Source organism: Schistocerca nitens, chromosome 6 (genome assembly GCF_023898315.1).
Source record: "Schistocerca nitens isolate TAMUIC-IGC-003100 chromosome 6, iqSchNite1.1, whole genome shotgun sequence".
In the NCBI taxonomy this organism is placed as follows: Eukaryota; Metazoa; Arthropoda; class Insecta; order Orthoptera; family Acrididae; genus Schistocerca; species Schistocerca nitens.
Genome location: NC_064619.1, coordinates 26,590,579 through 26,662,667, shown reverse-complemented (window position 1 = coordinate 26,662,667; position 72,089 = coordinate 26,590,579).

Genomic DNA, 72,089 nt, shown 5'->3' with positions numbered 1-72,089 from the left:
GGTAGGGCAGAGGGTGTGTTACTGTGAACAGTTGAGTGACCGGGTTGTTCTAATCAGAATCGACAGCAGACCAACACCGACAACGATAGTTCAGGTATACATGCCGACGTCGCAAGCTGAAGATGAACAGATAGAGAAAGTGTATGAGGATATTGAAAGGGTAATGCAGTATGTAAAGGGGGACGAAACTCTAATAGTCATGGGCGACTGGAATGCAGTTGTAGGGGAAGGAGTAGTAGAAAAGGTTACAGGAGAATATGGGCTTGGGACAAGGAATGAAAGAGTAGAATAATTGAGTTCTGTAACAAGTTTCAGCTAGTAATAGCGAATACCCTGTTCAAGAATCACAAGAGGAGGAGGTATACTTGGAAAATGCCCGGAGATACGGGAAGATTTCAATTAGATTACATAATGGTCAGGCAGAGATTCCGAAATCAGATACTGGGTTGTAAGGCGTACCCAGGAGCAGATATAGACTCGGATCACATTATAGTAGTGATGAACAGTAGGCTGAAGTTCAAGACATTAGTCAGGAAGAATCAATACGCAGAGAAGTGGGGTACGGAAGTACTAAGGAATTACGAGATTCGTTTGAAGTTCTGTAACGCTATAGATACAGCAATAAGGAATAGCGCAGCAGGCAGTACAGTTGAAGAGGAATGGACATCTCTAAAAAGGGGCCATCACACAAGTTGGGAGGGAAAACATAGGTACAAAGAAGGTAGCTGCGAAGAAACCATGGGTAACAGAAGAAATACTTCAGTTGATTGATGAAAGGAGGAAGTACAAACATGTTCCGGGAAAATCAGGAATACAGAAATACAAGTCCCTCAGGAGTGAAATAAATAGGAAGTGCAGGGAAGCTAAGACCAAATGGCTGCAGGAAAAATGTGAAGACTTCGAAAAAGATATGATTGTCGGAAGGACAGTCTCAGCATACAGGAAAGTCAAAATAACTTTTGGTGACATTAAAAGCAACGGTGGTAACATTAAGAGTGCAACGGGAATTCCACTGTTAAATGCAGAGCAGAGAGCAGATAGGTGGAAAGAATACATTGAAAGCCTGTAGGGTGAAGATTTGTCTGATGTGATAGAAGAAGAAACAGGAGTCGATTTAGAAGAGATAGGGGATCCAGTATTAGAATCAGAATTTAAAAGAGCTTTGGAGGACTTACGGTCAAATAAGGCAGAAGGGATAGATAACATTCCACCAGAATTTCTAAAATCATTGGGGGAAGTGGCCACAAAACGACTATTCACGTTGGTGTGTAGAATATATGAGTCTGGCGACATACCATCTGACTTTCGGAAAAGCATCATCCACACAATTCCGAAGACGGCAAGAGCTGACAAGTGCGAGAATTATCGCACAATCAGCTTAACAGCTGATGCATCGAAGCTGCTTACAAGAATGATATACAGAAGAATGGAAAAGAAAATTGATAATGCGCTAGGTGAAGATCAGTTAGGCTTTAGGAAAAGTAAAGGGACGAGAGAGGCAATTCTGACGTTACGGCTAATAATGGAAGCAAGGCTAAAGAAAAATCAAGACACTTTCATAGGATTTGTCGACCTGGAAAAAGCGTTCGACAATATAAAATGGTGCAAGCTGTTCGAGATTCTGAAAAAAGTAGGGGTAAGCTATAGGGAGAGACGGTTCATATACAATATGCACAACAACCAAGAGGGAATAATAAGAGTGGACGATAAAGAACGAAGTGCTCGTATTAAGAAGGGTATAAGACAAGGCTGTAGCCTTTCGCCCCTACTCTTCAATCTGTACATCGAGGAAGCAATGATGGAAATAAAATAAAGGTTCAGAAGTGGAATTAAAATACAAGGTGAAAGGATATCAATGATACGATTCGCTGATGACATTGCTATCCTGAGTGAAAGTGAAGAAGAATTAAATGATCTGCTGAACGGAATGAACAGTGTAATGAGTACACAGTATGGTTTGAGAGTAAATCGGAGCAAGACGAAGGTAATGAGAAGTAGTAGAAATGAGAACAGCGAGAAACTTAACATCAGGATTGATGGTCACGAAGTCAATAAAGTTAAGGAATTCTGCTACCTAGGCAGTAAAATAACCAATGACGGACGGAGCAAGGAGGACATCAAACGCAGACTCGCTGTGGCAAAGAAGGCATTTCTGGCCAAGAGAAGTCTACTAATATTAAATACCGGCCTTAATTTGAGGAAGAAATTTCTGAGGATGTACGTCTGGAGTACAGCATTGTATGGTAGTGAAACAAGGACTGTGGGAAAACTGGAACAGAAGAGAATCGAAGCATTTGAAATGTGGTGCTATAGACGAATGTTGAAAATTAGGTGGACTGATAAGGTAAGGAATGAGGAGGTTCTATGCAGAATCGGAGAGGAAAGGAATATGTGGAGAACACTGATAAGGAGAAGGGACAGGATGATAGGGCATCTGCTAAGACATGAGGGAATGACTTCCATGGTACTAGAGGGAGCTGTAGAGGGCAAAAACTGTAGAGGAAGACAGAGATTGGAATACGTCAAGCAAATAATTGAGGACGTAGGTTGCAAGTGCTACTCTGAGATGAAGAGGTTAGCACAGGAAAGGAATTCGTGGCGGGCCGCATGAAACCAGTCAGCAGACTGATGACCAAAAAAAAAAAAAAAAAAAAAGCGCCACGTAGCGCTCTCTATGAAAATCACTGGCTGTGCTGTGTGCAGTCTGTGGCTGGTTTGCATTGTTGTTTGCTATTGCAGTGTCGGGCAGCTGGATGTTAACAGCGCGTAGCGTCGACCAGTTGTAGGTGAGCCGCAAGCAGTGGTGGATGTGGGGAGAGAGATGGCGGAGTTTTTAGAGCGGAGGATCTGGACGTGTGTCTGTCAGAGACGGTAAATTTTTAAGACTGGATGTCATGAACTGATATATATATTATGACTTTTGAACACTGTTAAGGTAAATACATTGATTGTCTCTATCAAAATCTTTCATTTGCTAACTATGCCTATCAGTGGTTAGTGCCTTGAGTAGTTTGAATCTTTTATTTAGCTGGCAGTATTGGCGCTCGCTGTATTGCAGTAGTTTGAGTAACGAAAATTTTTGTGAGGTAAGTGATTCATGAAAGATATAGGTTATTGTTAGTCTGGGCCATTCTTTCGTAGGGATTAATAAAAGCCAGGTTGCGCTGTGCTAAAAATATTGTGTGTCAGTTTAGTGTTGATCAGAATAGGTAAAGAGCGAAATGTCTGAGTACGTCCAGTTCTGCTCGTGCTGCACTCACGTAGTGAGTGCGCCACGGTCGCGCCACGTGAAGCAATGGCCAATACCGTTTTTCTACATCTGTATCTACATATAACTCCGCTAGCCACCACGCCGTGTGTGGCGGAGGCCACAATTGGCACCAAAGTCATATTAACCGCCCCCCCCCCCCCCCGCCCACCACTCTGTTCCACTCGTAGATCGCGTGAGGGAAAAACGACTGTCTAAACCCCTCAGTGCGAGCTCTAATTTCCCTTCTCTTTGACTGGTGATTATTGAGCGATTTGAAAGTTGGTGGTAATAATATATGCTCTACATCCTCGGCGAAGATCGGGTTTCGGAATCTAGTGAGCAGCCCCTTCCGTTTAGCGCGTCGTCTATCGGCTAGTGTGTCCGATTTCAGACTTCCTATGACATCCGTAACGCTCTCGCGATGGCTAAATGTACCAGTCACGAATCTTACCGCTCTTCTTTTGACCTTCTCAATTTCTTTAATCAGAGGCAACTGGTAAGGGTTCCATACAGACGAACAATACTCTAGGACTGGACGTAATGTAAGCAATTTCTTTGTTGAAGGACTGAATCGCTTCAGGTTTCTAGCAATAAACCGCAATCTAGAGTTCGCCTTGCCCCTTGCTGTTGTAATCTGATCATTTCATTTTAGATCATTCTGAATAATCACACCAAGATACTTGACAGGTGTTACCGCTTCCAAAGTCTACGCATTTATTTTGTACTCTTACATTAATAGGGATTTTCACCTTGTTGTACGCAGTCGGTTACAGTTACTAATATTGAGAGGTAATTGACAGTCATTACACCACACATTTATTTTCTACAAATCCTCATTGATTTGTTCACAACTTTCGTGTGATGCTACTTTCCTGTACTTCGCAGCTGTTATAAACATCGCTGATCCCGACCGCTCAGTTAGTCGTGTACTTTGTCAGAGAATTCGTTACTATCTCCACCGCAATACCGACAATTCGTAAACGACTTCGTTTTGGTTTTGGTTTTCCTGTTTTGGTCTCGATTTAAATTGTGGTTCGTCCTTGACCTGTTGACAGCGTTCTGTCGAAAGGTCATTGCACTTCGTTGTTGCATACGTTGTTACTGACTTGCTCTTTTTGTGTAGGGTGCGCCGTTACCTCTTTTGCTCGACTTTGGCGTAGGTTTGAGTCCCGTCCGCAGGCGGTCTTCATGCCTTGTGTCGTCATCGTTTGTCTCCTGTTTTTCTAACTTGTTCACTTTTACCCGGCTACTCGCAGGTATAGCATTGTTCATCTTTATTCATCCCTGGGATTGTATATGGAAATGACTAGTAGTTGGTAATCCTGGATAAGGATGTAGTAGGAAATAAGAACCTAACACAACTAATGTGGAAACTGAACTCATCTCTGCAATGAACTTTGCAAGTGATTTCCTGAAACATGAACTCACTCTGTGGAAAATCTGCCACAGTAACTCTGCATTCAGTAATCAACGGTACAATTTAGCTTCACAACAACAGTTTGTGGTCAGAGCACGATTCTTCTCTCACTATTTACCGAAACTAGTAGTTTCATGGTCATATGAGGTGGACTAAATAAACATATAATAATGTGTCTCTCCAATGTTAAACGTATATTTCACTCACCTTATAAGATCTCGGCACTACCAGGCTCAGTAAAAGACGAACAGGCACTTCTCATATGGGTTTCTACCAAACTCCAGCCCAGTGCAATAAGGCATACATTGCGGAAACTGTATGCACGGTATGCAACGGCGTGGTTATTTGTGTTTCGTACTACAGAAAAACAATTCCATTCAACTTTCGGTCATTTCTTCTTTTGCAGTCGTGTCCACATGCCTTTGCTGTTAGAACAATGAGAAATATCCGTCGGACAGAAAAAGCTGTAGCGGAAGCTAGTCACACTACACATCCCTATGCATCACATAAAAATGTTTTTCAGTATCAGGTTATGTGAACGATTAATTGGAAGGTAGTTAAAAAATAAAAACTTCAGTATATTGTGATTTGTTTGGTGCAAAATACCGCAACATCTGTGCTAATCGTAAGTTACAGTTTCGTCATTCACATGAGATCACACTCACATGTAGTAACCTCTTTATGGTAACCAACCAAACCAGTTACCAAAAGGATTAACAAACCGATTGCCTGTGACAGAGTGCTCAGCTCAAATATTACCCAGTCTTACCACTACGGATGTAGAGTTTATGGTCACGCCTTGTATAACATGCCACGCTGATTTTGGTTATTGAACAGTCAGACTTCATAAAGTAAAATCAGAGTTTCAAGTGCTCGTCTTTTTCACACGTTCGCGTCCACTTTGTACGGTCACGTTTTGATCATTAGTCCGTATAATTAAACAAATAAGCAATATTTAACGAAAGTCGCATTAATCTGAAAAAGTACTATTGTTTTTAGTTCAGATATTTGAGAAGCACGCATTGGGAAAGAAATTCAAATCTCTGTCCTATAATATGTGAAGGAGAGCTTTTCAGGATGACAAAAATGTGAAAGAAATCAACGCTAACCTCAGAAGATGGGCTCAGGCTCGAAACTAGTAATGGTATCACAAAAGCATTTCAAGAAAACTTATGCCACGATGTAGTATTTCCTACGGTGTAATTTATTGGAACTGAAGTTAGCAAGATAGGTCAAAAGAACCATAGTTCAACATCTGGGCAGTTTCGCCAATATGCACACGGTGTACTGATCTAGGTGAGAGGACTATTAATGGAGGTCGTATCTCTAAACCCTAATTTAGAGGAATTAAGCCTTTGTATTAACAAATTTCTGACCCAATAAACAATTTATTGTCGGAATCTGTCTTTGAGAAGTGGTAAGGAGTTAACTCAGTGGTTCACACTTACAAAATACTGCACAACTATTAAAAGACACTCGTAGGTTTGTATAAAAATAACAACCTGTAACAGAACACTTTGCAGTTTGGCTTTTTGAGACAGTTTGTAAGCACTGGACTTAGATATGGAAGTGGCAAACGCCTGGTATTACTTCTGGAAATTATTTGAGTGATCAAATGGATCGATGGAACTATTCCTACAGGATCTATTGCAGAATACTGAACTCGTCAATCCAAACCCGTGAGCTACTTATTTCGTGGAACATGAACACATACCGCTAAAAATGTGCCACAAGAAATCTGCATTCAGCAACCTACTACATAACTTACTTTCATACCAGAAAATCTGCGTTCGGAATAGGAGGTATTTATGATTATTAATGTGGTGAAATTAGGTGACATCAAAATTAATTCATCAGCTACATTATTTACAGCCATTGCTAGACGAAAGTGGGTGCCTTACTACATGTGTGCAGAAGGTGTCGCCAAGTGAAAGCTGCACAGGAAATATGCATGAAAAGGTAATACACAGAATTGTAGTTTGGGGTGTGTTGGTGCACAGTACCCATTTGAACTAGGAACATTGGATCAAAAGCATCTGGTTTACTGCGGTACAGTGACCTTTTGCGCAATCATTTCAACAGCTGTGTTACTGTATCAATGTTACAGTATATTAATCAAGGTTTGAAACGAACCGGAGCTGGCGCCCAGGGAAATTGTCCGAATCGATTAGATCCTTTTACAAAAGATTTTAATGGGGCTGAAATTTACGCGCAGCTAACAGCCCATTTCATATGCGCACCGTTACAATTTTACGTGCAAAAGCAGTCACTCTCATTCGGATTTTACGTGGAAAAACAGTCAGCCTTAAATAACACTGGATTGGAGCGCGACTAATGTTTCAAATTTGATTCTCCAGTATGTTGAACCTTAGACTGAGAGGAGTATTAAATCCAGCTTGTTTGAATTTTACGAGCGGAAAACAACTTATATGTGGGAGGTTTCTGAAATGTACCACTTCTGTACTTTAAAATTGTACGAATTGGTTCATATTTTTCACGAACGTAGGTAAATAGGTAAAGTCAAAACTGATTTTTATAGTAATCGTTACAACATGCCGCTGTCAAGATACAATGGTTTAAAGTATAGCTCATTGTAGCACATAATACTCGTCCTTATGTGAAATTAATGCACGGAAACGGTTTAAAGTGAATCATATAACTAATAAATGCATTTTACGATAATTTTGAAAACACGCTTCCAAAAGTCTAGCTTCATTAGGATTTTACGTCAAAAAACACGTTTATGAATATCTTATGTGTCGCAGTTCTATGTCTCATATTTGTGAGAATAGGTTCTAATTTTGTGAGAAGGTAGACAGGTACATGTAATTAACGGTCTTCCCGTTGTTTTAGGGAACCTTTATCCGTTGCCACGATATAGCAGTCTAAAGTTGCACATAAAGTTCACTTAAAAACCGGTTTTAGGCGAACTGTACTTGCTGAGACGATTGAAAGTGATATAGATTATATTAAAAAAGATATTCTCGCGGTAGTTATAAGAAGTTTTAGCAAAATTCTGTCGTTGTTCCGAGTTTTACGAGTCAAAAATATCGTGTTGGCACATGTCAGGGTGTTTCGCAGAAGTGCGTTGCGTTTTGAGCGCTGCGTTTGAATATAATTAAGTAACTGGTTGTTTCAGTTGGCTATCATTTTTTGTTTATACATTAAAGAATTCATTCACAAGTTTATACATTTATCTGAGTCCAAAGAACATTACAATACAATACGAGAAAAAAATAGGATGGAATATTAATTACAAAGGACTCCAAACTTGAGTTCAATGTTCGGGAACCGGAATGGCACGGTTATTCGTTGCAAACAGGTCTTCCATTTCACAGATTTCCCTCGGTTTACTGCAGACCACCAACTGTTGAGATTCCTGCCTTGCCCCAAATTCACAACATTCATCATCACTGATATTCTACTCCTTCAAATACGTCTGGCAACATGTTCTCATTCTGATGAGGGTTTTCCAGGTCACTATTGTAGACTGCAGCCTAATGATAGCTTCCCTTGTGCCGTCTATAACGTTCCACAGCTTATTTATGCAGGCTTATGTCGAAGTAGAAATCGTTTCACCTCTTTTCCTGAATTTCGGTCGTGATGCGTAGAAGCTAGTTCCAAACAATGTCTAGCTTGGATCTATTTCTTGCTTCTTCTTTTCATTCCCTGCTGCTACCTGTTTTCTCACATCTAGAGGTGATACTGCTATAAGTGGAAATATTTTGTGACTGTGGCTTGTCTTAGGCAGCCTGTGACTATGCAGCCCGTCTCATTAAGAGCCCCATCAACTTGGTTAGCTGGTGTGGCACACTCCGCAGCAGAGAAACACACAGTAAGTGTGGATGTGTGGAGGATGCTGCACTGCACTGCCAATGTTGTGTTTGTCAGCTTGCGTATAAAGTGGATGGCTGAAAATCATCAAAAAAGTCTTTAGGTCTGCAAAATAATGAATATACTGAACCAGAACTACACCCAGCCCTGTGAAAAATTATATACAGTTGGATTGAGCACTTAGAGCTTCATTGATGACCATGAAAAAAATTGAACTAACCCGAAATTTGCTACAAAAATAACTGGCAGATGATAGACCACGGTATTTCTACCGAACTGAAAATATTTAGTGGGTTTTCTACGAAAAATACTATACTGTCTTGTCGAAAATTTATTTTTGAACAAAACAAATTTAAATTAGTTAATTTTCGTATAGGATTTCAAATTGGTAGTATTTTGTGTTGAAAGGAGGATATAAGATGAACATCAACAAAAGCAAAACGAGGATAATGGAATGTAGTCAAATTAAATCGGGTGATGCTGAGGGAAGTAGATTAGGAAATGAGACACTTAAAGTAGTAAAGAAGTTTTGCTATTTAGGGAGTAAAATAACTGATGATGGTCGAAGTAGAGAGGATATAAAATGTAGACTGGCAATGGCAAGGAAATCGTTTCTGAAGAAGAGAAATTTGTTAACGTCGAGTATAGATTTAAGTGTCAGGAAGTCGTTTCTGAAAGTATTTGTATGGAGTGTAGCCATGTATGGAAGTGAAACATGGACGATAACTAGTTTGGACAAGAAGAGAATAGAAGCTTTCGAAATGTGGTGCTACAGAAGAATGCTGAAGATAAGGTGGGTAGATCACGTAACTAATGAGGAGGTATTGATTAGGATTGGGGAGAAGAGAAGTTTGTGGCACAAATTGACTAGAAGAAGGGATCGGTTGGTAGGACATGTTTTGAGGCATCAAGGGATCACATATTTAGCATTGGAGGGCAGCGTGGAGGGTAAAAATCGTAGAGGGAGACCAAGAGATGAATACACTAAGCAGATTCAGAAGGATGTAGGTTGCAGTAGGTACTGGGAGATGAAGAAGCTTGCATAGGATAGAGTAGCATGGAGAGCTGCATCAAACCAGTCTCAGGACTGAAGACCACAACAACAAACATCAACAGTATTTTGTCATGCATACACTGTTTCGTATTTCTTAGGAATATTTAAGCCTTTCATATCCACATTTGATTCGGACTGTTTGTTTCATTTCTCGTCAAAGTTACTCACCTGTGCCATCTTAGCGGCGGTTTCTTAATTTTCAATTTTCTTACTGCGTACTTTGAATAAACAATGACAAATACGATGGTATTTCGGAAAGTAAAGATACATCGTACGCCAGAGGAACAGAAGAGTTTTGGAGAGCATGTTGGCAACACTGGTGTTAACCTTGAACTGTTAGCTTTCTCCTGGCGGTCGTTCGGCAGTTGAACGTTGCTTCTAGTTGGTGTAGGTCGTGTTTAAAATGGCTGCGCCGATTCAGAATCGCGCCAAATGCGAAGTGCGCTCCGTCATACGTTTTCTTCATGAAAAAAGTCAGCGACCAGCGGATATTCACAAAGAAAATGTTTCTGTTTATGGGAGCATTATGAATGGACAAAATGTAACGAAATGTTGTCGTCATTTCTCTGAAGGTAGGACCGATGTTCATGACGAACAGAGAACAGGTCGGCGACCTGTGATATATGATGCCCTTCTTTGGAGAATGGAGGAAGTAATTCGTGCGAATAGACGTCTCACATTGAAAGAATTTCATCAGATCATACAGGACGTGTCAATGACAACTCTTTATGACGTTGTGACTGTCGAGTTAACGTACAGGACATTGTGTGCGCGATGGGTTCCAAAAATGTTAACGGAAGAACACAAAAAGAAAAGGATGGGCTTTGCACTCGACTTCCTCACATGCTATGCCGCAGCAGGTGATAAGTTACTTGATCACATTGTGACAGGTGACGAGACGTGGGTTTATCACCATACACCTGAATCCAAGCAAAAATCAATACAATGGCGCCATTCGAATTCACCAAAAGCCAAGAAATGCAAAACATCGATTTCAGCTAAGAAAATCATGGCTTTTGTTTTTTGAGACAGACAAGGGATTCTTCTGTTGGAATTTATGCCTCCTGGAACGACAATTAATGCTGCTGCGTATTGCCAGACTTTGAAACGTCTTCGAAGGACAATTCAAAACAAACGCAGGGGAATGCTGACAAGTGGAGTCCTCTTGCTTCATGACAACGCTTGGTCTCACACAGCGCTCGTAACCAAAGCACTATCCAAACAATACAAATGGGACAGATTGGAACATCTGCCATACAGCCCAGACCTTGCGCCCACCGACTTCATGTCTTCCATAACCTGAAGTCACATCTTGGGTGAAAATCATTCCGGGATGATGAAGAGATCAAAGATGAAGTTGATATGTGTTTGTGACAACAGGCAGCAACCTTCTATGACTGTGGGATACAAAAGCTTGTGCACTGACTTAACAAATGTTTCGATAACGGGGGTGATTATGTTGAAAAATAACAAATAATCCAGTTAATAAGATGTAACTGACGTTTTCTAAATAAATATTCTATTTAAGGGCTATGAGCCATTGTATCTTTACTTTTCGAAATTCCCTCGTACTTTAGGGTAAAAGACAATAATAAGATGCACGCTTACTGGACCTAGATTGACTGACTAAGCAGAAAGTAATGATCGATTGTGAACAGGCAATAATTACCTGTAAAGCAGCAGCGAAATCGTAGCGAATTCCTTTTGAAGCAGCAAGTACGTTAGAGGATTGCCAATTAACAAAATTGTTAATCAACCAAGGTGAAGAAAATGATGGATTGGGATCCTATCTGGAGGTTTACCATGTAAAGACCATGATTGAAGATACTACAAAAGAGCAATGTTTTAGGATAGTAGTAGAGATGACAGAAGGTGTAACACCAGATCAAAAGGAGGAGTTATTTGATTTGTTGGTGGGAAATGAGAAAGTTTTTTCCAATATACCAGGTAGACTGAAGGGTTATGAACACCATTTGAATGTAACTGAGCATGAACCTTTCTTCTAACCACCATATGTCATTCCAATATCAAAGAAAGCAGAATTTCAGAAAGAGATTGACAGAATGCTTCAATGTGGCGGGAGGGGGGGGGGGGGTAATAGAACGGAGCCACAGCCCCTACATTAACCCATTGGTTTTCGTAGGAGAGAAGGACAGTAGTATACGAGTAGTTATTGATGCTCGGACATTGAATAAGATTGTTAAAAGAGAGTTGTATTGTCCTGAAGATTTGGATGAACTTCTTTAGAAGTTTCACAATTTTCAATATATGACCATTTTGGATCTGACCACTGGTTACTGGCAGATCGCGTTGGATAAATAATCCAGAATGTACGCAACATTCCAATTCACAGGTAAATGCTACCAATAGAAAGTAGTCCCATTTGGGCTGAATACGTCAGTTTCTGTGTTCATCAGGGCCTTAGATGGCATACTGGGTAATGAACTGAATTCACAGATATCAGTATATGTTGATGACCTGATGATCGCCACTAAGACCTGGCAGAAGCATTTGACACTCTTGGATAAGGTTTTCAAAGCTCTGATATGGGGAGGAATGATGCTGAAACTGAAGAAGTGTGAGTTCATGAGAAAAGGAATAATGTTCTTAGGGCATATAATCACCACTCAAGGGATTGAGAAAGATCCAGAGAAAGTGAAAGCAATTAGGGGCTGTGCTACACAAAGGTCCAGGAAACAACTAAAATAATTTCTAGGACTATGTTCATTCTATCGAAAGTTTGTGGGTGACCAAGCTTTTAACGATCAGAACTTCAACAATTTACTGAAAAAGAACAGTGTATTCATTTAGACGAAAGAATGCGAAATAGCATTCAATATGCTGAAAGAAAGTTTAGAGAAGAACATACAACTGTGTCATCCACACCTAGGTGAACTATTTCTTTTGTCCATTGACAGTTCAGATTATGGCCTGGGAGTGTCAGTGTTTCAAGAACAAGAATTTAATAGCGAAATAGAGCATGCTCCAATTGCGTTTGCTAGCCGAAGTGTAACAAAGTTTGGACGCAATTATACAGTATCAGAGAAAGAGGCGTTAGCCATCATGTGGGAGTTTAGGAAATTTAGAAACTATTTTTGGGGCATAAAGTTATTATACACACAGACCATCAGGCATTAACATTTTTAAAAGAGTGCCGACTGTTGCATAACAAGTTGACAAGATAGGTTCTGTACCTCCAACAACATGATAAAGACATTAAGTGTGTAAAAAGTACTGAAAACTATGTGCCTGATGCACTGTCAAAATTGCCTGAAGGTGCAGAGGTTCCAACTAAGGAAACAGAAGAAGATGGTACATTTAAAATCGGTTTTCTTAAAGAGGTAGAAGGAAAAGATGTAATAAGAGATGTGTGTAAAGATATGAGGCGATACAGAAATTCTGATGAAGCGTTAAAGTCGGTGTAAGTCAGATCTGATTATGCCAATGCAGGGAACATTAGGGCCTTATAAGATACATAAAGGGGTTTTATATTTGCAAAAGGCAACTAACCTGGGAGTAAGGCGGGTAAGTTGGCCAGAACAATTCGTGCAAGAGTTTATAGATTATTTTCATTTGGCGTGTGGGCATTGTTGAGTCAAAGGAAATTGCTTGGGTTTATAACACCATCTTTAAATGTGGTCGCTTTGTTCAAAGAAGTAAACTACAGTCCACTGAATAACATTAATGTTGCTACAAATTTAAATTTGCTTTGCTTGCTAATTCATGATTTACGTAACAAGTTTTTTCAGAAGTAAATATGGCTGCCACTTGGCCTGTCCCAGTTTGCTTCCACGTTTCGAAGTAAATCCTCGAAATGATAAATATATGAAACTAAAATTTTAGGTGTGCTGTTGTGTGCTACGCCATTGTGGAAGGATCTGATAGCAGGTAGGTCAGACATTGTACAATCCTGTGTGCCCCACCTAAGCTGCTTACCGAGCCCCTTCATCCACATTGCGCTTTGGGTATAAGCCTACGTTAAATGATGGCCTTGCAGTGTAAAGTCCATTAGGTTACACCGGTCATAGGTTTTGTTGAACAAAGATAGTTTATTAACAATATGTGCAGTAAAATTTTGCATTGTAAAGTCTACGTTAGCGGGGGTGAACGAACGGCTGTATTGTGGCTTGAGCAGCGGTACGCGGCCGCGGAGGCCCCGTTAAGAGTTTTTGTGCCAGTGTCCGCTAGGCGTCAGAGGAGTGGCGGTCGCTACCCGCATCCAAGGGGCGTTCGCTTTCATCCGGAAGGATGGCGCGGGACTTTCACTCAGCACCAAACAACTAACGTTATTATGTGCACTGAAAATGTATTTATTTAAACAGAATTAGTACAAAGTAAGACGTAAGGAAAGACGTACGTGGTTAATAGTTCTTCTTTTCAAATACTTTTCGTAAAGACAGTACTATTCCGCGCGATTTCGTACGAGAATTATTTAATAGTACGAATCGGCTACACGTGGAATCGGCGGGTTCGGTCACACGCTTTTCAACAATTTATTTATTGGGAAAATAGTATAGCTTAGTTTTGAAGTAAGTTTAGCTATGGAATATAGTCTTATCGTAAGGTCCTCTATATAATATAAATTATTTACATACATTATTATCATGAATTTCGCACCCTATTCAATATTACATTTGACATCAAATCTACGTTATCCGAATTGTTGTGCGATGTATTAAGTATTTGTGGATATTTTCAATGTTTGAATATACATTCTCACGATATGTGTGAATAAAATGTGTGTAGCTATAAAACAAAAAATATAAAATTACGAAATTATAAAAAAAAATTGTGTAAATAATATAAAATAAAAATATTAAGAATTATAGAAAATGAAACAAGGATAATGGAATGTAGACGAATTAAGTCGGGTGATGCTGAGGGAATTAGATTAGGAAATGAGGCACTTAAAATAGTAAAGGAGTTTTGCTATTTGGGGGGCAAAATAACTGATGATGGTCGAAGTAGAGAGGATATAAAATGTAGACTGGCAATGGCAAGGAAAGCGTCTCTGAAGAAGAAAAATTTGTTAACATCGAGTATAGATTTAAGTGTCAGGAAGTCGATTCTGAAAGTATTTGTGTGGAGTGTAGCCATGTATGAACGTGAAACGTGGACGATAAATAGTTTAGACAAGAAGAGAATAGGAGCTTTCGAAATGTGGTGCTACAGAAGAATGCTGAAGATTAGATGCCTAGATCACATAACTAATGAGGAGGTGTTGAATAGAATTGGGGAGAAGAGGAGTTTGTGGCGCAACCTGACCAGAACAAGGGATCGGTTGGTAGGACATGTTCTGAGGCATAAAGCGATCACCAGTTTAGAACTGGAGGAACAGCGTGGAGGGTAGAAATCGTAGAGGGAGACCAAGAGATGAATACACTAAACAGATTCAGAAGGATGCAGGTTGCAGTAGGTACTGGGAGATGGAGAAGCTTGCACGGCATAGAGTAGCATGGATAGCTGCATCAAACCAGTCTCAGGTCTGAAGACCACAACAACAACAGAAAATGAAACAAAATCCTCGCACGGGCACGTGACATTTAAGCGGATGGTGAGGCTTGAGTGGATAAATCACTAATGAAGGTACAAATCATCAACAGCAAATGCAATTAAATTATCGAAACTTACTTCAAATTAAATGAGCAAATGGCATGAATCACTCGATGTTCAGGAAATTCGTGGCACTTAAGTCGAGAATTTCAGTTGTCACACTGATTCAAATTGAGGAATATGACTTCATGTAAAATGTTGAATGACCTAAGTTATGGGAGAGAATGATGAAAGTGAATGCATGATCCATCAGACTGAACGATCAGAGCACCATCCTGTAACAAACATCAAGCTCCCGATAACATAAAGGCTCTGAACTCTAGCAATACCTTGCTCCTGACTAACAGTTGGCCTCCGAAAATCGTCACAAGTGCCTGAGGTGAAGTTAATAAGAACAAGCCATTCAGAGTGAGTACCACACGAATGAATGGCCTATCAATAATGTCTTCTAACAGGTGAAATGGTTGGACCAAAGTTGCCGACTGCTGCAGCCACCTCAGATCACTTGTCCTTGTAGCTCAGTATGTTTCATACTGATACCTGAGCATGTCTAAACTAACCGATAGTGATCTGACTGGCTGGGAGCTTTCACAACCTATTAACGGTAATGCCCTTCCGCCGCAGTGTCTCAGAGAGAGGTAAATCGAAGAACCTGTAATGCATAGCTGTAATTGTTAGCAAAGACTAGATCGCGAGATCTAGGAATAGAAAGTGCTGTAAGTGCTCTTTAACATTCTACTTTATAATCAGTCAAAAATTCCAACAAAATAAAGAAACAGGGACTTTTACAGCTACATCTACGTACACACTTTGCAAGCCGCCGTATGGTACATGGCGGGGGGTACCAAGTGCAGTAAAAGTCATTTCTTTTCTGTTCCACTTGCAAGCAGAGCGAGGTACAAACGAACCTCTGTACAGACCCGAATTTCTCTTATCTTCGATTCGTGGTTCTTAGGCGAAATGAACCTTGGTGGAAGTAGAAAGTTCCGCAGCCGGCATGAACTGCTGGTTCTCTCTCTTGAAGGAAACGACGTATTCCCTCCAAGGATTCCTATTTCAGTTCACGAAGCATCTGCGTAATATTTGCTTGCTGATCGAACATACCGGTAGCAAATCTAGCAACACACCCCTCAATTGCATCAGGTTATCTTTTAATCCGACCCGGTGGCGACCATAAACACTCGAGCGGAATTCAAGGAATGTGTCGCCCTAGTGTGCTGTACGCGGTCCCCTTTACATATTATCCACACTTTCCTACATTTTTCGTAATGAACCGTAGTCCACCATTCACATTTCCTACTACGGTCTTTATATGTTCGTTCCATTTGACATCGATTTGAAACGTCACGTCTAGATATTCAGTCGATGTGACTGGGTCAAGCATCACACTAATAAAGCTATACTCGAAAATTGACGTGACTCTTTTTCTACTCCTCCGTATTAACTCACATTTCTGTACTTCCAGATAAAGCTGCCTTTCATCATACCAAGTACAAATTATGTTTAAGTCATCATGTATTCTCCCAAAATCAGTCAAAGCCGCACTTTCCGTAGACCACAGTGTCTTCAACAAACAGGCACAAATTGGTGCTCAGTCTGTCCGTCAAATCTTTTATGTATATTTAGAATAATCCCACTTCCGTGGAGGACGCCTGACGGTACCATTGTCTGTTATGAACACTCGCCGTCGAGGAAAACGTACGGGATTATATTTCTTGAAAGGTCTTAGAGCCACTCACCTGTCGGGGAACCTAATTCGTATGCTCGGACCTTCGTCAATAGTCAGCAGTGCGGAACCCTGTCAAATCCTTTCGGGAAATCTAGCCATACGGAATCTCTCTGTTGTCCTCCACCCATGGTTTGTAGGATATCTTATGATAAAAGGACTTCCTGAGTTTCTCACGATGCTTTCTAAAACCCCGCTGATTTGAGGAGAGAAGCTTTTCAGGCTCAACGAAGTATCTGAATTCATAACTATTCTTTATTTATATAAATGATATGCTCTCTGATATTACGGGTAACTCTAAAATATTTCTGTTTGCTGATGACACTAGCTTGGTAGTAAAGGATGTTGTGTGCAATATTGGCTCGGTTTCAAATAGTGCAATACATAACTTAAGTTCATGGCTTGTAGAAAATAAACTAACGCTAAATCGCAGTAAGACATAATTTTTACAGTTTCTAACGCACAATTCAACAAAACCGGACGTTTTAATTTCACAGAACGGGCATATTATTAATGAAACTTAACAGCTCAAATTTCTAGGTGTTCAGATAGATAGTCAGCTGTCGTGGAAAGCCCACGTTCAGGATCTTGTTCAAAGACATAATACTGCCATTTTTACTATTCGAACGGTATCAGAAATGAGATCGTTCGACACGAAAATTAGTCTCCTTTGCTTATTTTCATTCACTAACGCTGTACGCTTTAATTTTTTGGGATAACTCTTCACATTCAAAAAGGATATTTTTGGCTCAGAAACGGGCGGTTCGGGTAATAAGTGGTGTAAGTTCGCGAACCTCTTATCGAACCCTTTCACGAGTCTGCGTATTTTGGCATTGGCCTCTCAATATATATATTCCTTACTGTCATTTATTATTCACAATATTAGCTTATTCCGAAGAATAAGCAGCTTTCAGTCGGTTAATACTCGGCCGAAACCAAACCTGCATTTGGTTCGGACTTCTTTAACCCTTGTGCAAAAAGGTGTGAAGTATACTGTAGTGTCCATTTTCAATAAACTACCACTCTAATTCAAAAGTCTTAGCAGGCATCCACGCGATTTCAAATCGAGACTGAAGAGTTTCCTCATGGGTCACTCCCTCTATACTGTCGAGGAGTCCTTGAAAAATTAAGCTGTTTCTTATTGTATTGTTGATTTCGTTTATTTAAACTTATGGACTGACATTTTTCGGGTTCATGAACATGTATTTTTATCTGTTATTACTTTTATGTTGTAATTTCATGTACTGACACGTTCCATGGCCTTCGAGATGTGATCCTCAATTTGGTCCTAGGGAAAGTGACCTGTAAATGAATAAATAAATAAGAATATTGTCAAAGATTCTGCAGCACAGCCATTTTATAGACACTTACCTGTTATTATGTCGGAATTTTGTTTTTTTGCCTCTCTTATGCATGGGAGTTGCCTGCAGTTTTTCCTGTCACTTGTGACCTTCAGTTGGCAAGAGATTCGCGATAAAAGCAGACGAAGAGAGCAGACAATGCCTCAGAGTAATCATTGTAAGACTGAATTGTCCAGGAGTTTTACTTGTTTTCTACTCTTTCAGTTTCTTCTCCGCGCTAGGGATTCCTCTTTGTATGTTTTCCATGCTTGCGTCTCAGCGGCAGCCAGACGACGGTTGTTTGGTATGACGCTTCTGTTTAAATGATTTTTTAAAAATGGAACTTAAAATTTCAACTTCCGTTTCGCTGTCTTCAGTGGCCACCCCAGACTGGAAAACGAGTGACTTTATAAAAGTCTTCGACCCGTGTAGTGATTTTACGCCTGACTAGAATTTTCTCGGATCCCCTGTAAGACAAGGATTGTCTTTTCCATCCTTAATACACTTACTTGCCACATATGTCCCGAGAGCGCGATTTACAATCAGCTTCAACTTGCCCACTATTCTCCTACGTCAGTCACACTGGAAACATGTAACGTCCAGTCATTGTCTAACAACGAGCCCCTAGAGCGCGATGTCGCAAAAAGCCAATGATGGATTACGGTATTCGGTAGCGCATATATTGTCTACCTTACAACCACAATATTGGCTGTTAATGGGAACAGGGTACGGGGCTAGAGGTATGTAAGCTTGAGCACAGCATTAGGGTACAGAGCGGAGCTGAACTGCATAATTGAAGAATAATCCACAACAGTGTTACAGTGCTAATGGCATTGATACAACGCAGAGCAATGACAACGATAAACAAAGCAAACATTGCATCTTATCCGTAACAACAGTTGCCGAAGTTGACATTTCGTCAGAAAGGAACACAAAGAATTTCGCAGAGTGAGAAATAATTGGCAGATGAAATTTTAGCGTTTGTATAAGACGGGTCACTGGAATGTGTGGTGTCGTATCCGCTCGTCTGTGTGGACAATGTGTATTTGGAATACAATGATGACGATACGTGCTTAATATATAAAAGTGATGTTGAAACAGGCATCGAGCCATGTAGTTCATCAGCCTCGTCGTTCAGGGAGCTGTAAAATCCCATCTCCAGTAAAACGAAGTACAGGAGAATCGTTGCCTAAGGAGCGGATACTAAACGCAATGACATACACTGAAGATCATCAACAGCATAGTGAAAGAAAAACGTTTACGAAGAGATACCGAATAAGACCGCAGAAATACGACGACGCAGTAAATACGAAATACTGCTGATTGTCAAGGGAGGGCATGGCGCTCTTTTACATAAGGACACTCCATACAGTTTGCAAGATATGCATAAGATTGACCTACTAAGTAATAACAGCAAACTGCGCTTGACATTTATTACAATGATTGGAACGGAAGCAGTGAATGGTTGCATAACTTTAAACAGTGCTACAGAATTGAAAAACATAAGATAATAAAATGTCAAAGCTTCAACTTGATGCGGAATCGGTAGGAAATTTTTTTAGATCAATTAAACGGAGTTATGCCATAGTTCAATAAGGATTTTGTTTTTAGCTCCGACCAATCCGGCTTTGAAGAGGAAATTCATAAGAAATGAAGCCTGGAAAATAGAGATGCCAAGAGAGTTGGATCAAAATCAACTACCATCAATGCCTTTACGCATTCGTACACAATTATGCCGACTCTTAACCTAGATGGTAAACTGGTTCGAAAGTTATTTATTGTGCTTCTTGAAGTTGGAGATTCTGTGCGCTCTATGATCCTCTCTCGTGTGCGTCATGATACAAAGGCAGTAGGGAATATTTACGTCACAGTAAGCAAGAGTAGGAAAACGGGCGTAAGAGAACAGCAGCTACGATATTTGCACTGCTTGTGCCCAAAATCTGGTCAAATTAATTTACTTTTGCTTGATTACAGGTCTGTGTGTAGAAATCATACTCCTATAGAGCCAAATAGCCCTCCTGAAAAGTGTGTGACGTAGCAGTTCATACTATCTGGTACCATTGGACAAATGGATGTTTATATCCCGTTGCTAAAAAAAATGTCATCGCACTATACGCTGCTACGCCTTAAAGCACAGCGAGTTTCACTATAACCTCCACGTGTAACTGTTTCACATTCGGTTGTATGGAGTCACGTTCCATCAGTTCACATCATCCCGTTACATCAGTATGAACCTAGATGCATTCCTTAAGAGTAGATACCTAGATGAACGTTCTGCGCGGATTATACCTCCCAAGGGGTTTGTCTTCGATCCTGATGGCGCAAACGTTTGTGATAACTGTAGCGTCCATTTTTCATTCGGTGTTCATTGTGCAAGTTAAATGATTTGTTTTGAACAACTCTTGAATGTCAACTATGTCCATTTTGTGAAGTGTGATACATACATCCCATGAAAAGTTGATCTCTGCACCTCAGGGACACATACTATCCGTACCCCCCCCCCCTCCTCACTCGGCGATGCACACCGTGAGTCATGAGCAGCTAGTATCTCCCCTCCCATAGTTGTAAAGACAACACTTTCTAATGAGCCTTATTAAAGACTGGACTGGAAACCTCGCACTTAATGCCTTCCTTGGAGGAGGATGTTAATAAATGCTCATTTGCATTTCGTAGTATAAATACTCTCCTAGCCTTGGTGGATATATCTAACAATTATCGTCACCGCGATGACGTCAAAATCACTTATCTCTGTCTCTATGATAACACTGTCGGTAAGTTCAGTCCTTTTTGTAGCTAAAAAGTCTAGAACATTTCCACTGTGTCTGGGTTTTCTAACTACACTCCTGGAAATTGAAATAAGAACACCGTAAATCCATTGTCCCAGGAAGGGGAAACTTTATTGACACATTCCTGGGGTCAGATACATCACATGATCACACTGACAGAACCACAGGCACATAGACACAGGCAACAGAGCGTGCACAATGTCGGCACTAGTACAGTGTATATCCACCTTTCGCAGCAATGCAGGCTGCTATTCTCCCATGGAGACGATCGTAGAGATGCTGGATGTAGTCCTGTGGAACGGCTTGCCATGCCATTTCCACCTGGCGCCTCAGTTGGACCAGCGTTCGTGCTGGACGTGCAGACCGCGTGAGACGACGCTTCATCCAGTCCCAAACATGCTCAATGGGGGACAGATCCGGAGATCTTGCTGGCCAGGGTAGTTGACTTACACCTTCTAGAGCACGTTGGGTGGCACGGGATACATGCGGACGTGCATTGTCCTGTTGGAACAGCAAGTTCCCTTGCCGGTCTAGGAATGGTAGAACGATGGGTTCGATGACGGTTTGGATGTACCGTGCACTATTCAGTGTCCCCTCGACGATCACCAGTGGTGTACGGCCAGTGTAGGAGATCGCTCCCCACACCATGATGCCGGGTGTTGGCCCTGTGTGCCTCGGTCGTATGCAGTCCTGATTGTGGCGCTCACCTGCACGGCGCCAAACACGCACACGACCATCATTGGCACCAAGGCAGAAGCGACTCTCATCGCTGAAGACGACACGTCTCCATTCGTCCCTCCATTCACCCCTGTCGCGACACCACTGGAGGTGGGCTGCACGATGTTGGGGCGTGAGCGGAAGACGGCCTAACGGTGTGCGGGACCGTAGCCCAGCTTCATGGAGACGGTTGCGAATGGTCCTCGCCGATACCCCAGGAGCAACAGTGTCCCTAATTTGCTGGGAAGTGGCGGTGCGGTCCCCTACGGCACTGCGTAGGATCCTACGGTCTTGGCGTGCATCCGTGCATCGCTGCGGTCCGGTCCCAGGTCGACGGGCACGTGCACCTTCCGCCGACCACTGGCGACAACATCGATGTACAGTGGAGACCTCACGCCCCACGTGTTGAGCAATTCGGCGGTACGTCCACCCGGCCTCCCGCATGCCCACTATACGCCCTCGCTCAAAGTCCGTCAACTGCACATACGGTTCACGTCCACGCTGTCGTGGCATGCTACCAGTGTTAAAGACTGCGATGGAGCTCCGTATGCCACGGCAAACTGGCTGACACTGACGGCGGCGGTGCACAAATGCTGCGCAGCTAGCGCCATTCGACGGCCAACACCGCGGTTCCTGGTGTGTCCGCTGTGCCGTGCGTGTGATCATTGCTTGTACAGCCCTCTCGCAGTGTCCGGAGCAAGTATGGTGGGTCTGACACACCGGTGTCAATGTGTTCTTTTTCCATTTCCAGGAGTGTAGTTGTATAAAGCAGTTTTCGGAAGTATTTCGAAAGACTGTGTATGTGTAACCTGCAGTGAATCCACAGACGTCCCAGTTTATAGTCTGTAAGTATGCATGACCTTGCTGTTTCTTCGCTGCCGAGCGTAAGCTTTCCTTAAATGATTGTACAGTTGTTACGGCGGAATCGGCTGGCAGCGACCTTCTAATGTCAAAAATTTTGACACTAGAACTGTGTCTGCCTTGCACTTGATCTGATTACGCTCTATGCTTTCAATTGGCAAGTTCTCATTAGAGTGGAACAACAACGACGTTATACTATTGTACATATAAATAATTTTTTCTTCTGATTTTCGACAAATTAGTGTAATCGATGTGCTGATTTCATTTCTTTGTTGTTACATGCCATTATGTTAAAGAAACTGTAAACAATTTTCGATGTGAATATTAATGTTTATGTCAAATTTCAAGCAATATTGTAATAGAATTGAAGTGTAACAAATGTCGAAACTGTTGTAACATGTTTAAAATTGTAATTGTGCGTCTGGTCCATACGTAGGCAATGTATTAGGATATGTAGAATCCAGAACCTCGGGTGAATACCCTGTCTGTAGGGGAGCGGTAAAAGGTGGATGGCAGGCGAGGGCGGGAAAATGCACACGGGCGCTGGACGGCATAACGGGCTCAGCAGTAGGAGTCGGAGTTGGGCATTGGTCTGAGCAACACGTTCTGGACCGAGGAGGCTCTCCTGGAAGACGTGGTTTCATTGAGCCTCGGATATGCCGTTCCGACGCCTATACACGATGGCAAAATTCCATAGGCACTAAATGGAAAAGTACTGCGACGCTATGAAGAAGTAAAGTGCCGATACATCAAGAGCCATTGCTGTGGTTGTATGTGTGCTCTGTGCCTTGCCATCTCGCCGCTTGCCAACCGCCACATCGATACAAACAGGTTCAAACTTTTAGTACTGTATTCGTGTGGACCAGTGTTACTATTGTCCTATACTGTTCAATAACAACTTAAATTTTACCAGAACTGTCCTATCATTTAATTATCCTCACAACTAACCTAGCCAGGGTCCTTTCCAAATGTTGTGCAATCCGAGTGTCCCGAAATGAAGAATTAAAGTTTATGTTAATAATAATTACCTGCAGACTTAGCTATGTTAGAATGATGTTTAAAGAACTTTTTTGTTAATGAAGTAATAGACGAATAACAAAGGTCTGACAAAGTTGGAAGATAATTTTGATATTGTTTTAGTAGTGAAGTTTAATTATTTCGAGACAGATATAATGGTATTTAAATGAGCAGGAAATAAGATAAAAAGAGTAGTAACTCATATATTGGAAATCTTGAGTGCATAATGATTTCAGTAATTAATTGTTTTAATACAGTGATCTTAACAGTTTCAAGGTTCCCCCCACCCCTTTTTTTATTCATTTGAATTCTGAAGTGTTCTAAACTGATTTGACCAGCAAAGTCAAAGCCAAAATAGAAACCAAAATTTATCAGTGTTTTACCTTTATCAAAATTGACATTGTGTGTGTGTTTCGAAAGTGCTATTTCTAGGGTAACCGATGCCCGATTTTAATCAGATCAATAGATAGTACGAAGTTTTGTAGTAAACATTATAGTGTAATGTTACGTATTTATGGTTTATCCATATTAGTACAGAAAGTGAAATTATCAGTTCAGTAGATATTCTGGTTCTAAGATTTACCATATTATGCAGTGTTATTACGTGTTGTTTTGCATGCACGTACATCAACTTGTACAGGGAAGAAACTCAGTTAATGCCTAATTAGGCTGGCGACCGTATTATTAACAAATTGATAGCATTTTCTCTGTTGTTTCTTGTCCGTCCAGACGTATAGTTGCATTTGGGACTTGCTTGACGTATCATTGTTATTACAGAGTGGGTGTAAGTAGATTTGCATCCATTCAGGTACACGCGGTCAATATCTACACAAAAATCCTTTCTCATAAGGTGAAGCCCGTCAATTACCATAGTACAGGCTTTAAGGAGTCTCGTGTGCCCCGAAAGCGCAGCGTTACAAGTGGCTCCCGGTGACAGGACATCCAGTTGTTGTCGGTCGTTCAGTGGCACGAATTGCAATAATATTTAGTAAAGTAAATAGTAGTGAACGTCAAGTACGGTAGTGTGGTGTAATTTGCGTTCAGTATGGACAAGAACGTAGAAACAGTAGATGTGCCGAGCGTAATTGAAAATGCGGCTGGCAATAGCAGGAGTTTACGCAGCCAGATAACAGATGGCGTTAGCGGAAGACAATTGGCGTACATAAAATATCACAAACATGTTAACGAACAGATTGAAATGTCGAGATTGCCTCGAACACAGCAGGGAATAAAACAGGAAGTAGAGGATGACTTTGTAGATGATAGTGGGTACTTGAACGAACCCACTGACATGTTTGATTCTCCACAGATAGAGAAAGAACCGAAAGAAAATTTTGAGACAGGATCGGAACGCACCGATTCCGTAGAACAAGACAGTGTGAAAATTTTAAGCATGAACGATTTATTTGAACAATTAACCAAACAAATCGCAGGACAGAATGATCAGCTTCAAAAACAAGTCAGTAATCAGGTTAGTCAGCTTAAAACACACATTGACGAGCAGCTTAAAACACAAAGTAATCAGCTTAAAACACACGTTGACGAGCAGCTTAAAACACAAGTTGGTCAGATTAAACCACACGTCGAAGAGCAAGGAATTAAAATTAATAAACAAATAGAACAGGTAGAACAAAAAGTGGGTAATTTAAGTTATGTGGTAAATACTATGAAGTTTGAAATTGACACAATTAATAAAAATATGGATACTCTGCAGGGGGAAAGTGACAACATTAACAGTAGGTTTTATGTTGAAATTCTCAGCATACAAGGGAAAGTAGAGCCTCTGGTTGAAACAAAAGTAGACGAAAAAGTATCCGGTCTTAAAACTGAGATCGTAAACGAATGTCAACACGGAACCTCACAGTTGAAAAAGGCAGTTTCAGACACTGAAAGAGATTTAGGCGAGAAAGTTACCGGATGTGTACAAAAGTGTGAACAAAATACTTCGAAAATTCAAGGCAAAATTTTCGATCTTGAGAGTAAAATTAAAGATAGGCCTGGTGTTATCTATAATGGCACACCACTTACGAAGCTATTGGAAGATGAGGAACGCTTCGATCCCGCCAAGAAACATAACGGACGGCATCTGTTAGGTTTCATCAAAAATTGCGAGAGGATGTTTCCTGAACACTTGTCTGGTCAGGATAAGATAAACGTAGTAATTAGCGCCTTAGCAGGTGACGCTAAGCGCTAGGGAATTAGCTTGAATACCGAACAAATGACGTTCGAAGAATTTAAACAAAAGTTTACGGAAGAATATTGGTCCAAACAAAAACAGGATCATTTGTGGCGCGAGTTTATCATGGCCAAGCTTCATGATAACAGGGGCAGGAATTCTTTGAAAGATTACTGCGAAATTTGGTACCGAAAGTTGACGCATTTAAGAGGGAGAAGATCCGATTCAGAAATCGTATGGGAGCTCTATAAAAGGCTTCCAGAAGATTCAAAGAGATACGTGGGAAGCAATCATCGTAGTTTCCAAGCATTTCTCGAAAGGGTCGAAGACGAAGACCACTGGCGCGAAAATCGTGCCAATTATCAGAATTTTGGTAACAGAAATAATCGCAATAATGACGAGAGAAATGACGGCGATGGGTTTCGCGTCAGCGTGATACAAAGAGGTAGAGGCAGAGAAGAGGAAGAGGGAGTCATCCAGGTCGCGGTAGAGGGTACACCGCGCAAAATAATAACGACGCGGGAAACTGATTTCCGCGAACGTTGCGGGCCAAACGGAAGCGAACAGAACATACCGGCCCCGATTTAAGAAATGTTACCGGACTGACAGAAAAGTTATGAGACAGGTTAGGGACAGGCGTGGAACGACGCAACGTGTTGTTGTGAAACAAGCGTCAGGTGCGTGCGCAGATGACTCATCTTCGCTGCACAGAGCGCTACATGTTAACAGGCGAGTGGAGCATCAGAGGGCAACGGCCCAGCCTAGCAGAACAGCTGTTCAGAGAGAAGCCGCTAGCAAGGCGGTGGCATTAGGTACGAACATTGCCGTAAGAACTGATGAATACATTACGAGTGGTAATTCCGTGGCGAAGGAAATAATAGATTGAACTGTGGATAAACAGAGAGGTGCGGTTAGCAGTGTTAGCAATGAAGTAAATGGCGAGAATGAATTAGCGGAAGTAACTGATTGGCGTGTGCAGATCGACGATCTGTACAAAGGCCTCAAGCAATGTGAGTGGGAGGATTTTAAGAAGGAATATGAGGCAAGGAGGTTAATTAGTGAAAAGGGAAATAATAGGGACGTCGATAAGGTGACGTGGTCCAAATTTGAAGAGGAGAGAGTAAATAGCGCCGCGCAAAGTACGCGTGCTGCCAATAGGACAATGGTTGAAGATAGGAAGGAATTGGAGGATGAAATCCCAAGCACTGACGAGGAAGTAACTTCTGTTAACAATCCGCCAACAGTACAAGCTGCTACCGAAAGGCACCGTGGGGAGGAGGCAGATAACTACCTAAAAGTAATTGAAGTCCACGAGGATTACACTAAATATGAAGTAACAGTGGATGTGAATAAAGCTGATAATGAGGCCGTTTTGCCAAAAGAGGATATTGAGTTAAAATCAAAGCCTGACGAAAATGCAGAGGAAGAACTTAGTGCCTGCCTCAGAAAAGCTTTTATGTTGGAACCTGAAAGCGATCCAGAATGGTCGGATTCTGACGATAGTTCAGATGACGAGTATTTCGGTACTAGTGAAAGTAATGGGAATACAGCTAATTGCGATGTTGTACCTACTGATAACGAAGTTTCAAAACAAAACCCAGATTTTGAGACTGAACACAGAAAAAAGGAACCACCTGACGACTCAGTGTTTATTTTGCAATGAGTTCAAGTAAGTAAAGACTTTGAACTCCAGAAACCAAGAAAGCCACCAGATATACATGTTTCACAGGTCAGGAACGTATCTTGGGACGATGTCACGGTCGACCAAGGTGCGTTGTGAAAAAAAAAAAAAAAAACAGGAAGGGGCATGATTTAGAGTCTGGGGCAGATTTATATTGGACTTTGAGAATGTCATGAACACATTACATCATGAAACTACTGGGTTCCCACCGGAAGGAATTTTGTTAGGCAGCAGAAGTAAAAGTTTAATTGAGGAAAAACTGGAGTTTCCACCTTGTACAAGCTTGGGGTTGAGTCAAAAGAAAGATTTAGTTAGAAAATGGACACGGCAAAAAGCTGAATCTAGATCTAAAAGACATGATAAAAATCTGAAAGTTTCAAATTTTAAAATTGGAGATTATGTTCTTTTAAAAACCCACGAAAAATCTAATGAACTGAACCATGAAATTTCCAAATTTAAATATATTTATAATGGACAGTATATAATACAGAACATTCCACACGATAATGCTTAATACCTGATCTACTCAAAATCCAAAAGACCTTTAGGTGTAAGAAACGTGGAGGACCTGAAACTGTATGTTCCTAGGAGTGAGTGACCCAAGTACACTCATAGAGCAATTTGCGGTAAATGTGCTGTATCTTATGCTGAAACTAATTTTTCCAAATGTAACAAATCTTTGTAAATATATGTATACCAATATCAGGTGCTAATGTACTTATGTGAGTTTCAGATTACCAAATGTACTATAAATGTAAAGATGTATGGAGAAAAGGGTTGAAAAGAAAAAGCAAATGCTGCAAGCAAAAAAAAAAGAAAAAGGGACTGTCAAAAAATCAAAGAGGGCAGATAAATAGTCAAAGGAGAATTGTAAGTGTGGTACAGGAGATGTCATAAAGTGATGCGAAATGGACTGCCCAACTCTGAATAATAGGTAGCAAATATATGTAGTGATTTTTCTAAATAATATTGTGTGTTTATTAGTAAACAAGGAAATGGACTGCAATTCAATGCAAGCAGCAACAAATTGTTTTACAGTATATATAGGTAATTGTATCTGCTTTTGTAGATAAGTGTTTGTGTTCCAAATTTTGATTTTATTTGTCTGAGAAATTTAATAATGATGAGTAGTTTGCTACAAAGGAGGTTGGACTGTGCCAAAGGCCCTTAAGTAAATGATAGGTATATATTCTCGATATATTAAAAAGTATAGATCTATATAATGTGAGTGAAAGGAAGTTGTGGTATAAACTTTTATGAGGGCACATTCATGCAAAGATTCAGAACCCCTGTATAAATATAAAGTTCAGTGTTCCCATCAAATTGGCACTTCGTGAAATTTACTGGAAACAGGGGCACGTGTAACAACAATGACGTTATACTATTGTACATATAAATAATTTTTTCTTCTGATTTTCTACAAATTAGTGTAATCGATGTGTTGATTTCATTTCTTTGTTGTTTCATGCCAATATGTTAAAGAAACTGTAAACAATTTTCGATGTGAATATTAATGTTTATGTCAAATTTCAAGCAATATTGTAATAGAATTGAAGTGTAACAAATGTCGAAACTGTTGTAATATGTTTAAAATTGTAGTTGTGCATCTGGTCCATACCTAGGCAATGTATTAGGATATGTAGAATCCAGAACCTCGGGTGAATACCCTGTCTGTAGGGGAGCGGTAAAAGGTGGATGGCAGGCGAGCGCGTGAAAATGCACACGGACGCTGTACGGCATAACGGGCTCAGCAGCAGTAGTCGGAGTTGGGCATCGGTCTGAGAAACACGCTCTGGATCGAGGAGGTTCTCTTGGAAAACGTAGTTTCATTGAGCCTCGGATGTGCCGGTTCCGACGACTATACAGCATGGCAAAATTCTATAGGCACTCAATGGAAAATTATTGCGACGCTATGAAGAAGTAAAGTGCCGATACATCAAGAGCCATAGCTGTGATTTTATGTGTGCTCTGCGCCTCGCCATCTCGCCGCCCGCCAACCGCCGCATCGATACGAACAGGTTGAATCTTTTAGTACTGTATTCGTGTGGACCAGTGTTACTTTTGTTCCATACTGTTCAACAACAACTTAAATTTTACCAGAACTGTCCTATCATTTAATTATCCTCACAACTAACCTAGACAGGGTCCTTTCCACATGTTGTGCAATCCGAGTGTCCCGAGATGAATAATTAAAGTTTGTGTTAGTAATAATTACCTGCAGACCAGGCTATGTTAGAATGATGTTTAAAGAGCTGTCTTGTTAATGAACTAGTCAATAAATAACGGATGTCTGACAAAGTTGCAAGATAATTTTGATATTGATTTTGTAATGAAGTTTAATTACTTCGAGACAAATATAATGGTATTTAAATGTGCAGGAAATAAGATAAAAAGAGTAGTAACTCATATATTGGAAATCTTGAGTGCATAATGATTTCAGTAATTAATTGTTTTAATACAGTGATCATAACAGTTTCAAGTTCCCCCCACCCCTTTTTTAATTCATTTGAATCCTGAAGTGTTCTAAACTGATGTGACCAGCAAAGTCAAAGCCAAAATAGAAACCAAAATTTTTCAGTGTTTTACCTTTATCAAAATTGACATTGTGTTTGTGTTTCGAAAGTGCTATTTCTCGGGTAACCTATGTCCGATTTTAATCAGATCAGTAGACAGTACGAAGATTTGTAGTAAACATTATAGTGTAATGTTACGTATTTATGGTTTATCCATATTAGTACAGAAAGTGAAATTATCAGTTCAGTAGATATTATGGTTCTAAAATTTACCATATTATGCAGTGTCATTACGTGTTGTTTTGTATGAACGTACATCAACTTGTACAGGGCAGAAACTCAGTTAATGCCTAATTAAGCTGGCGACCGTATTATTAACAAATTGATAGCATTTTCTGTGTTGTTTCTCGTCCGTCCTGACGTGTAGTTGCATTTGGGACTTGCTTGACGTATCATTGTTATTACAGAGTGGGTGTAAGTCTGATTTGCCTCCATTCAGGTACACGCGGTCAATATCTATAAAAATCCTTTCTCATAAGGTGAAGCCCGTCAACTTACCGTAGTACAGGCTTGAATGAGTATCGTGTGCCCCGAAAGCGCAGCGTTACAGGAGGACCCAAAAATAACACCTAGCATTAAAAAGCCATGAGCACTCCACAAATACCCAAGTAGCTACATGCTTTGTGTACTACATCCCCGACGTACCGAGGGAGTTTGTACACCTATCCACTCTGTTACAAAGGTCCATCTGCAGCCGTGACTGTTACGGAATCAACGACGCCTCAGGCTAAGACCCTCCACTCCGCTTCGAACCAAAGGACACCGATCGACTCTCGGTACAAGGCTGCAAACTGTGAGTTCTGATTACAGCCGCGATTGAGGCCAGCAGTCTTCACCAGCCGCAAGTAGGAACTGACGATGGCCTCAGAACGCAAGCGACAGGTATCATTAGCGCCGACATGAGGTACAAATTACAGACTTCAGCACTTCTCAACCTCGATAGCAGCAGACAGTGCTTAATCCACCTTTCGGATGAGCCGCCCTGACAGACAAATCGAGAGCAGATTGCAGTTCTTTCCAGCCCTGAACGCTGCCTTCCTAAAGGGCTCAATAACGCGACTACCACTGGATCTCCCAATAACTAGTAAACACCTCCCCGGTGTGCCTGTTCGGACCCTGCTGAAGGAGCGGCTTCCTGGCCCGTCACAGAGTGAACAGGCGAAGCCGGAAGACCAGCCTGCATAATGAAACTCCTACTCGAGCTAGGAGACAGCCTAACGACAGGCCACTCATCCTCAAGTGAACTCGGATCCCCCCCTCCCCCCCCCCCCACGTGGAATACGCTGCAATGTATCCCAACAGCAGAGACCGGGGGCGAGACAAGTGAGTTCTGAGGTGCCACACGCGACGCTCCTCCAATTCCTGCGGTGCCACAACATCCTGAGGCAGCAGCCTGCAGACTGTTGACCCCGGCCACAAACGCCTCCAGCTACTCGCGAACTTAGCCTGTTCCTCCTGCATCCGCACACACCACGCACGAATCTTATCCATTCTACTACTACTAACTTGATAATTAATAACTGAAAACGTACAGAAAGGGCTAAATATGTGACGTGCCAGTCTCCTCGTGCTTCACCAATGGAATCTGGCAGCTGAGTGAGCTGTCGTCAGCGGCCTATGGCTGTCCAAGACAAACAAAATAAAAAAAAAGAGTAACTGGATACCAACTACGCAAATGTATCCTTACCATTATTAATAAGCAACACTGTACCTCTCAAAACCAAAAACACAAAATGAATTGGATAATTAAACACGAAAACACGCGAAGAATTTAATAATTAAATTCTGAGAACAAATAGAAAAGTTAAATATGAGGGTTGGAGCTTTAATATTGGCAACTATATATTTAAAACTCGTTCAAAATAGATTCGTGTCTCAAAGTTTTACTGACCTTCAAAGTGGTCACCAGCATTGTGTATAACCCGTTACAGCGATGTGGAAGTCGCAGGATACTCTTAGCAGTGGCAGGTGTGTTGATAGTTCGAGCGCCGCGCTCTGTTGTCCGATACGTTCGTAGCAGTTCTGAAGCGAATGCAGTGAAGTGTTCAAAAAATGGTTCAAATGGCTCTAAGCCCTATGGAACTTAACATGTGCGGTCATCAGTCCCCTACAACTTAGAACTACTTAAACCTAACTAATCTAAGGACATTACACACATCCACGCCCGAGGCAGGATTCGAACCAGCGACCGTAGCGGTCGCGCGCGGTTCCAGACTGAAGCGCCTAGAACCGCTCGGCCACTTCGGCTGGCCCCTGAAGTGTTGCCTTCAGTTTAGATACCGAGTTGAACTCACGAGGGCTTAAGTCATGGGGGTGCAGTAGGTGGTATAACATTTGGCAGCCCCATCACTCAAAAAAATCAGTAACTTCTTGCACTGTACGTGCTTGAGCATTGTCCTGCAAAATAATGGTCAGGTCCTGTCGAAAGTGTCCTCACTTGTGCCTCTAAGCTGGTCGTAGATTGTTTTCCAAAAACGAACAGCATAGAGACAGAGGTGATTACACTATTTGAAGGACCTGACAATCATTATGCAGGACAATGCTCAAGTAGGTACAGTGCAAGCTGTTACTGATTTGTTTGACTGATGCGGCAGCCATGTGCTGTACCACCTACTCCACTCCACTGACTTAAGCCCTCGTGAGTTCAGCTCGATTTCTAAACTGAAGGAAACACTTCACGGCATTCGCTTCAGGACTGCTACAAATTCGTCGGGCAATAGACCGCGCCGCTCGAATTGTCAACACAACTGGCACTGCTAAGAGTATCCTACGACTTCCACATCGCCGGCAACGGGTTATACACAATGCTGGTGACTACTTTGAAGGTCAATAAAACTTCGAAACACGTATCTTTTTTGTACTAGCTGTAAATAAATAGTTGCCACTATTAAAGATCCAACCCTTGTGTATGAGTTGCTATTCTCCTGCTGCTTCATGTTACTTCACCAATGAAGGTATCATGTCAAACAGTTAGCAAAACACAAATGAATACCTGTAGAGAAGACAGGCGCTATCAGATTAAACAAATCAGGCATTTGATAAATGACATCTAACCGCTAACACCTCTACTATATGGGAAGATATGTGTAAACTTTATAACGATGTAATTTCAGCGCCTTAGTACCGTAGATGTAGGACAAAATCCGTATTTGCTAACTACATAGCCACCTATTTACACTTTCCGATTATAATAGAATGAAAACAGAAACACATCTAAAGCATTTCAATCTAGTTACATTGTGTAAGCAAGATATTGTCGTTGGAGGAAACTTCCACATATGGAGAAAACGCCATCAATTAAACCTTGTAAGCGATTGTACCGGATAAAGAATAGTTCAGTAGCACAGTCAACGAATTATGCAGAATTAATAGTTCAAAAGAAGAACAGATAAAGTGAGAGAAGGCGGGGAGGAAAGAGGGAGGTAGTAACGGAGAGAGGAAAATAAAGAAAACCAAATAAAGATAAAAATCCGAATTTTGAGTCTATGAGGCAGAGAAAATGAGTATGAAATTCGTGTTTGAAATTTAGTGTTTAACAAACGTATTATATCCTTGCTAATGCTGTCATGTGCTGCCATTTTATGCTCACAGGAACATGAACATCATGACGAGAACGTCGAAAGTTACTTCTAAGTACTCAAGAAGTAGATTCGAATAACTAAATTACACTGAAGGAAATTATATCTCTAGCAATTCCACTGACGTCTTAAGAGAGGTCTTACTGTTGAGAAGCTACAATATTAGTTGATGAAAGTCTAACCAGTTACTGACAAAAATATAAGCAATTCCAAACAAAGGAAATGTGACAACAGATGTAAACCTTTGTAGAACCAAATTTCTCTGCACCTTGAATTCTTGTATTTAAATAAAACATCAGCCATCCGATGGTGAAACAAACGTAATGAACAAACTGCCTATTAGTTTCTGTCTCGGGTTCTTCGGCCGACGTTCATCTAGACGTTTCTCCAGCACGAGTGGCTGGAATTGTCAAAGCCTCACACTCCATTGCCAGTGGTGAACTGGAGCCGAGCTCGAGGCCGCAGATTATATGTACCTGGCGCACCAAAGCCCGAGGGCTACTCCCCGGTCATTTCCGGTGCGGTTCTTCTCTTGCTACCTGCGACGGTCGTTCGCTGCAGTACGGTAAGCCATAATTCCTTTACCTTAAGGCTTTCCTCTTTCTTGTTGAAACTGTTCGCGTGTTTTTGTATTCCTGCAGCTTCTCTGAACAAGCGCCAGATACGTATAGTCTGCGGCCGCGAGCTCGGCTCCAGTTCACCACCGGCAATGGAGGGTGAAGCTTTGACAATGCCAGCCACTCGTATTGACGAAATTTCAGTAAAATCATTAGATGAACGTCGGCCGAAGAACACAAGACAGAAGCAAATAGGCAGTTTGTCAACAAGTGGCCACGAAAGCCTTAAGAATTTAGTAAACGTAATGAAACTTGTTTGGATACTAAACGCAATTAAACAATAATTTTAGTGTCATATAAATTTGTTCCCCCATGAACCATGGACCTTGCCATTGGTGAGGAGGCTTGCGTGCCTCAACGATAGAGATAGCCGTACCGTAGGTGCAACCACAACGGAGTGGTATCTGTTGAGAGGCCAGAAAAACGTGTGGTTCCTGAAGAGGGGCAGCAGCCTTTTCAGTAGTTGCAGGGAGAGCCGTCTGGATGATTGACTGAGCACGCCTTGTAACACTAACCAAAACGGCCTTGCTGTGCTGGTACTGCGAACGGCAGAAAGCAAGGCGAAACTACAGCTGTAATTTTTCCCGAGGGCATGCAGCTTTACTGTACGATTAAATGATGATGGCGTCCTCTTGGGTAAAATTTTCCCCATTTGGATCTCCGGGCGGGGACTACTCAAGAGGACGTCGTTATCAGGAGAACAAAACTAGCGTTCTACGGATCGGATTGTTGATTGTCAGATCCCTTAATCGTGCAGGTAGGTCGGAAAATTTAAAAATGGAAATGGATAGGTTAAAGTTAGATATAGTGGGAATTAGTGAAGTTCGGTGGCAGGAGGAACAAGACTTTTGGTCAGGTGAATACAGGATTATAAATACAAAATCAAGTAGGGGTAATGGAGGAGTAGCTTTAATAATGAATAAAAAGATAGAAGTGCAGGTAAGCTACTACAAACAGTATAGTGAACGCATTATTGTGGCCAAGATAGACTCGAAGCCCACGCCTACTACAGCAGTACAAGTTTATATGCCAAGTATCTCTGCAGATGTTGAAGAAATTGATGAAATGTATGATGAGATAAAAGAAATTATTCAGGTAGTGAAGGGAGACGAAAATTTAATAGTCATGGGTGACTGGAACTCGACATTAGGAAAAGGGAGAGAAGGGAACGTAGTAGGTGAATATGGATTGGGGCTAAGAAATGCAAGAGGAAGCCGCCTGGTAGAATTTTGCACAGAGCATAACTTAATCATAGCTAACACTTGGTTCAAGAATCATGAAAAAAGGTTGTATACATAGAAGAATCCTGGAGATACTAGAAGGTTTCAGATAGATTGTATAATCGTAAGACAGAGATTTAGGAACCAGATTTAAAATTTTAAGACATATCCAGGGGCAGATGTGGACTCTGACCACAATCTATTGGTTATGAACTCTAGATTAAAACTGGAGAAACTGCAAAAGGGAGTTTAAAGATATGGGACATGGATGAACTGAGAGAACCAGAGGTTGTACAGAGTTTCAGGGAGAGGATTAGGGAACAATTGACAGGAATGAGGAAACGAAATACAGTGGAAGAAGAATGGGTAGCTTTGAGGAATGAAAAAGTGAAGGCAGCAGAGGATCTACTAGGTAAGAAGACGAGGGTTAGTAGAAATCCTTGGGTAACACAAGACATACTGCATTTATTTGATGAAAGGAGAAAATACAAAAAATGCAGTTAGTGAAGCAGGCAAAAAGGAATACAAACGTCGCAAAAATGAGATCGACAGGAAGTGCAAAATGGCTAAGCAGGGATGGCTAGAGGACAAATGTAAGGATGTAGAGGCTTATCCCACTAGGGGTAAGATAGATACTGCCTACAGGAAAATTAAAGAGACCTTTGGAGAAAAGACAACCACTTGCATGAATATCAAGAGCTCAGATGGAAACCAAGTTCTAAGCAGAGAAGGGAAAGTAGAAAGGTGAAAGGAGTACATAGAGGGTCTATACAGGGGCGATGTTCTTGAGGACAATATTATGGAAATGGAAGGGGATGTAGATGAAGATGAAGTGGGAGATATGATACTGCGTGAAGAGTTTGACAGAGCACTGAAAGACCTAAGTCGAAACAAGGCCGCAGGAGTAGACAACATTCCTTTAGAACTACTGACAGCCTTGGGAGATCCAGTCCTGACAAAACTCTACCATCTGGTGAGCAAAATGTATGAGACCGGCGAAATTCCCTCAGACTTCAAGAAGAATATGATAATTCCAATCCCAAAGAGAGCACGTGTTGGCAGATGTGAAAATTACCGAACTATCTGTTTTATAAGTCACAGCTGCAAAACAATAACGCGAATTCTTTACAGACGAATGGAAAAACTGGTAGAAGCCGACCTCGGGGAATATCAGTTTGGATTCCGCAGAAATGTAGGAACACGTGAGGCAATATTGACCCTACGACTGATCTTAGAAGTAAGATTAAGGAAAAGCAAACCTAAGTTTCTAGCATTCGTAAACTTAGAGAAAGCTTTTGACAATATTGACTGCAATACCCTCCTTCAAATTCTGAAGGTGGCAGGAGTAAAATACAGGGAGCGAAAGGCCATTTACAATTTGTACAGAAAGCAGATGGCAGTTATAAGAGTCGAGGGACATGAAAGGGAAGCAGTGTTTGGGAAGGGAATGAGACAGGGTTGTAGCCTCTCCCCTATGTTATTCAATCTGTATATTGTGCAAGCAGTAAAGGAAACAAAAGAAAAGTTAGGAGTAGGTATTAAAATCCTTGGAGAAGAAATAAAAACTTTGAGGTTCGCCGATGACATTGTAATTCTGTCAGAGACAGCAAAGGACTTGGATGAGCAGTTCAACGGAATGGACAGTGTCTTGAAAGGAGGGTATAAGATAAACATCAACAAAAGCAAAACGAGGATAATGGAATGTTGCAGAATTAAGTCTGGTGATGCTGAGGGAATTAGATTAGGAAATGAGACACTTAAAGTAGTAAAGGAGTTTTGCTGTTTGGGGAGCCAAATAACTGATGATGGTCGAAGTAGAGAGGATATAAAATGTAGACTGGCAATGTCGAGGAAGGCGTTTCTGAAGAAGAGAAACTTGTTAACATCGAGTATAGATATGTAGATCATATAACTAATGAGGAGGTATTGAATACAATAGGGGAGAAGAGGAGTTTGTGGCACAACTTGACCAGAAGAAGGAATCGGTTGGTAGGACACGTTCTGCGGCATCAAGGGATCACCGATTCAGTACTGGAGGGCAGCGTGGAGGGTAAAAATCGTAAAGGGAGACCAAGAGATGAATACACTAAGCAGATTCCGAAGGATGTAGGTTGCAGTAAGTACTGGGAGATGAAGAAACTTGCACAGGATAGTGTAGCATGGAGAGCTGCATCAAACCAGTCTCAGGACTGAAGACAACAGCAACAACAACGTCAAAACGATCTGTTTCCATGTGCAATGATTAATTGGGCTGAAATAAAGATGAAATACACATGGAGCTTCAACATATGGATCACATCTGAATACATAAGAGCAAGATGAATATCAACAGAATCAAAATAAAGTTCACAAGGCGGGTGGCGGAACACAATCGTGAGATAAGTCACTGCCTCCAAGTTCGTTTCGTTTGTCTTGTTTTGTTTTGTTTCAGGGCACAAAAGCAACTAGGGTCATACGCACCCAAGTGAGAACTGTAGAACACGAAGACGAAGAGATGAGTTAAAAACGACTACTCGTTAATCCCCATCAACGGAAGAGAAGACAGCTAAAAACAGGGACGTGGAGAAAGGCTTATAAAATACGCCATAGATAAAGGAAGGTGATGCACTAAATATTAAATGGCCTTCGTCATATTGCTGCTATGGATAAAAAGTAAAACACGAGTAGCAGCCGGCTCGTCGTTCGCTACAACGATCGATAAATCAGACGGCAAATACAAACGAGAACGTATGTGATTAAAAAAAGGGCATTCCGTCGGGAAATGGTGGACCGTCAAGGGTTGAGTGCAATGAGTACAAGGCTAAAAAGACAATGCCCGATACGCAATCTAACTAAAATGATTTCCTCACGCCTAGTGGGACGGGAGGAGATTGTCAAAGCAGGTGGCAGAGGGTTAATAACCCGGAGCTTGTTCCCATGAAGGGGTGATGCCCAAGTGACATCACCTGCTCACAGATGGCAACAGAGAGATCATTGGACGGAATGCAGGCTGAGGTACGAGGACAGTAGCCTTGACAGCAGCGTCAGTGGCCTCGTTTCCTGTTACCAAGAACCCACATAAACGGCACAGTGGATCCATCAAGAGTGAGCCAGTGACAACTTTCGTGGATCCGTTGCACTAAGAGGTGGACGGTGTACAGCACACAGAGGCTTTGAAGCGCAATGAGAAAGTCAGAGCAGACAACGCAATTGAGAAGCCTGTGTCGTCGTATGGACTGCGTGGCCTGAAACAGGGCGAAGAACTTGGCTGTAAACACTGAACAGTGTTCCGGAAGCCGATGCCGAAAATTCTCGGTGCCAGTGACGAAGGCACACCTGACACCACGGTCAGTCTGAAAGCTATCGGTATACACAAAACTACTATCGCGAAGTTCCGTGCGAAGCTCGCGAATCTCAAGGCGAAAAGCGAGGCTGGAGTAGTGTCCTTAGGAAACGAATGAAAGCCATGGTGAACATGGACCGCCAAACGAAGCCTATGTAGTGAAGAGTTTACCCCTACCGGGAAAGTTGTAGGTAGTGTGAAGTTAAGCTGATGGAGCAAGCGCAGGTAGTGAACTCCAGGATGTAACAGAGAAGAGCGATCTGCCCCATACTGGCGATCAAAGGAGTCATCGAAGGAGGAGGCATAGGTGGCCATGCATGCTAGTAGTAGTAGTTAGTAGAGTAGAAAGTCAGGGCAGTAAGACAGCAGCAGCTCAGCAGCTTCGGCATACTAACTCTCAACCAGGCAAGTGTAAAAAGCGCCAGTGGCCAAGCTGATGCCACAGTGGTGGATGGTAATGAGAGACGTGGAGATGCATAAACGAAACACTCGTAGTCTAGTTTAGAGTGGACAAGGGACCGGTACAAATGGAATTGTTTTGGTGTCACCGCCAGACACCACACTTGCTAGGTGGTAGCTTTAAATCGGCCGCGGTCCATTAGTACATGTCGGACCCGCGTGTCGCCACTGTCAGTGATCGCAGACCGAGCGCCACCACACGGCAGGTCTCGAGAGACTTACTAGCACTCGCCCCAGTTGTACGGACGACATACCTAGCGATGCACACTGACGAAGCCTCGCTCATTTGCAGAGCAGATAGTTAGAATAGCCTTCAGCTAAGTCCATGGCTACGACCTAGCAAGGCGCCATTGACCATTTCTAAAGAGAGTCTCACTTGTATCATCAAGAACGCTGTATACAAATGATGGATTAAAGTTAAGTATTCCAGCAGCTACGTACTTTTCTTTATAGCATTCATTACGTATCCTGTTTCAAACCTCACGCCAGCCTGCGTGAGTCAACGCGTGCCTATCGGCCTCCTCTTTCAAGTAGTGTATGTAGTGTTGGCTAACTGCTAACACTACAAGTGCGTTGTTCCATCTGCCCAGAAAGTACCACTGAGGACATGTAGGACTTAGGTTTAAGTAGTTCTAAGTTCTAGGGGACTGATGACCACAGCTGTTAAGTCCCATAGTGCTCAGAGCCATTTGAACCAGCCAATCCTGCCTCGGGCATTGATGTGTGTGCTGGTCTTAGGTTATTTAGGTTTAAGTAGTTCTAAGCCTAGGGGACTGATGACCTCAGATGTTAAGTCCCAAAGTGCTTAGAGCCATTTGAATCATCTGAAGTAACATTCTGTAATCCTTATGGTGATTTGTTTCACTGTCTAACTACCCTCCTAATTATTTTCTGGTTTGTATCCGACCCTCAGAGGTTTACTCAATCGGCTCTTTGCTCTTAGATATAGGCGGTAGTACTGTACAAAGACAGTAGTTGTCGTTTGAAAATTTGTCCTTCTATTATATTGCCTTTCCTCTCTGATTTGTACCCGATCATTAATGTTCTAATTAATCAGCTCTGGGTCGTAAATACAACTGGAACAGTTGTACTGAGTTACAGGTTGCTATTAAGATAGATTTAACTGTTACCCGGTTCATTTTTTGATTGTAATTGCATTTCTCAGCCATTAGTTGTAATCTGAAGAACCTGTTGTACTAAGCTGTTCGTTTCCGTGTTTGAAAGATCGGGTCATTATTGATGTATTTTAGCTAGATCTTGTGGTTCCGTCGAGTGAGTTCTCTTGTAATAAGTGTTCACAATTGATGTTTTAAGACGTTCCTTCAGAGTGGTCTTAGTAACTGACAACTAGTTTAACTTTGAAAATATTAACAGCCAACTGTCACTAGGGATTTAGTGAAAATAAAATTGTCAGAAGGGACGGGGTGGGATCCAGTTGCACCTTGGTTACCAATTGAAATTAAGAGCTTACTTTGAAGTAAGGCTTATCTATGTCATATTATTTGCTGATTTGTTTAACATTTAAGCACAGGTGCGCATCATAACCCCGAACCTTTCGACATACAACTTTCAAATTAGAAGTTAAGTCATCTGTTTTGCGTAATTGAATCACTCTTGTCATCAATGGTGCTTACATAGTTTTCATGTGTTGCAGAAAGGCATTTAATAAGACAGACCGTGTCCATAACGGGCGGGCTGAAGGTCCGACAGTTCACTTCAGATTTCTTTTGCAAAGATTGAAAGCTTATTCAACTTAAGGTTTAAGGTCAAAAGAATTTTTAAAGTTTGTTCATTAGTTAAAGAAAATGTTATGGTTAAATGCTTCGATTATCTGTAAAACACAGTTTATATATTTTTAAATAAACAGGCTGGGTGAAAATAAAAATATATAGTGGTGGGGCATCCTTTCCACGGTTCCCTTAATTCCAGCAAGTACCACGTATCAGCAGCTATTGAGTATTACGATCGTTACGGAATCGTCTTCCGTCTTCTTTTGTCTGGTAGCAACGTATGTCAACAGAACGAGATCGTTGCCAAGCAACATCTGCGAATATCCTGAAAAAGACAATCGCAGTGGGCGCGCTTGCTGGCAGTTAATGATGTCATTCGACCCGCTCACACTCTGAGATACGATCCCAACTCCAAATCCAGCCATGACGCTACAGACGGGCCTTCAACACATTGGAGTACAGAAGAGCAAGATGAAGATTAAGGGAATCAAAACAAAACTAATGAAATGCACGACAGATGGGTAGCAGAATCCAATCGTGGCATAAATAACTGCTTCCAAGTATTAACAGCAGATGGTGGAAATACAATGGATGAATTGGTACTAAAGCTGGAATAGCTCAGGCAAAATAGTACTTGTCCACAAAAGAACTCTACTAACGCTAAACGGTGTATGTTTGACTGTATGGAAACGGTTCTAAGGAAGAAACATTTGGCGCATCTGTATGGGACAGAGCCGACGTTGTTGAAGGTATGCCCAGTCGCTATTTGTAATATAGTAGTAGTAGTGATAGTAGCAGTAGCATCGATAGTTTCATTAATCCATGGATCATGAATTACTTATTGGAGAATATTGGATGTTTCTTGGTATTATATATTAAGAAAAAATGAATAATTCGTATGTACAGGTGACTACAAAATTACGGGTCTAATTTGGCGATCAAGACTCAGATGATATGAATCAGCGAAATGAGCCAATGCATTTCTTAAGACTCTGACGTTCGGGAGAATGGAGTGCACTCCTTCTGTCCACCTTGAAATAGGTTCCCCTATATAGTTTGAGACAAATATTGGGATAGCTGCTTCAGCAAGGCAATGTTCATTTACGTTTTTACACGACTGTGTAAATATCCTTATATGTTCTTTGTTCGTTCAGCTATATATTTTCACTGTTTTGTGATGACATATCCTTTATTATCATCACATGAATCCTGGATGAATAAATAAATATATGATTCGCTTTGGCCTTACAATAACAAAATAACATTTTTCTAACGAAATTTACGGTAACAACAGTCAGCCTAAGTCTGCATGGGAGGATGGTGACTACAACACCTATCCTGATGAATGTGAGACAAGTCTCTTTACAACTATGCAATTTGATTGTGAGCATATTTGATACGCGATGATATTTTTATTCATTCCTGCGAATAGGTTGTTTCATAAAGTAAAATGTTGCAGTTGCACTGTTCCTTTCACACTGGTGAACGTGACACATATTGCACAAGCTATCATTGGCTCTCAGAATTACTATGACGATGATGCGTGGTTCTCGTATGTAAGGCTGAAAAACTGAGTCAGCATTCTTCATAAAGTGTGAGTTTCCTAACTCAGAGACAGGTAACGTGTCACGATTAGCCCTTACAGAAACTTACCCCTTGCACGAGGGCGTGCCGAAAAGCAATGCCTCCGAATATTTTATGTGAAAATTCAAAGGTTTTTAAGTTAAGAAAGACTGCTAGCAACCTACATATTGATTATTCTTGTTCAAATATTTATTTCTCACCATAGCCACCATGGCGGCAAACATGCGTCTTCAACGAGGGACCAGATTGTTGATATCGTCATTGGAGGATGTTTGACTTTTTTGGCGGAGACAAAGCCTCAGCTTTGCATGCACCCCTTAACCACAATCGAAGTGAATTACTCGAAGGCGTTCCTTCAGTTTTGGAAATACACTCCTGGAAATTGAAATAAGAACACCGTGAATTCATTGTCCCAGGAACGGGAAACTTTATTGACACATTCCTGGGGTCAGATACATCACATGATCACACTGACAGAAACACAGGCACATAGACACAGGCAACAGAGTATGCACAATGTCGGCACTAGTACAGTGTATATCCACCTTTCGCAGCAATGCAGGCTGCTATTCTCCCATGGAGACGATCGTAGAGATGCTGGATGTAGTCCTGTGGAACGGCTTGCCATGCCATTTCCACCTGGCGCCTCAGTTGGACCAGCGTTCGTGCTGGACGTGCAGACCGCGTGAGACGACGCTTCATCCAGTCCCAAACATGCTCAATGGGGGACAGATCCGGAGATCTTGCTGGCCAGGGTAGTTGACTTACACCTTCTAGAGCACGTTGGGTGGCACGGGATACATGCGGACGTGCATTGTCCTGTTGGAACAGCAAGTTCCCTTGCCGGTCTAGGAATGGTAGAACGATGGGTTCGATGACGGTTTGGATGTACCGTGCACTATTCAGTGTCCCCTCGACGATCACCAGTGGTGTACGGCCAGTGTAGGAGATGGCTCCCCACACCATGATGCCGGGTGTTGGCCCTGTGTGCCTCGGTCGTATGCAGTCCTGATTGTGGCGCTCACCTGCACGGCGCCAAACACGCATACGACCATCATTGGCACCAAGGCAGAAGCGACTCTCATCGCTGAAGACGACACGTCTCCATTCGTCCCTCCATTCACGCCTGTCGCGACACCACTGGAGGCGGGCTGCACGATGTTGGGGCGTGAGCGGAAGACGGCCTAACGGTGTGCGGGACCGTAGCCCAGCTTCATGGAGACGGTTGCGAATGGTCCTCGCCGATTTCCCAGGAGCAACAGTGTCCCTAATTTGCTGGGAAGTGGCGGTGCGGTCCCCTACGGCACTGCGTAGGATCCTACGGTCTTGGCGTGTATCCGTGCGTCGCTGCGGTCCGGTCCCAGGTCGACGGGCACGTGCACCTTCCGCCGATCACTGGCGACAACATCGATGTACTGTGGAGACCTCACGCCCCACGTGTTGAGCAATTCGGCGGTACGTCCACCCGGCCTCCCGCATGCCCACTATACGCCCTCGCTCAAAGTCCGTCAACTGCACATACGGTTCACGTCCACGCTGTCGCGGCATGCTACCAGTGTTAAAGACTGCGATGGAGCTCCGTATGCCACGGCAAACTGGCTGACACTGACGGCGGCGGTGCACAAATGCTGCGCAGCTAGCGCCATTCGACGGCCAACACCGCGGTTCCTGGTGTGTCCGCTGTGCCGTGCGTGTGATCATTGCTTGTACAGCCCTATCGCAGTGTCCGGAGCAAGTATGGTGGGTCTGACACACCGGTGTCAATGTGTTCTTTTTTCCATTTCCAGGAGTGTAGGTGAAAATCGGTTGGGACCAAGTCGGGACACAGTGAAGGATAACTGAAAATTGTGAACGCGATGCTTTGGATTTTTGCAGTTGTCGGAGAGATCGCGTATGTTCTGTTCAAGGAGAGGGGCTTCCTTTTTTGACGAACACTTAGAATTCGGATCCCCCTAGCAGCAGAATGTGGCAAATTCATAGACATAATAAACATGTAGAATGATGATGAAATTTGATATTTGGAAAGCTTTACTAGTTTTCATATAAAATTTCACAATCATAAGTTTCTAGTCTGCCCCCATAACACGAAAGTGTGTCTTAAACTGAGAGACAGTGTTCTAATATTACTGACGTGAATTATAGTTTTTACCAAAGCGAGACTGTGTGGTTCCTACGTAATCCTTCGCTTTACAGACTGTATTAACTTACAGGCAATTGTAAGATGACGCCCAGTGCCGAACTGCCAGACTGCGTGTTTTCTAAACACGAGGGTTATAAGTCGCGCTCTAATGGAAGGGTCTGAGTTTCGCGAATGCCTGGAGAATGTTGAACGCCATCATGTGTAACGTGTAACGTCAGTAGCGAGGTAGTGTTGCAGTATGGGGTTCTTTTTAGTTGTTAGAATGTGTTTTTCTAATTGCGCTTAGTAAAATGCTAATTTAGGAAGAATGTGATAAAGTTTTAGAGCATAGTGTACTCTGTACCGCAGAACAGTTCGAAGACGGTGATTGATTGTATCATCATGACAGTGTACCTTGTCATAAAGTATACATGTGATATAATGGTTCTGATACCCAACATCCAAGGTAGCACGAAGCGAACCAGCCCCTGACTACTCTTCACCTTGAGGCGTCTGGCGAGAAGACAGGGGTGTACCGGACTGGTTGCAACCCCTGGTGTTATCGCTGTGTGTCATATGACTGGGTATGCGGGATGGACAGTAACATTACTAAAACTGACTAGACTGCTCCGAGTCCCGAGCTGAACACAATGGAAGACCTTAAGGATGAGTTATAACGTCGACTTTGCTCCAGACCCTGAACCAACATTCAGATACCTAATTGAAACTATCATTAGGAGAGTTACAGCCGTCCTAAAAACGAAGAGTGTACAAGCCACGCTTTAATGTCAACAAGTATACGTGTGGATATCTTCAGTTAATAGTATTCGTTTTCGGATTACCAGAATACTTTTTCTAGTAGTCAGTAATACTATAGGACAAATAAAAATTCTAGGCTACAAAGAAACACAGGAGAGGAAAAGAAATGCAGTGGCAACCTGACTATAGAAGATGTTGAAAGTGACCATCATTCATGTCTTGGCACCTTTGGATTCTGGTCAGCAAGTTGCCGTAGGCTGATCCAAGCTAGACTCCTGGAATTGCTGCTGTCTTATCCGAAATATTCTGAAGCAGTTCTTGAAGACTATGAGGGTTGTTGCGATACACCACAGACTTGTGGGCTACCTACACAAAGTAACCGCACACTGACAAAGACCTGGGTGGGTCAACTACGCCGCGAACATTTATGGTCTACGAAGATTGGCTTATTATTTATTTTTTTGGTATTTATACTTTCCATTACTATCCCCAAGGCCAGAAACGTCCGTGTTGTCTCTCATCCCTTACTGACTCATTATCCTCGTAGGTGTTTTCGGCGTTCTTAAAGACCTGCCGAAGAGTAAAGTAACCAGAGATAAAACGAAAATGGTCATATTCAAACTGATGACTGCAACAAAGGTATTCAGACACGTAGTAGTGGAAATTAATGTGGAAGTAGCCGCTTCATTTTTAAGATGGCATGTATACTTATCTATTTGTTGAACATGTAACATTAACTGATAATGTCACATATTTTCACAAGGAGTTGGAGTCTGCCGGGAACACTTACAGTGAGGTGTCTGCATATCTTTGGCGGGATGGAAGTCCATTCCTCCACAAGAGCGGTAACGGAAAAGATTGTGATGTTGGACGTTGGGCATCTGGAGCACAGTCGGAGTCTGTAATTCAAGCAAAGGTTTCCATTAGGTTCATACTGGTACTGAGGGCAGGGCAGTCCATTGTGGGGATTTTATTCTCCACAAACCATTATCTCACAGATACAGCTTTATGACATGGAACATTTTTATGCTGATACAATCATTCAAATGGTTCAAATGGCTCTGAGCACTATGGGACTTAACATCTGAGGTCATCAGTCCCCTATAACTTAGAACTACTTAAACCTAACTAACCTAAAGACATCACACACATCCATGCTCGAGGCAGGATTCGAACCTGCGACCGTAACGGTCGCGTGGTTCCGGACTGTAGCGCCTAGAGCTGCTCGGCCACTTCGGCCGGCTGATACAATCAATGTCTCCGAAATATTCCTCTACTGTACGTAGAACACAATGTGGTTTAATTTCTTCGTATCTTTTTGCATTTGGCGTTTTCTTAAGCGAAATAAAAGGACTGAAACACAACCACAAAAATCACAGCAATATCGTAAGATCAATTTGTGCGCACTTCACTGTTAGCGTATGCATAATGTCAGGTAACGTTCTCCAAGCATTCACCAAACCTAAACCCTTCCATCAGGCAGCCAAAGAGTACACTGCAATTTAATCACCCCAAACTATTCGTTCCCAGTCGCCCACTATCCAACGGCGTCGCTCTTTCCATGCACCACAACCGTGTCCACATGGAATCCAGAAATAAATGGCTTAGGAAGTTCTGCTCGACTATTGTACTTTCTTTCTTTCCATGACACATACCGTATTACCAAACCTTAGTGAAACTTCACGTTCGTGGTGACTGATGAATGTATTCCTTTCTATAGTTTCTACTTTACACGATATGTTATGGAACAGCTACCAACCACTCTAGACCCCGCTTTATAGCATACATTATAAAACCATCAACCAACAGCTAATTTGATGATACTTTTGTGTAGCAAATGTTATTGCGATTTAAAAACATTTTTACGAATAATTTCAACAACACAACACACTCAATTTCATTTCATACTGACAGGTACTCTTCTCGTGGCACTGAATGGTTCATTCCACATTACTTATGGGTGGTCGTATAGTTTCGATAAGGCACTGTCATTGTACTTGACTATTCAAGAGCTTTCGAATGCCATTGAAAAAGTATACTGTTCCATCTGCGATACTCATACTTGATTAAAGATTTCGGTTCATGCACGTTCAGGTCCCACAGAAGTATCATGACATAACTTAACAGTGCAAACGAACTACGGGATGTGTAATTTCCTATCTAACCAATCCCCGTTAGTCACTGTTCCATCGCAGCGCATTAACGTGCAGGTTGGATAGAAAGTAAGTGCCTATTGAAAATTGATTAGAAATCACTAAATAATCATCTACTTTATTGAAGCAAGATTTATTGGGGCCAGCAGAATGATACAATTGGATTTTATAGCGGGATTTCCGCATAACCGACAACTTTTTCTACCAATTTCTCCACCACTCGTTTACGAATATTCCAAACGATTTCAAATCTTGTGGTGCACTGAAAGGAAAGTGCAGAGATTAGTGTTTAATGTTCCGTCGGCAGTGAGGTCATTAGAGATGGAACACAGACTCGTAATATTGATGGATAGGGAAGGAAACTGGCCGTCCACTGATAAAGAAACTAACCTGGAGTTTGCCTTAGGCGGTTTAGAGAAATCAAGGGAAACTAGTGCTGTGTGTCAAGACGGGGATATGAATCGTCATACTCCCTAATGTGAACCCAGTATGTGAACCACGTAACTCAGTGTGGTACATTCATGAAAAAATTCCGCACGCGCGCTTCCAAATCATGCACCGTCGAGGTTTGGGCCTTCTAGTATTACAGGTGATTCAAAAATATTTCTGTTTGCTGATGACACCAGCTTGATAGTGAAGGATCTTGTGTGTAATATTGAAACAGTAACAAATAATTTAGTTCATGAAATAAGTTCGTGGCTTGTGGAAAATAATTTGATGCTAAATCACAGTAAGACTCAGTTTTTACAGTTTCTAACTCACAATTCAACAAGAACTGACATTTTAATCAGACAGAATGGGCATGTTATAAGCGAGACGGAACAGTTCAAGTTCCTAGGCGTACGGATAGATAGTAAGCTGTTGTGGAAAGCCCATGTTCAGGATCTTGTTCAGAAACTAAATGCTGCTTTATTTACCATTAGAACAGTATCTGAAATAAGTGACACTTCAACACGAAAAGTAGTCTACTTCGCATATTTTCATACGCTTATGTCGTATGGTATTATTTTTTGGGGTAATTCTTCTGATTCAAAAAGGGTATTTTTGGCTCAAAAACGGGCTGTTCGAGCTATATGTGGTGTAAGTTCGAGAACCTCTTGTCGACCCCTATTCAAAAATCTGGGAATTCTGACATTGCCCTCACAGTATATATTTTCTTTAATGTCGTTTGTTGTTAGCAATATTAGCCTATTCCCAAGAGTTAGCAGCTTTCACTCGGTTAATACTAGGCAGAAATCAAATCTGCATGTAGAATGCAGTTCCTTGACTCTTGTGCAGAAAGGAGTGCAGTATTCTGCTGCATCCATTTTCAATAAGCTACCACAAGAACTCAAAAATCTTAGCAGTAGCCCAAACTCTTTTAAGTCTAAACTGAAGAGTTTCCTCATGGCTCACTCCTTCTATTCTGTCGAGGAGCTCCTGGAAGAGCTAAAAAATTAAGCAAATTCCAGTGTTACATTGTTGATTGTCTTCATTTAAACTTATGACTTGTCACCTGAATATGTTTTTTTTTTCCTATATTTCATTTTATCTGTTTCTAATATCGTGTTATAATTTCATGTATTGACTCGTTCCATGACCATGGAGATTTCTCCTTAATTTGGTCCCACGGAACAATAAATAAATAAATAAAAAAATAAATAAAAAATTCCTTCTTAGCCCATCCTACAATAAAAGCTCCATCAATGTTACATAATCATTGAGTGCTGGTCTTATGTGATGGCCGCTGCTCTAAGAATCTTGAATTGTTAGGATTAGTTGTAGAAGCGTTCGACAACAGGTTCGAGGCCTGCGTCGGGCATGGATGTTTGTGATGTCCTTAGGGTAGTGAGGTTTAAGTAGTTCTATGTTCTAGAGGACTTGTGACCTCAGATGTCAAGACCCATAGTGCTCAGAGCTATTTTTTTCGACAACAGGTAGTGAACCGTGTCGTTTCCGAAGTTGTCTTCGGTAGACGTTGGTTTTTTCGCAGTCACTGGTAGAAGCCAGCTGCTTTCACGACTCATTGTATGCTGTGTTTGGATTATATAAATGCAGCTGAATCTTACAACAGAACGACGACTATTCAGTGAATAACTGATGGGAACGACCGTCTGTTTAGGATGTTCACAAATGGATAAATCAGGACTTGAAGATGCCTGAGGATCACCTAGTAGGACTGCGACTGGATATCGTACAAAATTCTCTCGAATTCTTCACACTGCATGGCGTATCTGGTACATGTACCACGGGCACGATTTCAGAATAAAACAGCCTCAGCTGCAGGCGAAAAAATTACTTTATTGACGATTTTCGCGTTTCTGGGCCAACATCAGAATATCTAAAGGAAAAAGAAAGGAAAATTCGTCAGGGTATGATACATTCCTGCAGCGCTATTCTGAAAATCAAAGCATAACTTGGAAACTTACTTCGAGATTTTGAAACCACATATGATAGCTCGTTCCAATTGGTTGACTAGGTGACCTTCCTCTAGGTGCCACGCGTGGGTGCATCCTTAACATGACTTCAAACATAATGTGAAACGTTGAAGGAATAGCCGGTACTTAAATATTTTAGTGCCCTGAAAAAACTCTCCTTATGTGTTGTATCTTGTTCGTACTTTACGCTAGATAACTGTAGTGACTTAGCGATGAAGTAGGTTACCTCATAGTACCTAGTTTCACTACCGAAACTATTTTACTTTTATTATTTTACTGTCGACGTTACTGTAGGTATACATTTTGTTTCTTTACACAGCCACGTACTTTGGCAAGTAATCCGCATTACAGCAAGTAGAAGCCGTATATCCAGCGAAAAGGGCAGCGCTGCTTACAGTAAATAGCAGACTTTTACGTAAAACGCTATTATTTATTTTAACTTTATCAGTTAAATCCAGCTATAGGCATCCTGTTTGAGAGTAAAGTTTTTAAGACAATATGTGTAGTTCTATTAATTTTTCACATTATGTTTGAGGTAAAATTAAGGATCTGCGCACACGCCACACCGAAGGGAAAGTGAACTAGTCAACCGACAGCGCAAGCAATATGTGTTTTGAAACTTCCTGGCGGATTAAAACTGTGTGCCGGACCGAGACTCGAACTCGGGACCTTTGCCTTTCGCGGGCGAATGCTCTATCAATTGAGCTACCCAATCACCACTCACGCCCCGTCCTCACATCTTTACTTCTGCCACTACCTCTGGTAGAGCACTTCCCCCGCGAAAGGCAAAGGTCCCGATTTCGAGTCTCGGTCGGGCACACAGTTTTAATTTGCCAGGAAGTTTAATATCAGCGCACACTCCGCTGCAGAGTGAAAATCTGATGCTGGAGTATGTGTTTTGCATTTGTTTTTGTAAGACTGACTGGAACGAGGTACTGTTTGCTGTGCAGACTACGCTACGTGGTTACAAAATCTGTTAAATGTGGTTCAGTGCCAGCAAGGGTTTTTAAACTGAACCCCGTGTGTTTTAGGTAAGGTTTGATGCGTGCTTAATATTTTTTAAGGTTTTCACCGCAACTTAGCTTTCAGTAGCTATGCGAAAAATGAAAGTCTTGCAAGTTCTTTAGAATATCTTTTAATTTCCAGCACAGCTCTGCAGGATTCTCTTATAAGTTTCTACTGATGTCCCGGAAGGGTGAAACGCGTCAGTGAAACTATTGTTTCCCCTGCAACTGAAGCAACCAAGACTGTTTTTCTTCTACAAAATGTTCTGTATTTATAAAAATCGACGAAGACGGCTTTAGTGAAAGATTGGTCACTGGCAGCCATGGAATGAGCCAAAGGATACGGAGTTAAAATTTCCGTTCTAGATCCGGACTGCGGCGATTTCGAGATACTTTGCACTGTTTGTAATGGTGGGGTACTACATTTACGTCTGAAGTAGACGACGAGCCCATGCTCGACCATATACGATCACATTTCACGAAAAGAGACCCGCTACTATTTCCCCACAAGAACACAGGCAGTAGTGCAACAACATAACTGCATCGGTTCAGCACGCATGCTATTATCCCAAGAAATAGCATCCAACGCTCATAGCTAGTCGACTGACAATAGGACACCGTTATAAAACTATAATGAACACCCTTAGCTGCTTACAGGCGTTGACATACGTCAACGGGGACAAATGAAAATGTGTGCCCCGACCGGGACTCGAAGAACCCGGGATCTCCTGCTTACATGGCAGACGCTCTATCCACCTTTTTTTTTTTAGTGGTGGCAGACGCTCTATCCATCTTTTTTTTCCTAGACCACTTTTTTTTTACCATCCCTTTTTTTTATCCAATGTCAGGCTTACCACCTTTGCTGACATACATTTTGTTGTACTATCGCATAAATAGTGCCTGCAAAGTCCATATGTTGACAAATAGTGGCTAATTAGAAAATTAATTAATTAAGGAAATGAATAAAACTGAAAATGCCCAAATGAAAGACATGAAGACATTGCGGATAGTACAAATACAAAAGAAACATGCTCCTGTAGCAATTAAATGAAATTCGTGTCGGGGGCGACACCTGCTCACGACCCGACGTTCGATGGAGCAAGAGAGCCATCTATCGACTCGTTCTCCAGACGTTGGTGTAAGACTGGGTCGTCTTCTCGAAATTAAACTAAGGGTCCGTAAGTGTGCTCGATGTCTATCGCGGCTTCTTCGTCTATCTCATCTTTCACCCGTCACACCCCATCTGGCCGGCGGGTCGGTAAATGTAAGTCGCAAGTAATTAGCGAAGTCTTGCCTATATTTCTTATGCTGTTGCAGCTTCGTGTGTCCATCTAGGAGAAAATGCCAAAAATCAATTTTGTCCTTTTCCGATTCGTTGTACACGTAGCCCACCACCATTCCCCGCACCCATGTCACTGCATTGGTTTTTTGGACCGGGAAATAAGATTCTTGGGGGAAAAAAAGTGTGTCTGATGAAATTGTGTGAGGGGCGGAGCGTAACAGGAACGCCAATATCTGTTGTGCTAAGTGCCACACTGGAGCCGTCCCACTACATGCTAAACGATGTTCATCAGTGTCCACTGTTGCGCAGCCTAAACATAGTGGAGTGTCTGCCAAATGAATCGCGTGCCGCCGTTGATTCGTTGCGAACTTTCTATTTATCACCACATACCATGTTGAGCGAACCGACGTTGGGAGGTAAACGTTCCGTATAACGCGCCGTATCTGTCGCCAGTTCTTGTCTGGGTACTTCTTTTCCAGGGTATTCCTGGGGCACCGGCGCAGTAAGAGTTGGTATACGTCTCGCGTCGTCGGTAGTCGTGTTGTTGGGAAGGAATCTCTGACATAGCTAAGCTCCAAAAAAAAAAAAAAAAAAAAAAAGACTTGAAATGTGACAGCTTCGGTGAAATATGGCCCACATTGACTGGGGGCAGCATTGAAGTGGGCGCTAGTACATCGGCCAACGCTCCCGAGATTTTGCGAAATTGACCGCGCCACTGTCGGAAAATCGTACTGACGAATAACGCCCGTGCCTTTTCATATACGTTCACTAGACCAAGTCCACCCTCTCCAGGTGGTAGCGTAAGCGTTGTGTATCGGATCTTAAACAGGTGTCCCACACTCACGTAGGTTCCGAAAGTTGCTTGTATCCGTGAAGCCATTGTGCGCGTTAAAGGCAGGACATGCGCTACGTGAGTGAGTCTCGGTGCTAGGTATACGTTAACATAGGTCACCCTCTGAATCATATCCAAGGCTCTTAATTTCTGTAACAGCACCATTGTCCGCATCAGCTTCAATATGCGTCGGTAGTTATCCGCTGCTGTCCGCTGCACAACCGTGTGGAACGTAATACCTAGGCATTTTATGGTCTTAACTAACATGAGCGGGCCTTCCTCCCCCGGTTGTAATCCTCGACCGACATTCATGCAGCGTGATTTTTGTAGATTAAGCACGCTTCCTGCCGCCATCCCGTATCGCTGTATCCATGCCAACACCGTACGTACTTCTTCGCCTGTCCGTGCCACCAGCATCACATCGTCAGCATAAGCGCGGCAATGAAAGGTCAGTTGTGGCAACGGCACTCCCTCCAACCGTCGTCGGAGACCATATAGACAGGGTTCCAAAGCCATTGCATACAAAAATATCGAAAGGGGGCAACCTTGACGAACTGACCTTGAAATAACAATGTAGTCAGTGCCCCGCCCATTCACCGAGACCTTTGATCGTACGCCGTGTAACAGTCGCATGATCACTAGGATGAAGGCCTGTGGGATTCCCAATCTGCCCATCACCGCATGCAAAAAGGTATGTCCACTCTGTCGAACGCATGATCGAAGTCAATAGCGACGAGTGCCCCACGCACTCGGCATGCCGCTGCTAATGCGATGATATCTCGGTAGTCAACGAGCGCCGTATGTACGTTACTCTTATCGCTGAGGCAAGTTTGATATATGAGGAGTCTATCAGAAAGTGAAGACCGCAGGCGAGCCCCAAGGATGCGCGCGAAAATCTTATAGTCGCAGTTCAAGGGAATGAGTGGTCTATAATCTCCTGGATTTCTGCCACCGCGTGGTTTGGGTATTGGGATGATGATACCCTCCGTGAATTCGGCAGGTATCTCAGTCTGCGGTAACAGGAGTTCGTTCTACATCTGAATCCAGGTCCGTCCCATGAGGTATGCAAAGGCGCGGTAAAATTCAATTGAGAAGCCGTCCTGTCCTGGGGACTTGTTCGGTGCCCCCCTGGCAATTGCGTCTGTGAGCTCGTCCTCTGTTATCGCTGTGATGAAAGTCTCTGCATCCAGTGGTGGTCCTCTATCTGGCATTTCCGAGATGACATAATGTAGTGTCTCGTGGTTCACATGTACAGGTCCATATAACTGGCGGACATAGTCGGTAAACACATGCGCAATATCACGCTGGTGCACAACTTGCTGGCCAGTTTCAGAGATTAGTTCCCTGATCAATGTCCTGCGTCGTCGTTGGCGTTCACGTACTACGTGGTGCATGGAGGGGGTTTCGGCAGCAACTGTGTCCGCCAATCTCGCCCGGACCATTATACCTTCCATTCTTAGTCTCGTCAGCTGTAATAACTTGGCTTTTATCCTGCGCATGGCCGTCTGCCTTTCCGGCGATGGTTGTTGGGTCATCAGCTCCCTCAGGGCTGTAAAATAAAAATCAGCCGTCGTGCGGTTCCACTGCGATTTGTCCTGCCCGTATCGTATCAACGTTCTCCGTAACGTTCGTTTTGCGCATTTAATCCACCACTGGAGAACCGAGGTGTAGGCTCGTTGGCGGCGAACGCAGGTCTCCCAGGCCGCCTCTATCGACCGGTGACATTCAGTGTCACGTAAAAGTGCACAATTAATTTTCCAGTGACCCTTACTCCGCCATATCTTCTGACGCGTTAGTGAAATCGTAAAGACGTACGCCATATGATCCGTAAAAGCCGCTGGCCAGATTTCGGCATCCAGTATCGCCGTCCGTAGAGCTCGTGTCACATACACTCTATCAAGTCTACTCGCCGAGTGTCCCGTTACAACCGTATAACCCGGTCTGTCACCATGCTGCAGTTCCCATGTATCCAGAAGCGCCATTTCGGTAATCAACGCACGCAGTTCCATGAGGTACTTGGTCCTTTTTGTCGACAACACAATTAAAGTCGCCGCCCACTATATAGTTATAATAGCGTCCAGCGAACAACGGTGCTATCTCTTCGGTGTAAAAAGTCGCCCTTTCTCTTCGTTTTTGGAGCCAGATGGTGCGTATAAATTGATGAAACGAACGCCGTCGACAGTGATCTCTATGCCACGTGCCGAAGGGAGAGACATGGCGTCCTGCAGTCCTATTCCTTCCCTGGTGAGAATCGCCACACCGCATCCACTTTCATCGTGCACTGAATAATGTGCCTCGTAACCGTAGAACTCTGGCGGCGATGTGAAACGTACTTCTTGTAGGAGTACAATATCCACGTCCGCAGCGCGTAACACATCTTTCAGCATTTGAATTTTAAGCGGTGTCCGTATGCCATTAATGTTTATCGTGGCAATGCGGTACGCCTGGCTTGTGTTCATAAGTTGTAGGGCGGTGTTATTAAGCGTCTATCTGCACTCCCGGCGCTCCCCAACACACTAAGTTGTTCAACATTTCCCGACCCCTCCCGGCCTCTGGCCAGGACTATCCTCAATCGTCGCGTTCGTATTTTCATCCTGTTCCTGTTGGTCCATTTCTTGCGCCCAGTCCCCCAGCATATTTCCGGAACTGGTCGAAGGATGGGAGGCAACGTTGTCATCGCTCCGATGTTGGACAGTTGTCATCGCCACTTCCGCCTTCCGGTCACCAGAAGGAGAGTTCAAGTTATCGTCGCTGTGTAGTTCCTGCATCGTCATCTCGGTATCTGTTGAATTCACTGGTCTCAGGTCGATACTGTCGTTGTCGTCCACTGTCCCCTCGGGACTATGGCTATCGTCAGCAGAAGTCAGTCGACGCTTCTTTCTTCTCTTCGGCGAACGCTGTTTCCGTTGCCGTGCTTCCGCATCGGCTGTTTGGGTTGCGTATCCTCCGTCTTGGGCCTGGCCTGTCACGCTCTAGGTGGAAGCACTGGCAGCCACCACGGATGAGCCTGGAGCGGCCGTCAGCTGCATCTCTTCTGTGGTGTCCTGTGTCTGCTGTGGTGGAACCGGTGGTCGGAGTTCCAGTCCGTTGGTGTCCATGTTCTCCATAGGGGGCAGCTGCTGGTGTCCATCGGAAATCTCCCTCACGTCGCCTCTCAGGGCTTCCACAAAGGTCAACGGTAAGACTGTCGTCTGTTGTGGGGCCTGAACGTCATCCCGTGGAGTTTGCACTAAACGTCGCTGGAGGCATTCCGAGCGGACGTGACCTTCTTTCCCGCACCCCGAGCAAGTGCGAGGTTGCCCATCATAGATTATAATCGCTCGACAACCTCCTATGTACAAATAAGAGGGGACGTGCTTTCGCAGTTATATCCGTATTTGTCTCACCCCATTTAAAACGGGGTACGTGGTAAAACTCGTCCATTTTTCGGCCACATGGGATATAACTGTACCGTATGGTCGAAAGGCGTCGGTAACAAGTTCAGACGGGACCTCAAACGGAAGTTCGAAGACTCGTATAGTGCGGATCCCCATTCCCGCGTGAACGACTGTAACCGCACCAACATTCCCCTCGGCATGACAGAAACGATACCCGTTCGGTGATCGTTGTAGAAGTCTTTCGCAAGCAGCCTCGTCAACAAGCTTGACGTAGACGACGCTTGAAGCGAGCGATAAATTGATTCCCACGATTTCCTGTGGATCGATTTTTACCTCTTCTCTGAAGAAACGTTCAATCTCGTGTGCCTTTGGTCGTGTATAGTCGTTCGCAAAGCTGAACTTCAAAGTCGTTTTTCTGTACGAGAGTGCCATCTCGTTCTAGACTCACAACACCGCACACGCGAAGCTGCTCCGGCGTAAACAAACAGACGCGCGCACCACAGCGCGGCCGGCAGGCAACACGGTCCGCACTGTGTCACTGCCGAAGGCAGACTGCCGTCCACCTGAGCCACCGAGGACACAGAGGATAGCGCGACTGCAGGGATTTATCTCTGGCACGCCTCCCGCGAAACCCACATTCTCAACGTATTGTCCTGCTCTACATTCGTAGTGCCCCCGCCCATTATACTCATTACTCGCGGCGCGTTGCCGATTCCCGTAAGAATGCGGGCACTGTTTGTGCATTCGCACAGAAGAAGAAGATGGTCAAGTGGCCGGTGAGCCTTAACTATATATTTACGAAGATGGTATCTGTTTTTTCGAAAATAACTACTGTGAACGAAAACAGACAACCTGTGTCACAGAGTAAGAACCCAACACAGTCAGTGCGAAGCAGGTCAAGAGACAAATACACTCCTGGAAATTGAAATAAGAACACCGTGAATTCATTGTCCCAGGAAGGGGAAACTTTATTGACACATTCCTGGGGTCAGATACATCACATGATCACACTGACAGAACCACAGGCACATAGACACAGGCAACAGGGCATGCACAATGTCGGCAATAGTACAGTGTATATCCACCTTTCCCCGCAGCAATGCAGGCTGCTATTCCCCCATGGAGACGATCGTAGAGATGCTGGATGTAGTCCTGTGGAACGGCTTGCCATGCCATTTCCACCTGGCGCCTCAGTTGGACCAGCGTTCGTGCTGGACGTGCAGACCGCGTGAGACGACGCTTCATCCAGTCCCAAACATGCTCAATGGGGGACAGATCCGGAGATCTTGCTGGCCAGGGTAGTTGACTTACACCTTCTAGAGCACGTTGGGTGGCACGGGATACATGCGGACGTGCATTGTCCTGTTGGAACAGCAAGTTCCCTTGCCGGTCTAGGAATGGTAGAACGATGGGTTCGATGACGGTTTGGATGTACCGTGCACTATTCAGTGTCCCCTCGACGATCACCAGTGGTATACGGCCAGTGTAGGAGATCGCTCCCCACACCATGATGCCGGGTGTTGGCCCTGTGTGTCTCGGTCGTATGCAGTCCTGATTGTGGCGCTCACCTGCACGGCGCCAAACACACATACGACCATCATTGGCACCAAGGCAGAAGCGACTCTCATCGCTGAAGACGACACGTCTCCATTCGTCCCTCCATTCACGCCTGTCGCGACACCACTGGAGGTGGGCTGCACGATGTTGGGGCGTGAGCGGAAGACGGCCTAACGGTGTGCGGGACCGTAGCCCAGCTTCATGGAGACGGTTGCGAATGGTCCTCGCCGATACCCCAGGAGCAACAGTGTCCCTAATTTGCTGGGAAGTGGCGGTGCGGTCCCCTACGGCACTGCGTAGGATCCTACGGTCTTGGCGTGCATCCGTGCGTCGCTGCGGTCCGGTCCCAGGTCGACGGGCACGTGCACCTTCCGCCGACCACTGGCGACAACATCGATGTACTGTGGCGACCTCACGCCCCACGTGTTGAGCAATTCGGTGGTACGTCCACCCGGCCTCCCGCATGCCCACTATACGCCCTCGCTCGAAGTCCGTCAACTGCACACACCGTCACGTCCATGCTGTCGCGGCATGCTACCAGTGTTAAAGACTGCGATGGAGCTCCGTATGCCACGGCAAACTGGCTGACACTGACGGCGGCGGTGCACAAATGCTGCGCAGCTAGCGCCATTCGACGGCCAACACCGCGGTTCCTGGTGTGTCCGCTGTGCCGTGCGTGTGATCATTGCTTGTACAGCCCTCTCGCAGTGTCCGGAGCAAGTATGGTGGGTCTGACACACCGGTGTCAATGTGTTCTTTTTTCCATTTCCAGGAGTGTATTAACATCGCAAGGTTAGGCGTTAGGAAGATTAACGTTGCGCAGACTGCCCGAGTCGTTTCTCAGGCGAACGAAGACAAACTGAGCACTCGGGAGAAGTCTGACAGGGCTACGTCGACCACTGTCTCGACAACATACAGCACCTCATCACATGAGAACGACACCGGCGATAGTGAAACTTCTAAAGATTACGACGGCAATTCTCGAAGTAAGGACCGATAGTTCGCGAAATGGGAATGACAGGGGAAATCCGATAAAACTTTGCACAGAAGTATCGGGCAGTATCTCTTTTATGCATGTCGTTAACGTCATGTCGCTCTTATCAGTTCTGAGCACACACTGAGAACGTAAAGATGCCTAGAACAGTACATTCTCCTGCCAAGTAGAGGTGCCGGCTGCGAGGTTTCCCCTGATTTCACACGACCGCACATAACGTTCCTGTCATGGATTTCCTTCTTCATTACAACTCTCTGCCACACACTGCAGGGGCATTGTGAACGACCCTGAAGCGTTTTCAATGGAAAGAGCTTGATCACCCACCATACAGCCTGGACATGGGTTCCCTCCGCTGGCTATGAAGACAACATTTTGGCACAGACAACAAACTACAGACCAGCATAGAGAAATGGCGAAAAGCACAGGTGGCTGCATTCTGTGACGAGCGTATTGGAAAGTTGGTACAAAGCTACGATGAATTTCTAGGTCGGAGTGATGGCTATGTAGAGAACTAACTGGAAGGTGTAACAAACTGTTGCAAATGAAACATTTTTGATATTCACTGTAGTTTATATTTCGCGACCGATCAGGCATTATTTTCCTAGTATGCTTTGTATGTCTGGGCAGACGATCCAGAATTTTAATCAGAAATTCATATCTGACAGCAAATTCACAATTCTCAATTATAACTGTTCAGTAAATCAGCAAACATATTTCGAAAAATATTCAACAGCTTTAGTATAGTGAAGTAAAATATGTGCACAGAATGTTGGTGTCGGAGTTAAACGGACGGCTAGTTTGTTCATTATTAGCAACTACATTTTCGATGTGACATGATGATATTAATCCCTTAATTTTATCCGCAATAAAATAGAAGCCATACAAAACAATACACTATACAATATAAAACAATCCTTGTGTTGATTTACTTCATAGCCAGCGGAGGGAACTTGTCCAGTAAATCAACACATGGATTGTTTTATATTGTTTAGTGTAATGTTTTATATGGCTTGCATTTTTATTCTGGATAAAATAAACGGATTAATACAACCATGTCAGATCGAAAATGTAGCTGCTAATAATGAACAAACTAGGCCTCAATTTTAACTCCGACACTAAAGTTTTGTGCTCGCTGAAATGCCAGTTATTTTAGTATCAGCTGTATTGGGTGTAGCTATATAACTCAACAGTGCACACCTGACGCACCGATCCAAACTCCAGATTAGACTGTCACATAAGGAAGTAAACAGCGCGACATGTAGCAGTTTGTTTCGGTCCGGGAGGTGTGCACGCATAGCCTAAGTGATTGAGGATACTGCTTGCGATAAAACGGAAATCTTTGGTCCAGTCCTGGTCTGACACAAATTTACACACGTCACGTATGAGTAGTAAAGTCATATCCGACACATCTGATACCAAAAGAATACGCAACTCATCGAATATACGGGAGTCGTCCAATAAGTAACGCCGCACATTCTTTTTTCTCAAGGTGGGTGGATTTGTTGAGGAATCAAATACTCCATATTACTCCCAAGTCTTCTGGCTAATAATTTGCAACACAATATCAGTTCAATGCGACGGATTTACGCCACCTTACTGGGAGAACCTGTCTGCCTACAGTCTCTGGTCGACGTCAGAGGCAACGTCTTCCTGCTGCGATAACCTCCACATCATCCACGTACTACTTCACGCAGAGTGAATCCCTCATAGGGCCAAACGGATGGATGGATACGACATCCGAGCTGTAGGATGAATGAGGAAGAACGTTCCAGCGAAGTTTAGTGAGCCACTCTCGGGTGCGCAGACTTTTGTGAGGCCTTATGAGGATTTGTGTTGTCGCGGAGGGGAAGTTGGTTTGCATTTTTGTAACGAGAGGGTAGCATAATACACTTCGGCGTAGATTGCCGCACCATGAGTGGGGCATGAAACAGTATAACACATTTAGGGGCTCCGGAAAGCCTCAAAATCATGAGAAGTTCAATTTTTACTTTTTTGCTTTTTATGAATCTGCAGACTATTACCTTTTAATAGATATATAATTTATTCAATTCCGAAGACTACAACTATTTTTAAATTTTTTTTGAAATGTGTTCTACATGGGCGTGACCCACTGTGGTGCTGTTAAACTGCTGTCAAATGGTGTTATTATTAACATCCGTGTTCATCAGGTACATTTTAGTGATGTGAGATAATGTATGTGTTGTGGCTAAACTGTGATGGTTCAATATATATCGCTGGTGTGATTGTCGATTGTTTCATGTTTATTTACTCTGTCGTTATCTCGAAAATATTCGTAATTAATTCTGTTTTTTGAGTCTCTGTTTTGTTGAAGTATAATAATGAGAAAAAGTAAAGTTATTAGAAATCCTCTGATCCTTTCAATGATGGCAACATTGTAAGGTGCAAGGTATTTAGAAATATGGGAATGAAGATAGGTTCTAACATGGTACGAGCGATGCTTGCTTTAGACAAGGAACGCCTTCGGGCTGCAGACAGGGCTGTAAAGAGTCTAGAAATACAAGCAAGAGTAAACAGGAGGAGGAACAAGAGGAAGCTGGAGGAGGAGTTTGCAGAGGATGAAGATAATCCATCCTATGGATCTGGAATGCACTAAAAAGTTAATCCAATCTTTGTCGCTCGATTCCCAAAACTTTTATTTTCCCATACTAATTACATGTTTTCTAAGGATCTTCCAAACATGTTTGTTTCAAACTTTCAGTAAATGTTACACAGTACCTTCTGCATAATTAAACACAGCCTTTTTCCAAAAAACTGTATATTTTTGAATATATAAATAAAAAATTGCAAAAAAATGATGTGAATTTTCATTACAATTGAAAAAAAATCATCTTTAATAACTGAACTAAAATTTTGTAAAATCCCTGTGTTAAGTTGTAGCCCATATTCAAATTAATAATCTGTAAAAAATTCAACTTCCTACCTCAAATACTTTGTGAGGAAAGATGTAATTTATAAGCGTTACTCTAACGTTGCAAGTATAGGGCGTTCCGGAGCCCCTTAAGATTCACAGAAGACCGTCGCAATGATTCTACTGGATGAGTCTGCGGCTTTGAATATATTTTCGTATGAGAGCAGTTGTGGTGCTATTCCATTGAGTGCAGTTTTGCTCCCGGTTGGAAAATAAGTAACGTCAAGCCACGTAATGCACAAGCAGTTCCACACGGATTGTCCTTCGTTGCTCTTTATGGTCTTCTCTTAGGTGACGAGTAACCCAGTGATCACACAATTTCAAGTACCCCAGATAATGGACGAGTGTGCCAGCACTAGTTTCAGAGACGTTCAGCTGGGCAGCTAGGTGTCTGGTTGTGATCCGTTGATACCCTCGAAAAGCGTACAGGCCGACCTTGTCTGTTGACTGCCTGTTACACATTACGACCCTCTTCAACTGTCGGCGGTCTCTGTCAGACATTATCCAGACCACCACACAAGAACTCCAAACTGCATCGGGATCCACTGCAAGTACTACGACAGTTAGGTAAGAGGTGAGAAACTTGGATATCATTGTCGAGCGGCTGCTCGTAAGCGTCATATCACGCCGGTAAATGCCGAACGACGCCTAGCTTGGGGTGAGGAGCGTAAGCATTGGACGATTGAACAGTGGAAAAACTTTGTGTGGAGTGACGAATCACGGTACACAACGTGGCGATCCGATTGCAGGGTGTGGGTTTGGAGAGTGCCCGGTGAACCTGATGTGCCAGTGTGTGTAGTCATCATCATCATCTTGGACAGTATCCAGCCACCGGCTGGGTCTGTCGGGAACACAAGCCTCTCCATCGTGTTCTGTCTTTCCACCATTCCCCCTCTTCCACCTTCGTCCAGTTCTCTCCTCTTCTCGTCACACATTCCTTCACTCCCTTCACCCATCTATCTCTTGGTCTTCCTCTGGGCCTCTTCCCCTCCAGTTGCAGATCAAACATCCTCTTTGGAATTCTTCCCTCATCCATTCTCTTCATGTGTCCATACCACTGCAGTCTTGATTTTTCTATCCTGTCCTGTACTGGTTCCTCCTTTAGTCTTTCCCTCACATACACATTTCGCAATCTGTCTCGTCTTGTTACACTCAACCTGCTCCTCTGGAACTTCATTTCACTAGCCTGTATTCTACTTTTGTCGCTTTTGTGCATTACCCATGTCTCACTTCCGTATGCCAATATGGGGACAAAGTAGGTCCGGTATATAATTCCCTTGGATTTCTGTGGCACCTCCTTGCTCCAAATAAGCCCCCTAATGCATTTTTAGAACTGCCCTGCTTTTCAGCACCTTTCATTTATTTCCATTGCGTTTCCCCCCTTACTTTCAATCATGCTTCCCAGGTACTTGAAATTCTCTACCACCTGCAGTTTTTCCCCTCCACAAGTTATATCCACATTTGGCCTATTCTTCTTCCTTGTTGTGACAATTATTTCACTTTTCTTTGCAGAGAAATGCATTCCATATTGTGCTGCCGTTGCCTCCCATGCATCTAACTGCCCTTGCACCTCCTTCTCGCAATTTCCCCATAACATCAGGTCATCGGCAAAAAGCACTGCTTTCATTTTATGATCAATTGCATCTGATTCTTGCTGTAGGATTTCATCCATAACAATAATAATAAATAGTGACAACAGTAAAAGTCGGAGGCGGTGGTGTTATGATGTGGTAGCGTTTTCATGGAGAACTCTTGCACCCCTTGTTGTTTTGTGTGGCACTATCACGGCACAGGCCTACATTGATGTTTTAAGCACCTTCTTGCTTCTCACTGCTGAAGAGCAATTCGGGGATGGCGATTGCATCTTTCAACACGATCGAGTAGCTGTTCATAATGAATGGCCTGCAGCGGAGCAGTTACTCGAGAATAACATCCTTGCAATGGACTGACCTGCACGGAGTCCTGACATAATTCCTGTGCAATACTTTTGGAATGTTTTGAAATGCCGACTTCCTGCCAGGCCTCACCGACAGCCATCGATACCTCTCCTCAGTGCAGCCCTCCGTGTGGAATGGGCTGCCTTACCCCAGGAAACTTTCCAGCACCTGATTGATCGTATTTCTGCGATAGTGGAAGCTATCGTCAAGGCTAAGGGTGGGATAACACCATATTGAATTCCAGCACCAAAGATGGAGGGCGCCACAAACTTTTAAGTCATTTTCAGCCAGCTGTCCTGATACTTTTCATTACAGAGTGTATAACGATATAGAAAAAGTACGGGGCTATTGCATTCACTGAAATATAGACGCCTATACTACACTATAACCAAGATATTAGTGTGGCCGGGGCTAGAAGTCACACACGTTACTTCTTCACCTAGTGGACGAAGAATTCGGTGCACATTCGACAACACGAGCCTTATTAATATTTATGCGGCTTCAGCCAAAGAAAGCAGACAATTGCGGGGTCGCTTCTGCAGTAGAGAAATTGGGAAACTGCTTGTAAACCACACTAAGCGAACCATCACAGGAGACGGAGGTTACCCCAGCTTCGGTATACCGCTCTCGGGTTTTCGAACTTCGTTCGAAGTTCATTAATGCGATCTTCATTTATACAGATGGCTCTAAGACCAATGACGGTGTCGGTTGTTCTTTTATTGTCGGGGCACACAGTTTCAAATACCGGCTCCATGCCCATTGTTCGGTCTTCACAGCTGAGCAATTTCCCCTCTACCAGGCTGTTCTTTACATCCGCCGCCACCGACATGCTGCTTATGCCATCTGCTCTGATTCCCTGAGCGCCATCCAGAGCCTCAGTGATCCGTATCCGGTACACCCTTTCGTGCACCGGATCCGACGCTCTCTTCAGCAGCTGGTGGACGACGGTTCTCCGGTTAGCTTTATGTGGGTTCCTGGCCATGTCTGTATCCCTGGGAATGAAGCTGCAGATGCCGCGGCCAAACCTGCGGTCCTCCAGCCACGGACAGCTTCTTGTTGTGCGCCTTCATCTGATTTTAGCAGGGTCATTTGTCTGCGGATTTTATCGCTGTGGCATGTCGATTGGGCTACACTTACTGAAAACGAGCTTCGAGCCTTGATACCTCTCCCCACGTCTTGGACGACCTCTTCACGCCCTTCTCGATGGGAGGAGGGCGTTTTGGCCCGGTTACGGATTGGACACTGCCGGTTCAGCCACCGCCATCTGCTGACGGCTGCGCCGGCGCCGTTCTGTCCATGTGGGCAATTGCTGACGGTACGCCACATTTTAAAGTCCTGTCCGAATTTTAATACACTGCGAATTGATCTTGGCCTGCCATGTACTCTGGATGAAATTTTAGAGGAAGACCCAGGAGCTGCTGCTCGCCTTCTTCGTTTTATCCACTTGACAAATCTGTCTAAGGACATTTGATTTTGCTGTTTTCTTTTAATCCCTTGTCTTTTACTGTGCCTTTTATAGTGTTGTCCTTTTTAGTTGCTGTTTTAACATTGTGCCTCGCAATGCATTCATAACTTAGTCTGGGCGCTAATGACCACTGCAGTTGTGCGACCTAAAAACACAAAAAAAACTGTCTTATGAAAACCAGACACCCACAGAAAACAAACGTCGTGAACTGCAGAGTCTGGTGGACTAATTGCACGTGGGGGACACCTTAAGCCACGAGGTCGCGGTCGTCTCGTCTGCTGTACGGGATTAGTGGATTCTCTGTACAATTACCCTGCAGAGGATGGCGGTTCTGCTGCGTGACGCGTGGCCGACGTACGCCCCCCCCCCCCCCCCCATGCGTACAGCGGGCGCTGCGAGATGCCCCGTGCTGGGCGCGGGCTGACCCCGCCGCCGCCGCCGCCGCCGCCGCCGCCACACTCGCAATTACCGCGCTGGCCCCGTCGCGCTGCGCAATTACCCGCCTGCGCCGGCCCTGACACGGACTCAGCAGCTGCTGACTGATGTTGGTCACCTGCCGAGCGCTGTCACTCCACCGTGCGGAATGTGCAAATTACAATACGGCTGCAGCCCAGCTATTACTGCACACACCTCATGTATTTGCTCTGTCAGTCAAGAACCCATAAGGCTGCATTCAGAATTATATACCACCGGCCATTAAAATTGCTACACCATGAAGATGACGTGCTACAGACGCGAAATTTAACCGACGGGAAGAAGACTCTGTGATGTGCAAATGATTAGCTTTTCAGAGCATTCACACAAGTTTGGCGCCGGTGGCGACACGTACAACGTGCTGACATGAGGAAAGTTTCCAACCGATTTCTCATACACAAACAGCAGTTGACCGGCGTTGCCTATTGAAACGTTGTTGAGATACCTCGTGTAAGGACAAGAAATGCGTACCATCACGTTTCCGACTTTGATAATGGTCGGATTGCAGCCTATCGCGATTGCGGTTTATCGTATCGCGACATTGCTGCTCGCGTTGGTCGAGATCCAATGACTGTTAGCAGAATATGGAATCGGTCGGTTTAGGAGGGTAACACGGAACGCCGTGCTGGATCCCAACGGCCTCGTAACACTAGTAGTCGAGATGACAGGCATCTTATCCGCATGGCTGTAACGGATCGTGCAGCCACGATCCCTGAGCCAACAGATGGGGACGTTTGCAAGACAACAACCATCTGCACGAACAGTTCGACGACGTTTGCAGCAGCATGGACTATCAGCTCGGAGACCATGGCTGCGGTTACCCTTGACGCTGCATCAGCGCCTGCGATAGTGTACTCAACGACGAACCTGGGTGCACGAATGGCAAGACGTCATTTTTTCGGATGAATCCAGGTTCTGTTTACACAATCATGATGGTCGCCTCCATGTTTGGCGACATCGCGGTGAACGCACATTGGAAGCTTGTATCCGTCAGCGCCATACTGGCGTATCACCCGGCGTGATGGTATGGGGTGCCATTAGTTACAGGTCTCGGTCGCCTATTGTTCGCACTGACGACACTTTTAACAGCGGATGTTACATTTCAGATGTGTTACGACCCGTAGCTCTACTCGTCCTTCGATCCCTGTGAGACCCTACATTTCAGCAGGATAATGCACGACCACATGTTGCAGGTCCTGTACGGGCCTTTATGGATAGAGAAAATGTTCGACTGCTGCCATGGCCAGGACATTCTCCAGATCTCTCACCAATTGAAAATGTCCGGCCAACGGTGCCCGAGCAACTGGCTCGTCACAATACGCCAGTCACTACTCTTGATGAACTGTGGTATCGTGTTGAAGCTGCATGGGCATCTGTACCTGTACACGCCATACAAGCTCTGTTTGACTCAATGCCCAGGCGTATCAAGGCCGGTATTACGGCTAGAGGTGGTTGTTCTGGGTACTGATTTTCTAAGCATCTATGCACCCAAATTTCGTGAAAATGTCTTCACAAGTCAGTTCTAGTATAATATATTTGTCCAATGACTACCCGTTTATCATCTGCATTTCTTCTTGGTGTAGCAATTGAAATGGCCTGTAATGTAGTTTAAGATTTTCCCACAAAAGACAAAAAAGAAGAGTCGTGTGCATAGCTACTGAGATACCCGGACGAATACAGCCACTAAATCTTCGTAACGGATTTGTTTTCAAAGCATTTTCCGGAGGATCTGTCGCGTTAATTCACTACGAAAAACAGAGCTTTCTGCAATAATTACCACTGGGTTCCTGAAGAATCTAGGTAGCTATAGAGGAAATCGCTGAATAACACTGACGTGCCTCAGCACTGTCCACTCGAACAGAGTGGTTCTACTGAAGGAACACTTTCTCCCAGCGTCATTATTTCCATCATGACGTACGTAAAGTAGACAAGATGCGCATATGTGGTATGTACCCTGCCCTCCACCGTAGATGGCGTGCACACACACACACACACACACACACACACACACAACATATACACTAAATTTTAATTTTTATCTTTAACTGTTTATAACTTAACTTTGTCCAAGAAATAGATTAAAATACTTCCAATCTCCAGTTCCTGTGACGGTTTTTTGGAGCTTTTCCTTGGTTATCACGTATATCCCGAAACTGCATTTCCACTCCCAAATTTTCACAGTTGGTACGCACATTGCCTACCCTTTGCCTGCTGGGTCGTTTAGCTTGCAAACAGCCACGACTCCTTAGCGGGTCGGATCACAAACTGCCAAATCCGCCTGTTGTAGTACAGAAGCCGGACGCTGTGACGAAGCCGGCCGAAGTGGCCGTGCGGTTAAAGGCGCTGCAGTCTGGAACCGCAAGACCGCTACGGTCGCAGGTTCGAATCCTGCCTCGGGCATGGATGTTTGTGATGTTCTTAGGTTAGTTAGGTTTAACTAGTTCTAAGTTCTAGGGGACTAATGACCTCAGCAGTTGAGTCCCATAGTGCTCAGAGCCATTTGAACCAGCCATTTTGCTGTGACGAAGCGGTTCTAGGCGCTTCAGTCAGAGGGCCATAGACACGGGTTCCCAGATAGATGCCGTGTTTCGTGACTTCCGCAAGGCGTTAGATACAGTTCCCCACAGTCGTTTAATGAACAAAGTAAGAACATATGGACTATTAGACCATTTGTTTGATTGGATTGAAGTGTTCCTAGATAACAGAATGAATTTTCAATGGAGAGAAGTCTTCCGAAGTAAGAGTGATTTCAGGTGTGCCGCAGGGGAGTGTCGTAGGACCTTTGCTATTCACAGTATACATAAATGACCTTGTGGATGACATCGGAACTTCACTCAGCCTTTTTGCGGATGAAACTGTGGTATATCGAGAGGTTGTAACAATGGAAAATTGTACTGAAATTCAGGAGGATCCGCAGCGAATTGACGCATAATGCAGGGAATGGCAATTGAATCTCAATGTATACAAGTGTAATGTGCTGCGAATACATAGAAAGAAAGATACCTTATCGTTTAGCTACAATATAGCAGGTCAGCAACTGAAAGCAGTTAATTCCATAAATTATCTGGGAGTACGCATTAGGAGTGATTTAAAATGGAATGATCTTATAAAGTTGATCGTCGGTAAAGCAGATGCCAGACTTAGGTTCATTGGAAGAATCCCAAGGAAATGAAATCCGAAAACAAAGGAAGTAGGTTACAGTACAGTTGTTCACCCACTGCTTGAACACTGCTCAGCAGTGTGGGATCCGTACCAGATAGGATTGATAGGATTGATAGACGAGATATAGAAGATCCAAAGGAGAGCAGCGCGCTTCGTTGCAGGATCATTTAGTAATCGCGAAAGCGTTACGGAGATGATAGATTAACTCCAGTGGAAGACTCTGCAGGAGAGACGCTCAGTAGCTCGGTAGGGGCTTTTGTTGAAGTTTCGAGAATATACCTTCACCGAGGAGTCAAGCAGTATATTGCTCCCTCCTACGTATATCTCGCGAAGAGACCATGAGGAAAAAATCAGAGAGATTAGAGCCCACACAGAGGCATACCGACAATCCTTATTTCCACGAACAATACGAGACTGGCATAGAGGGGAGAACCGATAGAGGTACTCAAGGTAACCTCCGCCACACACCGTCAGGTGGCTTGCGGAGTATGGATGTAGATGTAGATGTAGACCGTGCAGCTGCTGCCGTCAAAGGTTTGAATCCTGCGTGGATGTGTGTGATGTCCTTAGGTTGGTTAGGTTTAAGTAGTTCTAAGTCTAGGGGACTGATGACCTCAGATGTTTAGTCCCAAAATGTTGAGAGCCATTTGAACTACTTTTTTTTGTGGTACAGAAAGAATAAAGGAAAATCACACCTTCACCACCTGTGGTATTAAGTGCCTGCTTTCACGCTCTGCTCGGCGCAAATTCTGTATCTCTATCAACATTGCTGATAGAGATTCTACTTCCACAACAACCAATCTGATGGTTCAGTCCCAGTTGCTGGTTATGTGAGCTAGAATCTGTGCCTGTTCGAATATGATTTTGTGTACCTATCAGTAAGCCTTTAAATAAATTTCACACTCGTACTTGTTGGTTTCGAGATACTTACAAGCAAACAGTGATAGATTGATGGAGTGTGTGCGTACGTGCGAACAACACGTCAGACCGGGTTATACAGCACATGTTACTAGTACATTACTGAGAATTGCAGATACGGCTATGAACCAAAAAATTACAATGCAACGTTTCACCCAGCCTGTCCACTGCGTCTTCTGAGATGGAAACCGACGAAGATAACGCTATACTTTGTGGCCCTGAAAGCATTTGACTCGATCGAAACTGCAGGTGTCAATCAGGTACTCACTTAGAACAGATTTTAACCTAACCTAATCATGGAGGCAGTATCACACTCACAACGATTGAAAGAGTCTATATACGACTTTTTAATTGGAATATATTCTGCATCTGATCTGTATGAAGCAACACAGAACAAATACTAAGCACTAAAATCGTGACAAAAACGTGCATTAGTGTTCTATATCAAGTCCACATATTGCCAAGCATCAATGGTCTCTGCCATCCTGGTGACCACCACAGTTTGAAACGCGGTACCTTAAGCACTCATGGGTTTAGCTTTCTTTTGCTCGGTACAGGCTTGGCGATCCTGGAGTTCTTGAGCTGGGAACTGTCGCCAGTTGCTTTGGCACCGTAATATCTGGGCATGCTTCAGCGACGGCGGATCGTTCTACGCCACAGGGTCCAGGGATTTCGGCTTCGCCGCCCGGATGGCGAGGATGGTCAAAACCTCTATAAAAACATTCAAGGGTACGCTGCGTGGTGATGAGGTGCATGGCTGTTGAGACGGAACAGTCGGTATCGAGTAATCTCTGAGGTAACTGCCGCTCCTCTGTTGTATAATGCCTACACTGGCAACTGGGACTCTGTCTGGATGGACCCTTATCAAATGGCTCTGAGCAGTATGGGACTTAACATCTGAGGACATCAGTCCCCTAGAACGTAGAACCACTTAAACCTAACTAACCTAAGGACAACACATACATCCATGCCCGAGGCAGGATTCGAACCTGCGACCGTAGCGGCCGCGAGGTTCCAGACTGAAGCGCCTAGAACCGCTCAGCCACACCGGCCGGCGGACCCTTATCCACCTGGGTGCTCTTCGGACTGAGATGGAACCCTCCACCTTAACCTCATCAACTTCCAGCGGAATGGATGTACGCTGGTGGGTATTAACATCAGATCTAATAAGAGATATCGTGTATCCATTCCTCCCGACCCGGGGATGTTCAGGGTACTACAGTTTATTGTAACACAACGCCTGCTGCTGGTGTGACTGTGTTTTTAGTTGTTAAAAGGTAAGAAGGCAGATTTGAGAAAGTGTCACCTTTCTATATTCAAAAGGGTGTTAAGGGCATTGTATCTATCAAGCGATTGCGCGGTGGGACACACGTGGTAGAATCTTCTAGCTCACAATAAGTAAGGAACCTCCAGAAAGCTAAACGTCTTGAGCAATGTTCCATCGAAACTGAGCCACACAGCACCTTGAATTACTGCAAATATCATACACAGTTCTGGTAGATATTCCCAAACAGCAGCTGAGAGATGAGTAGGCCCTAGAACGCATTGTTGACGTGTAAAATATAGTGAAAAGGCTGAATGGCGATCTGGTTCAGTCTGATTCGTTTGTATTGGTTTCAACAGCAGAAACTTCCAGAGCATTTCCAAGCAGATTTTCTTCACTTAACCATGTGGCCATATGTGCCAAACCCATTTCGAAATTTTAAATTCCAGTGCTATGGGCACACTGCTCTCTGTTGTAAGAAAGAAATGACTTTTGGCAAATGCGCAAATGTGGTAAGGTCATTCATGCAAAGGTCAGTTGTTCATCTGCTGTAATGTGTGCCAATTGCTCTGACGATGGAGGAGGGACTGCAGTTATTTCTTCAAGAACGAAATGTACAGGACTGAAAACAATGAGGCGTATCCCGTATGGTGTGGCCAGAAGAAACTGTAAAGGCAGGCATCCTCCTGCATTCACTACATCCTTCTCTTCAGCTCTTATAAACTCTTCTGAGAGCAGATTCTTCTAGACAGATGGGAGCTGCTAATGTCAGCACTAAACATGCGTAGCCACTTGTTAATCTGCAGTTATTACAGAGTCCATAGCCTCCCGCCCCCTCCCCGAATAATAGCAGAAAAATACATGCCTGTCAACATTGCAAAGCTACCACCACCTCCAGAGGCAGATTCTGGTGAATATTCCGGCACTGCCACTGTCACCACTATGGTAGTT